Source organism: Argiope bruennichi, chromosome 3 (genome assembly GCF_947563725.1).
Source record: "Argiope bruennichi chromosome 3, qqArgBrue1.1, whole genome shotgun sequence".
Classification (NCBI taxonomy): Eukaryota; Metazoa; Arthropoda; class Arachnida; order Araneae; family Araneidae; genus Argiope; species Argiope bruennichi.
The window spans coordinates 86,973,671-87,045,759 of NC_079153.1; the positions used below are offsets into that span (position 1 = coordinate 86,973,671).

The 72,089-nt window shown below is 31.1% G+C and overlaps 2 protein-coding genes across 3 annotated transcripts in view; both read left to right on the plus strand.

Moving 5' to 3' along the window:
• The first annotated feature begins 4,225 nt into the window (after positions 1 to 4,225).
• LOC129963800 (alanine aminotransferase 2-like) lies at positions 4,226 to 42,149 on the plus strand. 2 transcript variants are annotated; one of them, XM_056078365.1, is made up of 14 exons: positions 4,226 to 4,461; positions 18,372 to 18,461; positions 18,547 to 18,655; positions 19,548 to 19,678; positions 19,762 to 19,875; positions 21,146 to 21,275; positions 22,607 to 22,686; positions 23,796 to 23,929; positions 25,802 to 25,910; positions 31,081 to 31,146; positions 34,295 to 34,450; positions 37,385 to 37,497; positions 40,267 to 40,357; positions 41,831 to 42,149. In XM_056078365.1, the coding sequence occupies exons 1-13, from the start codon at positions 4,345 to 4,347 to the stop codon at positions 40,355 to 40,357; spliced, it is 1,440 nt and encodes a 479-aa protein (XP_055934340.1). In that variant the 5' UTR covers positions 4,226 to 4,344; the 3' UTR covers positions 41,831 to 42,149. The 2 variants fall into 2 exon arrangements, with proteins under 2 accessions (XP_055934340.1, XP_055934341.1); XM_056078366.1 differs by lacking the exon at positions 4,226 to 4,461 and adding an exon at positions 7,546 to 7,624.
• A 6,887-nt stretch (positions 42,150 to 49,036) lies between these two features.
• LOC129963801 (alanine aminotransferase 2-like) overlaps positions 49,037 to 72,089 on the plus strand; it is a 25,477-nt gene continuing 2,424 nt past the window's right edge. Inside the window, exons 1-12 of the mRNA XM_056078368.1 lie at positions 49,037 to 49,285; positions 51,439 to 51,528; positions 51,620 to 51,725; positions 55,001 to 55,131; positions 55,219 to 55,332; positions 57,591 to 57,720; positions 59,139 to 59,218; positions 63,289 to 63,419; positions 65,521 to 65,629; positions 67,273 to 67,338; positions 70,121 to 70,276; positions 71,925 to 72,037. Of these exons, the coding sequence (XP_055934343.1) occupies positions 49,169 to 49,285; positions 51,439 to 51,528; positions 51,620 to 51,725; positions 55,001 to 55,131; positions 55,219 to 55,332; positions 57,591 to 57,720; positions 59,139 to 59,218; positions 63,289 to 63,419; positions 65,521 to 65,629; positions 67,273 to 67,338; positions 70,121 to 70,276; positions 71,925 to 72,037 (1,343 nt within the window). The 5' untranslated portion in view covers positions 49,037 to 49,168. The remainder of the gene's footprint in view (positions 49,286 to 51,438; positions 51,529 to 51,619; positions 51,726 to 55,000; positions 55,132 to 55,218; positions 55,333 to 57,590; positions 57,721 to 59,138; positions 59,219 to 63,288; positions 63,420 to 65,520; positions 65,630 to 67,272; positions 67,339 to 70,120; positions 70,277 to 71,924; positions 72,038 to 72,089) is intronic.

Genomic DNA, 72,089 nt, shown 5'->3' on the forward strand with positions numbered 1-72,089 from the left:
GATTTGATTTTGAATTGAAATCTTATTTTAAAGGTTGGATTAAACAACATGATATCTCGAATTTCGAGAAACTAAGTAGAAGACTTAGACTCGTTGCAGATCACCTAAGAAAAGAATACCTTCCGATGCAACCTTTCATATATTTGTATATATACATATTTTTTCAATTTAAATTTTGTCTTTTATTGTATTTTCAGTTAGCCGTTTACGCATCGATACAGTATTTATTTCTTTGCATTTCATGTTGAATAGTGCAAATAAAACTTTATATGATGCACTTAAATGAAAAAAAAAAGTATTATATCATAGAAAAAAATGTCATATTTTACTAATATTTTCTGCTAAAATTTTTTATTGCAGGAAAATTATATCAGATATAAATATTAATGTATTAATGTAGTGAATAATTAATTAAACACATTTATAAATACCCATCAGTATTTATTTCTTTGCATTTCATGTTTAATAGTGCAAATAAATCTTTATATGGTGCACTTAAATAAAAAAAAAAGTATTATATCATAGAAAAAAAAAATGTCATATTTTACTAATATTTTCTGTTAAAATATATTATTACAGGAACACTATACCAGATATAAATTTTAATATAATGTAATAATGTACAGAATAATTAATTCCCCACATTTGCAAATACTCATGGTTGCGCCTTGTTTTAAAAGCGAAACACAATCATTTTACATTTTACTTTAAATTCAATCATGATTTGATTGTTTCGTATTTGCAGGATGGAGTGTGGAGCCCCCCCCCCCCCACGTCAGAGGTGGGAACTTTACGGTTCACAGGTCCTGAAGAACAAACGAACATTAGAAACTATCTACATAAAAAAAAAAAAATCTTTACAATTTTTTGCTTATTTGCCCTTGTTTGATCTAATTGTAAAGGATAACCACCAGCAGAGATGAACCCCATAGTGTTAACACTCCAAATGAAAATAGAAGTTTTGTTTGCTTGGATTCAATTCACAGAAAGAAAATAAATCATTTTTTGTTCTCCCATGCTCTGTAAGAAACGGAAAATACTAGAACATGTTCATTTGGCACTGACTGAAGAATACCAGTACATGTTCATTCGGCACGTGGCTGAATACTAATACATGTTCATTCTATTACGAAATGGCCGTACCCCATTGAAACCGGTGCTCTTCAAATCGTAAATACAGCATTGTATATCAGACTTAAGGGTTAGCGTAACCCTAAACTGTCTGATTAGGATTCGAATTAAAGTTATATATATATATATATGTATCAATCATAGTAAAATTTTCATTCTTCAGAAAATGCATTTAAACAATATGCTTGTACAGAATTCATCTAAGTATTTTACGGAGATAAATGCTGTTTTCAATTATTTTTAACTGAAATTGCCTAAAATAAATAAAAACTGCGACTTGAATGGCAGAGAGTTAATTTAAAAATTCCAAATATTATTTTTAGAGAGTTATACGTTAAAAACAAATTGAATCAATCTCTTCTATTTTAAAATGTCACAATTTCCGGATTCATTTCCATTTGCTGTTTGTTACTGAAACTGCTGTGTCAATAGTTCTGCCTTCCGCATACTAAAAATAAAGGCTTTATTTTTAAATCATAAAATAGATTTCGAATTTATTATTCGATAAACAAACTTTATAACCCATTCGCATTACTTAAAGCTATTTTGGAACGTATTAAAAATATGTTACAAATATATTGTATATAGGAAGATAGAGGTGTATTATTAAATATTAGGATATATCACATTATAATACACAAGAGAAGATGTTATATTAGTCTTAAGGTTGGATCATAAATTTAAACCTGTTTTGGACCACATTAAATATACATCGGCCAAACTTTTCTGCAAATTGTATCAAATTCGTAAAGATTTTCTCGATGATTTTGGTGTTTATAATCCTACTATCTCAAGATTACAAAAATGGCTTGAGGCCATAAAGGGACATCCAATAAATTCTTTTATATCGGTTAAGAGAGAATGTGTTGTTTCTTAACTGAGTTACAAACCTGGATGAACTTTTAAAATTTTTCTAATTTAGTTCCAACGTATGCTGAATATGTCATGATTATTTATATAATATTCTAATTATTATATAACCGTCAATTTTTTCTCAAATTAAAAAAAAAAAAAAACCCTTTCCTTTCGTTATCATAGTACAGAACTTTTCTTTCCTGATTAACAACTTTTTCTTTTATAAGCAAAAATTAAATTTCTTTCATTTGTTTCTTTACAACAAAGAAGTACAATTAACACACTATACTTTAATTCATCTTTCTGGTGAAGAGATGAAAGATTTTCATTGAAGGTACACGTTAACAAATTTTTTTTAAACCAATAGGAGTGGTCTCTACAAAACTTTTTCGATGCTATTTCATAAATATGTTATCTCTCTTGCCCCGCATAAAATTCTAGATCTTGGCTGCGAAAGTCTTGTATGGCATTGTTGAATAATAGTTACCAAATATTGATCTTTGGTGTGAATTTAGCATTTTTACTGAATCTGTAGTGTGATCATCAACCATTTTTTGGTGATTAATCTCTGGCATACAGTTAACAGTGTAGTGAAGGCTTATAAGCCAGTTAACAACTACGCTGCATGGGCAATTGCTTTTTTATCATGGTCATGTTACTGAGCTGCAACCCACAAGGTCCCAGGTTCTATCCTCACGCTCATCGCAAATCCACTACATTGGTGACCTAAACGTCATCCGTCAACCTTCGTACAGCTGTTGTGGCGCCATCTACCCACAGCAACCCAAAGTCATCAAATTCACTTGACGCAGCAAAACCAAAGTCGTCAGCCTCACTTGACGCAGCAACAGCATCAGCAACCACACACGCTCGCCATAACGCTTGGCGCTACTCAAATGGGTTCAGCCGCATTAGAATCAACAGCTAATACATCACCACTCAACAGTCATATCGTTCGTCTCACCTCCGACTCACTGGAGGGAGAGTCTGTAGTGAAAGCTTATAAGCCATTTAACAAATACGCTACCCGAGAAATTGCTTTTGTAACATGGTCATGTTACTGGGCTGCGAATCACAAATTCCCAGGTTCTATCCTCACGCTCATCGCAAATCCACTACAACAGTATCCGAAAATCAAATTTATGTTTTAGGCTTGTATCTTTTAACCAACTGACACAAAAATTTGATACAAAACTGCACTTGTAGTCACAAAATTCCATATCAGATTTGATGTACAGACCGACAGAAGTCAATCACTCGTTGGATTTGGCTCAAAATTTGAGAGGTGTCGACAGAACAGATGTTAAATCTGTGAGCCGAATTCAATATATCTCTTTGTTTTATGGTTATCGTGTTAACTAATATACAAAGATCCGGACAGACAGACTTTCTCTGAATATATCTTGCTGAAAACTTGCTAGAAATCTAGAAATTTTTTGTAGACCGTATGCCAAATTTGATCCGTCATCAAAGCGTTTTTTATTTATCTTTGTAACAGAAAGACGAGCAGATTTAATGCCAAAAATTGTATTTTTCGAACACGAGGAAGTTTAAAACATAAAGATTCATCAAAATCTCGAGTTCGAATTTTTTAACGATTGCAGTTTTTTTTTTCTATATACTTCGAATACTAGAAAGTAAAAGTGATTAAAATTTCAATTTCTATCAGATTAAAATTCAAATTATTATCTGTTTCTAAGATCTTGCATTGACCTACATACGTTTGACAAAAATTATTCCTGATTTCCAGATCTCTGATAAAAGTCTTCTTTTAAAAACATTTCAATTTCTATCTCTTTTGCCCGATTGCAAACCATATGAATTTTAGAATTACGTGATTGTTAAATGTTAGCTTTTAAGTTTAACATGATTTGTTACGAAGGATGTTTTTTAACAGTAATAGTTATTTGAAAAACCTTAGCTAGAGTTACATGGAGAGCTTAGTTAATTACTTGGGGAAAAAAATAGCACTTATCTGGAATGACATAGTAACAATGACCTAGAAATAATCTAAAAAACGTTTTATTATATTCAACTATTAAAAAAATTTCATATTCATGCCAATTTAATTTGCATTTTTCGTTACTTATCTTTCGAAATTTTTATGTTTAGAATGATAAAATCTGTATAAAATTTAATTGGTTGCTAGTATATTGAGTGTCATTATACAACTGTCGTAAATATTTTTATTGAGCGCATTTAAAAATGTTAGTAATTGTGAAATAACACCTGTTGTCTGTGACTTCGGCGGAAATTCTGAACACGTTTGGATCGTTTCTTTCAAAATTCGGGGATAATTTTATTACCACTTGTTTCGAGGATTTCAAATGACAGACTAGTGTAATAAGAGCGGTCAAAATGGAAAAGAAAATTGTTAATTTGAAAAGTATAAACCCTAATTTCAAGAATATCGAATATGCAGTCTGCGGACCACTTTCCATACGTGCGTCGGAAATTGAAAAAGAATTAAAACAGGTATGATTGGAAAATTATTTGATAATTCATAAAACTCAATGTTTATTATTTTGAAAGTTTCCAAAAGTGTTTTAAGTTAGTTTTCTGAAGATACATTCAGAATTAGTATTATTTTTCATCGTTTTCTTTTTTTGTAAGAGAGACAAATTTTGCAATTTCATTTTCGTCCAAATTACACCACTACGATTCACAAAATTTAGAAAAAAAACTAAGCAAATGCAATTTAATTACTGTTAAATAAAAAGACAACAGAAAAGTCAGGCAGTTTGGCATTTAAAAAAATATTATTACATGTATGAATTTTTTTATTATTGCATTCAGTTGCATACAAATATGCGTAATAACGAATTTTATCAAAGAACATTCCTAGTTTGATGATTTGATTTTCGCTTTATATCGAATGTTTACTCTAGATATCGTATAAGTTTCTAGCGAAGAATAAGTTATGCCAATATTAACTCAAATTTCCCATCTAATGCATTGTTATTATTTCTATCATTTTAGAAATCTGAAAAGCATTTCAGACTTTCTTCTGTCCGAAACACCACATTTAGGATTATGTCAGTTCATCGATGTGCAAAAAACTTACTTTTCTGCCATGAAATTAATATTAGCTGACAGGGAATTAAATATTGTTACAGTTAACTAAGATTAACATCGGTACAGTCAGATAAACTTGAATAACGGCTTTCTAATTCACTTAACAAAAAAAATGACATTGATTTAAATCTAGCGATACTTTCAAATTGATAATTTTTTATAGATTTATTAGGCCTTTATGTTTGCTGGGTTTTAAAAATATTCACTTTGGATCACAATTTTCATTCCCTAGGCTTTGAATTTTTTTATTATTGCATTCAGTTGCATACAAATATGCGTAATAACGGACTGGCTTAGGGCTCATCAACCGAGGTTAATTCTTTGATGGATTATCTTAAGATTTGATATAATGCTACAATTCTATTAATAAAATAATATGCTAAATTTTATCATTCTGCTATAGGCATTTTCTAATATCTTAGTCACGTGGAAATAAACGGCCGAATAGACTAATTTACTGCTAACGGATCTCGAGCAAATATCGTAGAAATCTATTGCTTTTGGTACCATGACCGCATACCGAATTCTTATTCAGTTTTTGAGTTCAGAGTCAGACAAACATAATCTCAAAAATGACAATTTCGAATTCATGGGAGTTTGAAACTTGAAGATTCATTAGAATCTCGATGTCGAATTTTTTTATGATTAAAATACTTTCTATTAGTTCACGAGGAAGGGAAAAGAAGAATGACTGTATAAAATCAAAGAACCAGGAGGAGAAATGTTACCACACCCAGTTTATTTGGTTATTACCCTATCATCCTATTACCATTTTTTCAAATGGTTGCAAAAAAATTTTTCCTGGAAAAACAATTGTGAAGTTTGAAAGAAATCGAAAATGGAATTTCTATTTTTTTTTTTTAATTCAAAAACTTTGACACTGAATTTGATAAAAATATACATTTTAGATGCTAAACCTATGCACCAAATTTTATCCATTTAGATTTTAAATTTTGTAGTTGTAGAATTCTCTTGTATTCTATAACTACAAAACGTAGTTATAGAGTACAATTGAAATCAGCAGCTAGGCATACAGATTTTCTCTGCGAGAATTTTGTTCAAAAAATTAATATACATCTGTAAATTGGGTCTAAAATTCACATATCAAATTTCAACAGTCTAGCTTTAGGCCTTTTTTTATCGTATTCACAGACAGAAGAACAGAACGACAATAAATGTGTTTTTTCGATCGTTGGAGGGCTGCAATGTGCAAATTTGTCAAAATCCCGAATTTGAATTTTTTTTAACATGTACAATATCTTCGTATAGAGTAAAATTATTATAGCTGCACTAAAGAATTATGTTTAATGATGTTAATTAAACAATGTTTAAAAAATTCTGAATTTTAAATTTTTATATTTCATACGATTCTATCAAACGTATTATGTGTATCTTCCATACGTATTTTGTAAAATATCCTTAAAACACTAATATTTTTGCAGAAAACACTTTTTTTTTGCTGTTATGTGACAAAACTGACCGAGCTACTAAGTTTTGAATTTTATTATTTTAGGACCAATTAAAAAAAGCCAGAAGGAATATATTGTGTTTAAATCAGCAAGATGTTCTTGGAATTGATGTAAAATCGTCTATAATAGTGATTTTCCAAGTTTCAGAACGCGGTTTATTTTGGTCCTAAATTTTAAATGTTAATTTCCTCTAAAAGTATATTAGTTTGTAAAGAATATTTTACTAAATTATGACTAATGGAACGGGAAGTGTATAAGAATTAGATGGGTAAATATCAAATTTTTATTCTTTTCATATTTTCATATAAGAATAATTTTCTCAAATGTACGTTGTTTTAACTCATATAATATAAAATTACCTATTTGGTTTATTCCTAGTGTAGTGTGCCCTTCCATTGAGTTTGTCGCTAATATGGTAATCCTAAAAAGAAGTGGAATAAATTTCCTTGTAACCCTAATACTCATTTGTTTACATTTTTATTCGCTTGTTGAGTTGTACATCTACTACAGCGATTTTGTAAGAAATGAAAATAAAAAATAATTGTCAAATAAACATTCATTAAAGAATTTAATTAAATTACATTTTATAATCGAAAGTATTATTATTACTAATAAAACATTCAGTGTTATTTTTAAAGTGAACAATGAACATAATATTTAATCTTTATTTTTTATAATGAACTAAAATATAATATTTAACCTTTTGCTGTTTTGACCAAATTATTTTATTCTTATTAAAATCGTCTGTTTTTACGAATTTTGTCAGAACAAAAACTGAAAACAAGCTCGAGCTTTTTGAATCGTTTGTCTTTATTTCAATGTTTTCCGTCTTAACATTCTAAAGGAATTCTTTGCGATTTGTTCTTTTCGTGGATTTCCCATGATTATTCGATAAGTTTGTGTGTGTTCAATAATCCAATGTCTGATGATTGGAATAATCAGAAATATTATGAGCGACATTGTGTTTATGAATTCGATGACTAGATCTGGAAATATCTATGGCATCGACAGAACGATGTTTGCCTCACTGAAAAGTTCTGCTTTTTTTCCAATGGAAATTATTTTCTGTTCAAATAAAGAATTAGTTGAACCGAGTAAGTGCATTTATTCCTTTAAAATTCTTCTTAAGAAAAGCATCAGTCTCTAGTGTCTTTAGAGAAGGTATTTGGAACAAATGCCTTCATTTTTTCATTGTGCTGTTCTTGTTATTGTACTTAAGTTATTCTACAAAGTTACTAGCTTCCCTCTCCCACTTCTATCGAAGTCATAGAGTGTTTAGGTGAAAAATTGTGGCCAATGCGTTCTTCGGGTCGCATGTTCGAACTTTATTGTCAAGGTACAAACCGCACAGCCAGTTTGTAAAAGTTCGTTATTTCAGAATTCAAAGGAGCAGCAATTGCGTACCATAAAAGTTCAAAAAGAAGTATTTTTAGTTAAAACAATCGTGATCAATAAATCTCATGATTTTAATATAAACTGTAAGTGTTTCACAGTATTGTTTATATGGCTAGCCATCTTGATTGGCGACTTTTTATTGTTGGCATTCTTGGCGAAATAAGAGGCATAAACTAGGATTTTATCAAATATTTCCTTATGTCATTTAGAGCATTTTATGAAATAGAAGATTGTATTTATATTTAATGCACTTGAAATTGGCTATTGGAATAAATATATAGATGAAGCAGATACGCGGTACTGTCTATACATCTTATATATATATTATATTTAAAAGATCGATGTTGATGAAGCATATTTCAAAATAATATTCTGATTTAATTTGAATGCCAAAATAGTATTTTATACAACAGTAATTAAAACATTTTTTATTACGCGAAATGTAATGATTATCGTTTCGTATTTTTATTAATTATTTATTCAAATTAGTTTTAAAAAAAGAAAATATCATACTCCGAATTATACTTTTTGAATTCTATGATCGAAAAAGTTATAGAAGGTTCTTAAATATATAAAGCTAGAAAAAATCAATTTTTTTTTACATATATTCTTAGACTTTGACTAGAAATACTTTAGATTGCAAAAATTGTACACGAGTCAAACATTTCTTGAAAATTAAAATATATATAGGATTAATTTTTACAATTTCTCGTACATACCTTTTGTCCAATAATCAAAAACCTAATTTTTCGAAATAATTCTGATAATAAAATTAATGAGAAATGTTTTTTAAGTATGAAGATAGATAATTATAAATGACTTTATTTCTATATCTCATTGGATACAAATTATTTTACTTATATAATGCTGATTAGTCGCCTAGATTATTGACTTTTCAGGTTGTTAAATGATTAATATGGGATGCATCTTTAAAAAAAACTTCTTTTTTGATACGATTAAAAGACATTAATTCAAATGAGTCAATTTCTACTAAGTTAAAAAGTGTGTATATTGCAAAGCGAAAATGATATTACGGAGGTAATGATTGGTCAAAGCATGCAATTGAATGTTTTGATGGCTGAGTTTAAATTCTATCTTCTAACATTTAAAAACAAATTGTGTTTCTAACTGAATTAAAATATTATTTGTGTAATTTGATTCTTAAGATAAAACAATACAAAACCCATTTTTGTTTGATAATTAGAGGATATAAATATCAATTTCCATAAGCAAGTTATAGCGATTACTCATTTGGAGATAATGAAGCCTATTTTTGAGCTCGATTAAACTTGCTGTTTGGTGCTTATTTTTTTTTATTTCTTTTATGCCTTCTTTACTTTGATTGAATGGATTTTTTGGCGACACAAACGACCTTCTTCATAACATATTGTTACGAATTTCCTGCGATGTGCTTAGAGTAAATTCAATAAGCAGAATCCTTTTAAAAAAATAAATAAAGCTATTTATTTAACGAAGACTACAAGAATAACACTGCGCATTCAATAGCTCAGTCACCAGCCTACAGCTTGCTTGCTGTCTAAGGCTCCAATACAATACCTAATCTTTCGTGCTTCTTTTTATATGCTCTCTGCCGGAAGTAACGTCACTAACAGGAAGTTATGTCATATTAGAAAAATCCAGAACCTTGGAGAGAATTCAAGAAATCAGGATCCCTCTAGAAAATTCTCTCTGTCGCCAAGGTTTCCAACTTCCGTCGCCAAACTTGGCGAAATGTCACCAAATTTGGCGACAAAAATTAGTTGCCTAAAACATCGCCAATGAGCCAAAATCTCGCCAATTTGGCGACTTGCTATTGAAATACAATGGGATACATATAACATTCATTATCATAAGACAAATTACACCAATTTACAGAATTCGTAACATTGCCCCCCTCTCAAGGACTGCACGTCCCGGGCAGTACAATCTTGAATAGGTAAAAATTATTTACAAGTATATACAATGGTCGACAGTACACAGTTACATACAAGCATATAAGTGGCTCTTTCGATCAGCTAGTTTCGTCCCTAGAGTTACAAAAATAAGGGGCCAGCCGATCACAATGCACTACCCTAGGCCTTGAGTTCTTAGATTTTTGGATACGAATCACAACGTCATTTAGTCTTTTTAGGACTGTATATGGACCGTCCCAATTTGTCTGTAACTTTGGAGAAAGTCCTTTTCGTCGAATCGGGTTCCAAAACCAAACCTTGTCACCTTCGTGAAATTCATGTCCTGTAGCTCTCGTGTCGTACCTGGTCTTCATCTTTTCCGTTGCGATGTCGATCCGATTACGGGCGAACTCGTGCACACTTTCTAAACGTTCCTGTAGTTCATGGACATATTCTTCAGGAGAAGAAGGCACATCAGGAGGGCGCCCAAACAGGAGATCACAGGGCAGACGGAGTTCACGACCGAAGAGCATCTGGGAGGGAGTGAATCCAGTGGTTTCATGGACGGCACTTCGATAGGCAAGCAGGAACATAGGAAGCTTCCGATCCCAGTCTTGTTGATTCATGGAAACGTGGATAGAGAGATGGTTTAAGATTGTTCTATTAAATCTCTCAACCATGCCGTCTGACTGGGGATGTAAGGGGGTAGTTTGTGTCTTATCAATCTTAAGAAGGACACAAAGTGCCTTGAATACAGCAGAAGTGAAATTTCTGCCTTGATCAGAGTGCATCTGAAGGGGCGTCCCATAGCGAGAAATCCAGTTCTGCAGTAATACTTCGGCAACTGTTGTAGCTTCTTGATCAGCGATCGGGTAAGCCTCGGGCCACTTGGTAAAATAATCCTTGACAACTAAGATGTATTTGTAGCCATCATTTGAACGTGGGAGAGGCCCTAAGATGTCCAACGCGATTCTTTCAAATGGTGCCCCTACATTATAGAGCCGTAATTTTCCACGGCATCGTGTTTTGGGTCCTTTTCGGGCCCCACATGCATCGCAGGACTTGCACCATCTTTTTACGTCATCTCTTACTTTGCTCCAGAAAAACCGCTCCCGAACCTTTTGGATGGTCTTCAATATTCCAAAATGACCTCCGGTTGGACTACTGTGTAATTGTTCCAACACTTCCTGTATTCTTGATCGTGGGAGGCCATTTTGATGTTTTGCCATCCTCAGACTCCCATTTTCTGTATAATACACCATTACGAATATGGAGTGAATCCCAGAGAGCCCAATAGCGTTTGCTATCCGGACGATAGCTGGAGATATCTTGCCAACTGGGTCTAGTGCTAGAGGATTCAAGAAGTTCCAAGATAGGTTTTATGTCGGGATCCGTAAGTTGAGCTTCTCTGACTTCTTTATCGCTCCAACGGTCTATTTGTGTCGATACAGAATCCTTTATTTGACGAATGACAGGTGTTATCATGTCATATTTCTTCTCGACTGTAGTGCAGTAAGAACAAGCATTCGAGCATGGTCTTCTTGATAAGGCTTCAGCATTACCATGAAGGGACCCCTTGCGATGTTTGATCTCGAAATCGTACTCTTCAAGTTTCTGAATCCATCTAGCTATCTGGCCTTCGGTGTTCTTAAAATTTAAAAGCCATGTCAGGGACGCATGATCCGTTCGGAGCAGAAACTTCCGACCGTAAAGATAACTATGAAAGTTCTCAACAGCTTTTACAATGGCCAGTAATTCTTTTCTGGTGACGCAGTAATTTCTTTCAGGCTCCGAAAGACACTTGCTCCAGTATGCGATGACATGTTCTTGGCCGTTAATTTCTTGGGATAAAACTGCTCCGACACTTTCATGGCTTGCGTCCGTGTCAAGAATGAATTGCTTTTCGGGATCCGGATAAACTAGAATGGGAGACGATGTTAGAGCCGCCTTCAAGCTATTAAATGCTTCCTCGCATTCGTCTGTCCACAAGAACTTCTGTTTGTTTTCAGTCAGCCTGTGGAGAGGTCTCGCGATTGAAGAAAATCCTTTAACAAATCTTCTGTAATATGTGCACAGACCGAGAAAACTTCTAAGCTCATGCACATTTTTAGGGCGCCTCCAGTCTTTTACAGCTGACACTTTCTGTGGATCAATTCTAACACCATCAGCAGAAATTATGTGACCCAGATAATTCACCTCGTGACGGAATAAGTTGCATTTGGAGGGGTTTAGCTTCAATTTGGCCTCTTTCAATTTTTCAAATACTCTCCTTAGGTTGCTGAGGTGTTCCTCGAAACTTTTCCCTACAATGATGATGTCGTCTAAATAAACAAGGCAAGCTTCAGGAGTGAGTCCGTTCAACACTGTCTCCATGAGGCGTTCGAAGGTAGCTGGTGCATTACAGAGACCAAACGGCATGACCTTAAACTGCCAAAGTCCTTGTCCTCCTGTCGTGAATGCTGTCTTTTCACGGTCTTCAGGATGTATCTCTATTTGCCAATAACCGCTTTTCAAATCCAAGGTAGAGAACCACTTGTTTCCGCTAAGAATGTCTAACGTGTCATCGATTCGTGGAAGTGGATAACTGTCCTTTTTTGTGACATCATTGAGCCGTCGATAGTCTACACAAAATCTCGTAGATCCATCTTTCTTTCGGGCTAACACGATGGGAGAAGCCCAGGGACTCGACGAAGGCTCGATGACATCTCGTTCCTGCTTGTCCCTTAGTAGATCTTTAACTTCTGTTGTCTTAGCAATTGGTAGTCTTCGGGGATTCTGTTTAATAGGAGAGTGATTCCCAGTTTCAATTCGATGTTGAGCCAATTTCGTTCTCCCGAGGTCACCAGATGTATAGGAAAACAGTTCCTCGTATTCGTCAATAAGCATCCATGCTACACTTTTCTGTTCCTCATTCAATTCAGTGGGCTTCAACAGATTCAGTTCGAGTTCTTTAGAAGGCTTTTTCGACATGATTTCGGGATGCTTCTGTATACAGGTGACTGGAGCACATGTTGCTAATACGTCGCCTTTCCTGATTGTTTTAGGATTACCAGTTAGATTAACAACTCTGACTGGTACAGTTTCCTTCGAAAGATCTACCAGTGCGGAAGCAACCAATACACCTTTTGGAAAATTTTCAGAGTCCGGAAATTTAGTTAGACCATGTCGAAAGTTTTGACTTTTCTCAGCGGCCCCTCTTACAAGCATCTCAATTCGAGCTGGAATAGTAATATCACTTTTACAAGTTATTCGATGACACGGTTCTCTTTCAACAGCTCCTAACTGGAATAACGCTACATCTTCCGAATTTGAGCGTAGCACATTATTCTCAAAGTCAATTACAAAATTATGTTTTGTTAAGAAGTCCAAACCGAGTATAAAAATGTCGGTGATTTCGGCTACAAACACGGTATGGCCATATAACACATTTCCAAACTTAATTGTTATATGCATCTTGCCAATAATGGGGATTTTATCCCCTTTCACGGTCTAAAGGGTAACGCAGGGCGGTGTCCGAAGAATTTTTACGCCAAGTTGTTGTGCTAAATCTTGGCGCAAAATGGTGACATTGGTCCCTGTGTCAACGACCATTCGACACGGAAATCCATTTACATTCGCTTCAATAAACAGTCCATTCTCGCTGCTTGATGAAATTTGTAACACTTCAAAATGGGGCTTTTCATTCTCTGGCAACCTCCGCCCCGCGAGACCGCCACTACCTAGTTTTCCTGAGTATTATTCCTCGACAGGCTCCTAGGCCGTTGATCTTGGCGAGCCTGGCATTGCCTTTGGAGATGGCCTTCTGCTCCACATTTCCAGCAACGGGCTTTGTTTCTTTTAAATTTGCCTGTCTCCTCTCCAGACCTTTGCTTCATCCCCCGGAACTCCTCTAACAGTTGTGTCATAACTTTAAGTAAAGGATCCTCATCTCTTTTCACCTCCGCACCTGTGATAAAGTGACGATCCCTTCTCGATGCTTGTTGTGCCGCTTCAAACTTGATCGCGTAGACTAAAGCGGACTTCAGATCCTTAGTTTCCGCCATTCGTAGTGCCTTTTGTATTTCTACGTCTCTGACGCCATCGACGAAATACTGCACAGCTAAAGTCTCTCTTACTTCAGTAGGACAATCGGAGAAGGCGAGGTGGGACAGCTTTTCAATGTCCGTTGCGAGCTCTTGAAGGGTTTCGTTGGGTTTTTGTTGGCGAGTCTTTAACTGAAGTCGGCTATAATCCTTCAGGCATTTCTCGCCAAAACGCAACTCTAGGGCACTTGAAAGAGCATCAAAATTTAACTGTTCATTATCGGGAATGGTCCTCAGTATATCTGCAGCTTCGGCTCGGAGAGAAGAAGCCAATTGGCGAGCTTTGGTAATTGGATCCCAGCCATTAGCTTCTGCGACAATGGCGAACTGCGTCTTATACACCTGCCAAGATGTTTGTCCGTCATACGGCAGTAATTTCATACAGGGTCTGTTGACAACAGGCATATATCGAGCATTTTGAGATTGATTTGCAGCAGCCAATCCAAATTCTTAAGGAGTTTCATAGGACTCTCTTGATTCTTCAGTAACTTGAACTTCCATTTCTTGCTTCAATTTCTCAAATTTCTTTTCCATTTCTTCTAATCTTCCTTCAAATTCCTCTACTTTAGCATTGGCTACCTTCACGGCGTTATTAATTTCCTTCATCTCAGATTTCATTTCTGCTTGTCCTGCTTTCATTTCGACTTGTCCTGCTTTCATTTCTGTTTTCATTTCAACTTGTCCAGCTTTCATTTCTGTCATGAATGACAAAAGTTGCGTTAATTTGTCTTCCAATGCGGATTCTTCCTTCTGCTTTTCTTCCGCAGCTTTCTTACTCTGCTCCTTCGTTTCACCAACGTTGTCGGATATACCACCACAACTTTGCTCTCTTTCAAGAGCTTCTCGAAGACGTTCGATCAAGTCATCTTTCAGTCCTGATGTGGGCAAATTCCTCGCCGACAGTTCGTCTTTCAATGCGGCCACAGTGAGTTTCGACAGAGATTCTCGATGAAGATCAGCCATTTCCCTTTATCTTCACTATTCGATCCCACTTCTGACGCCAATTTGTTACGAATTTCCTGCGATGTGCTTAGAGTAAATTCAATAAGCAGAATCCTTTTAAAAAAATAAATAAAGCTATTTATTTAACGAAGACTACAAGAATAACACTGCGCATTCAATAGCTCAGTCACCAGCCTACAGCTTGCTTGCTGTCTAAGGCTCCAATACAATACCTAATCTTTCGTGCTTGTTTTTATATGCTCTCTGCCGGAAGTGACGTCACTAACAGGAAGTTATGTCATATTAGAAAAATCCAGAACCTTGGAGAGAATTCAAGAAATCAGGATCCCTCTAGAAAATTCTCTCTGTCGCCAAGGTTTCCAACTTCCGTCGCCAAACTTGGCGAAATGTCACCAAATTTGGCGACAAAAATTAGTTGCCTAAAACATCGCCAATGAGCCAAAATCTCGCCAATTTGGCGACTTGCTATTGAAATACAATGGGATACACATAACATTCATTATCATAAGACAAATTACACCAATTTACAGAATTCGTAACAATATCTAACAATATTTTGCAGCTCTAAAACAGCTAAATGAAGAGATGAATTCAATGCTGCTAGAAAATTGTTCAATAAAGCAGTTTGCTGAAATTCGTCCGATGGTTTGATTAGATTTCATTGTTGCCATTCGACAATAAATAAGAAAGGGATTTATTTCTATGCCATGTACATTGGCGATTGGTTTGTTCGCCCAGATTATTGATTTTTTTTTAGACTATTAAAAATTAATGTTGAAAGTATATTTTTCAAAAAAAATTAAGCTTATTTTTGATCAGATAAAAAAAACTTGAATTTAATTGAATAAGTAAAACTAATTAAAGTGCACATATTATGAAATATTGGGTTGGCAACTAAGTAATTGCGGATTTCACTCATAGATGGCTTCAGTTGAATTTTTAGGTTTGCAGACGTAGTACAAATGTAAAACACATTTTGTTATTTGATAGTTGGCAATTCAGCTGTCAATCAGTAAAAAAAGTTTTTTGATCGGTTGCGTAGTTTTCGTTTGGCGTTCGTTGAAAAATGGAAAATCAAAAGGAACATTTTCGTCATATTTTGCTTTTTTTATTTCCGCAAAGGGAAAAACGCATCGAAAGCTCATAAAAAGTTATGTGCTGTTTATGGTGACGAAGCCTTAAAAGAACGGCAGTGTCGAAATTGGTTTGCCAAATTTCGTTCTGGTGATTTTTCACTCAAAGATGAAAAACGCTCTGGTCGTCCAGTTGAAGTTGATGACGACCTAATCAAAGCAATAATCGATTCGGATCGTCACAGTACAACACTTGAGATTGCAGAGAAGCTTCATGTATCACATACATGCATTGAAAATCACTTAAAACAACTTGGCTATGTTCAAAAACTCGATACATGGGTTCCTCACGAACTGAAAGAAACGCATTTAACGCAACGCATTAACAGCTGCGATTTGCTAAAGAAACGTAATGAAAATGATCCATTTTTAAAACGACTGATAACTGGCGATGAAAAATGGGTTGTTTACAACAATATCAAGCGGTAAAGATCGTGGAGCAGGTCAGGTGAACCAACTCAAACACCATCAAAAGCTGATATTCATCAAAAGAAGGTTTTGTTATCAGTTTGGTGGGATTACAAAGGAATTGTCTACTTTGAACTCTTACCACCCAGCCGAACGATCAATTCTGATGTCTACATTGAACAACTAACGAAATTAAACAATACAGTTGAAGAAAAGCGGCCCGAATTGACAAATCGAAAAGATGTTGTATTCCATCATGACAATGCAAGGCCACACACATCTTTGGTCACTCGGCAAAAATTATTGGAGCTTGGTTGGGATGTTTTGCCACATCCACCATATAGTTCTGACCTTGCACCATCTGATTACTTTTTGTTTCGATCTTTACAAAACTCCTTGAATGGTAAAAATTTCAATAATGATGATGATGTCAAATCGTACCAGATTTAGTTTTTTGCTAATAAAAACCAGAAGTTTTATGAGCGTGGGATTATGATGCTGCCTGAAAGATGGCAAAAGGTCATTGATCAAAATGGGCAATACATCACAGAATAAAGTTATTTAGTTCCATGAAAAAATTGTCTTTGATTTTCTAAAAAAAATCTGCAATTACTTAGTTGCCAACCCAATAAAAGCGGAAGTGAAAATCTTACTTCAGAATTCATGTTCCAAATAAAGTTTTTTTTTTTTTTAATATTAATTTGAACATTGGAAAAAATATGAGACTGAATGTTTTGATGCATGAGTTTGAATTTCATAATATTAAAAATTAATTTTTTTTAACAAATTGTGTATTAAAAATAAGTAAAACATTGAGAAATTCAATTAGTATTATTAAATAAAGTACTAGCCTACTACTACTATAATTTTAAAATGATGCAATGCCATTTTTCTTATATATAAAACATTTTCTATATATAGTTGTGAAAGAAATGGTCATCAATTTCCATAAGTAAGTCATAGAGATGGTTAATCCTATTTTCGAGCCTGATTAAAGTTTGACACCTGCTGTTTCTTGATTTCCTTTACATTTTTTTTAATCTCCTGAGCGAATAGAGCTTTCGGTAAATCCTATCCAAGGTATTTCTAATAATATTTTGCAGATTCATTAATTGGCAGAACTTTGAATTATGTAATAAAAACATTCATTAAACAATCTGAAACGTTAGTGGTTTACATTTGACTGTTGTTATTCGACAGTATATAAAAGCAATTTATGTTCCACGTATGTTAGCGTTTTATATATAAAGATATTTATGTAAAAGTATTTGTTTAAATTTACATTCTACCTCATAATAGAACATTCTTTGTCTTTTTAAATAGCTCTTCTGATCTGAGTCAAATCACGTAATTATCACAATCGCATAACAAATATAACTGGTTGCTTGTCTAACAGCACCTTGTTTTACTTCTCCTTAAAATGCACGATAAAAGTAAGCTGATGTGGAGTATGCAATGAGAACATGAATTGATCCCATTAGCCATCCAAAATAGCCGATTTTATTGAAAGTTTAGGATGATTAGTACGATTTTGCCATCCATGTAGTGGAACTGGATGCTAATCTTTTATGTAAGTGGATCTACGAAGATCATAAAATATAAAGCATACATAAGAAATATGTTTTTGAAAACTGTCAATAGCTTGCATTTATTTTTTTCAGATATTTATCCATTTCGCATACAACAAGGTGTTTGATACGCGCATCAAATTACTTATTTTTTAAAAATCTGCGCTTAAGTGAAAGAATTTAATTAATTTAAAATGCAAAAGCCGCTTAAAAGCATTTCAATACTTCAAATGGCTTCTAAATTTTTATAGGAAATAATATAATAATAAATGTCCCAAATAAGATGTACCATCTAATTAGGAAATTGAGTAAATTATTAGCTCAAGGGTTTAAAAAGCAATCGTTCCTGATAATAAAGACACTTCCTGCAAGAATGCAAGTATTTTAATTATTATTTTAGGGCATTCAAAAGCCTTTCAGCGAAGTCATCCGTGCCAACATTGGAGATTCCCAGGCAATAGGTCAAAAACCTGTAACCTTCATTCGGCAGGTAATGATAAATTTTCCTTACTTTTACTTTATTATTTTAATTATTTAATATTTTGTTTAAGTATAGAATGTCTTTTCGCATTTAGGTTTTAACTTTGTGCATGTATCCAGCGTTGATGATAGATGACAGATTTCCGGATGATGTTAAGGAAAGAGCTGAAAATATCATAAAAGCCTGTGGCGGAAACAGCATTGGTTCGTTTTTTCTTGTTTTGTTTATTCTGCAGTAAATAGCAATTTTTCAACACTATTTGAAAAAAATTTGGGGGAGGGAGGACTTTTTTCTCAAGTAGGTCTGAAAAACAGGCTTTAAATATTTATCCAATATTGAATTTTAAAGTTCGGAAGCAAGCTGTAATAATACCATCTTGATTTAGATATTTCATTAATATTTATAAACTAAAGGGTATCTGCCAGAAATTCTTTTTGATTTTTAGTAGTTTGTTTCTTTTTGTTTTGCAATTTCTGTTGTTGTTTCTTATGGCACTTGCCATGGACAAGCCCGCTGTTACGAAGACAGCGATTTTAAGCCGGTGGGGGAGCGTCTATTGTTTTTTTTTTAGTAACGCCAACTAGGGCCAAGAGTAGACTTAGCTACTCACGTATCACATTCGCTTGCACAATCCCTTTTTACAGGAGGGCACATTCACACATCTCACAGATAGAAGAACAACCATGCCCAAACCGGAACTCGAACCCAGGACACCAAGATCATGGGAAAGACGCGCTACCCTATGCCAGGATGTCGGTTCAATCTCTATTTTTTATGTATAATGGTGGCGCAAAATATTTTTCAAATATACGCAGCTTTAAGGTATTTTTTGGGGAAAAAAACGATCTTTAGAGGTAAAAAATCTCATAAAAATGTACACTAAGCTAATAAACTATTTTCTGGAAGTTTATCTCAAAATGTTAATATCTTTTGATGGACGCTGCATGTTATCTATATTATAATTTCCTTTGCAAAATTTAAAACATCAGCAAATAATCCTTTACTACTAATTTTATGCCTTTTGCATCATTTATTCTTTCAAAGCTAATGGCAGTGTTTATTATTCCTGTGTGTGAAGTTCTTCTTAATATTCAGGTGTGTACACGGAAAGTACTGGATTAGAAATAGTCAAGCGCCATGTTGCGCAATACATAAAGAAAAGAGATGGCTTTCCTGCAGATTACTCAAACATTATGCTGACAACGGGCGCAACGGAAGGTATCAAAGTAAGAAGTTCAGATTTTATGCTTATTTCTTACGTCAAAAATATTTTGATTAGTTAGATATGAACTGTTTGTTTTATGTTTAGAATGTCTTCCGTTTGATGAGTTATTCTGCAAATGGAAAAAGACCTGGCGTAATGATTCCTATTCCACAATACCCTCTTTATTCTGCTACAATTGCTGAAAACGGAATGCAACAGGTAGTACCGTTATTTATAATTAAATTATATTTTCAAAGGCAGCGAAAGTTTTGTGAATTCACTGATTTCTATTCACACTACTTTTGTTTTAATTGAAGCTCCAACTGAAAGCAGTTTGATTCTCCGAAAAAATAATGGTCTTACTTCTATAAAGTACTGGTGTTTTTTCTTAGAAAAGAGGGTGTATCGTATCACTAGATTCAAATTATTTTGACTTGTCTCTAACCTCGGAAGAGAAATTTCACCTAGTCAATCAAATAGATTCTATAATTTACAGTACTTATTAATTAATGGTGAAAGAGCCAAAACTCGTGAAATTTAGCACCGAAACACGCCAACTTATAAGGAATGAAATTCTAATTTAAGTGAAGAAAACGGGCATATGTTTACGCTGTTTATATAAAGTTCACAGGAAAAAAATCGTCTTTTCATAAAAAAAAAAATCGTCAATCTTTTACAGTTACTTAATAAGTACCTAATTTATTACTAACAAGTAGCTGTTGGTTGCTTGCTCTCTTGTAACTGAAGAGCAGATTAAGGATTTTAAATTCAAAATTCTTACTAAAATTTTCTTTTGTTAAATTCTGAATTCATGCTAAAATTTTTCAAATACTTTAATTATTGCGATATTTCTAATTTTACATCATTAATGTATTGTTGTGTTAAAGTGGGAAAATGTCTAGTTTTTCTTGAGTCATTTATTTCTAAGCAATAAATAAAAAATTGTTAAATATTTAATTTCATACTTGTCGGCTTAACAGTAACCAAAAAGCGCCAAGAAAAATTTGGCGATTTCAATCGTCAAACAATATAGAATGTGATTCGCACATTCAAAAGTTTTCATAATAATACTGATGCACTTGAGAATATTTTTATTATTTGGTGAAATTTTTCTTTGGCGCTTTTTGGTCGTTAAAACCGAATTATATCGTTAATTTTAATAATATGTACTTAAAATCCATAAAAGCCTTTATATAAAAGATAATTTCATTAATAATTGGAAACTCATTTTTAAAATTCAAAAACCATTTAGTTATTATTTATTTAAAAAGTTTTTTCCTAACATGTCTTGAATTATAATTTAACTCGCGGCTTATTTCGTTGTACTTATTTTCGTTGTACATAATATCATTTTTTTAAAAAAAATGTTTCCATCAATAAATATTGCACTAGTAGCTAAAAATTGCCAAACAAAAAATATATACATTATTGATTTTTATTGCAATTTTTTTTTAGTAAGTTACATTCATTATATCGACATTTATTGTAGATCAACTACTATCTGGATGAAGACAATGCTTGGGCTTTAAGTATTGCTGAATTGAAACGATCCCTTAAAGAATCAAAAAATATTTGCCAACCAAAAGCTTTGGTTATTATTAATCCTGGAAACCCCACAGGTATAGAAGTAACATATATATATATATATATATATATATATATATATATATATATATATTTTACTTGCCTTGTTTTGTGTTTGCAATAATAATAATTTTCAAAAAATACTTTGAAAAAAAAAAACAATTGGCTTAAATGTTTCTGGCAAAAATAGGGCAATATATTTTATTTTATGTGAGAATATAAAAAAATGTAAGGTATACAATGCGCTATCTGAAGTAAAAATAATTAAATTTTTCTTATAATTGTCCTTTTTAAACCAACTTGCATTCCAATAGTTCACTTTTTCTAATTCAAAATGCAAAAGATTGTATATAAAAAAATTCATTTGATTGAAATATTCTAGTTTGTACTCCTTCATATGACCTTGGCAGTTTAGTAGAGGCTAAATTGCAAGAAACAAGGTGATTGTTAAAGTATATAACTTTTACAAATAGAGCAAGAACATTTTATGAATGTTCGAAAATAAAAGAACAGTATGAATTTCCTTGGAAAAATGAAAGTTCTTTTAAATATTAGCATTTAATCTTTAATTAGAATCACTTCAGTTCATTTTTTTACCTTAGTACCTATCTGGCTTTTCGGCATTGGTTTCTTGGCTTCCATTAGTGATATTAAGGGTATTAATGGATTTTACCAAATGAATTAAATAAGTATCCATCATTGCCATTGCCATTGAAGTAATTTAATGATTCAATGGTTGAGAATTGAGATAATTCTTTTGGAATTAATGGATCATCTTTTCATGGTCCCTCTTTGCTAATTTTGTAAGATATTCTCCAAAGGTGCTAATCTGAAAATTTCCTTGCAATGTCAACACTTTTTCATCACCATTAACAGAAATCCATACGGAAATCCCAATAAAATTCTCTCCAAGATAGTTTATAAACAAATCTTTAATATCTGTACTGTGGGGTCAGTATCTGAAGTTATATGTCATATACAAGTAGAACCAGCTACGGACAAAATAATATATGCCTTTCCACAGCTGCGGCTTTCAGGGAAAAAAAAATGACCTTTCTCTCTCTGGAAAAACATTTCTCTTTTTTTTCTAAAGGAAAAAAAAAAAGATATGTGTTTTATTCTGTTAAATTTAATTCTAAGACCGTATTATTTGTATAACTGCACGCTCAACATGGAATAATATTCATTTATAAATATTTTTGTCAATTGTTTTAGATGGAGTATCTTGGGAAATAATCCCCCATCCATTCACAAATATTTCCTATTAACTAATTAATTTAAATTTATTTATTTAGTAGCAGTGCTTTTACAGCAATTGCTTCTTTTTCATGTAATTGCTTCCAATATATTGCGTTTTTTCTATCAGGTTCTGTTCTCACTTACGAAAATATTCAGGCGATAATTAAGTTCGCATTTGAAGAAAAACTGCTCCTCATTGCTGATGAGGTAAGTGGAGATTGCCACTCCAATATTATATTATTTATAATATCTTTAAAAATGTGTGCTTTTAACTGTGTTATTAATTCATTTTTATGTAATAAGTGATATTTTAATCAATTCATGTTTACGTTACAATGAATCAAAACATACACCAAACCCGATTTAAGGCATGAGGTTGAAACGGTAGGTAGCCTCGAAGAAATTCCTTTTAAATCAAAATGTAAGCAATATTTGGCGTACATCGGAAGTTGGCTTATTTATTCAAAGTTTTTAAGTGTTCTTTTTAAAGATGTAGATTTAACACAGTGATAATAAAAGAGCATTAATAAAACAAAGATAAAAAGAGGCAGAAAAATACGAACAAAAAAAGACAAATATTGAGTGCTTAGTTTAAGGGAAATAATACTATACTATTAAAGCCTTATAAACTTATAGTATTTAAGTCACACGGTGCAAGTTAAATGTGCTGATAGAAAAAAAAAGAAAGTGGTATCACAGTGCAGTATATGACAACGTGTGACTACATGACGTTCAATTACATTCATTATGTTACCGTAAAATTATATGACTAGAGAATGTCTCTGTAAAAGAAGTCAATGCAATTGACTCTCTAATTTTATTCTTATTGTAAATCCAGAAATTCGGACATAATGTGAAATCCCTATTAAGTTAGGAATAATCAACAATTAATGCTTCCAACAGAGTAAAATGTAATGTTGATTTTGCAGCCAATTTAATAAAAATTTGAGATAAAAGAAATTTTCTAAAACCTAAATAAAATCATGAAAGGTTTTGAGAGATTTTATTGTGTTGAATATTATAAAAAAAAAATCTTAGACATTTCCTCATTTCCAAGAGCTTATCTCAGTTTCCTATTAAAAATTAATTCATTAGTTAATTATTATAACAAGGTATAAGTCAAATTTTATGAAATTCCTGTGAATCAATTGCCAGGACAAAAAAGTTGCAGTGAGTTTCTCTCAAATTAACATCTCGGTGCATTTCTTTTTTTATGCGGATATTGAATCATAATATCCAGTTTCTTTATTTCCAACAACTTATGTGTTGAGCATCCTTCAACCAATTATTATTTTTTTTAACTTATTTATTTGTAGGTGTATCAGGATAATGTATACGTTTCTGGCACCCAGTTTCATTCTTTCAAAAAAGTATTGATGGAAATGGGCGAGCCTTACAAGAAGATGGAGCTGGTCTCCCTCATGTCTGCTTCAAAAGGCTATATGGGCGAGTAAGAGATACTGTTTCTGTTTTTAAGCTCCATGATTAGCATGATTATTAAATACCTTTCATGAAATCTATTTTTATGTTATTTCTTATAAAAGTTTTCTGCCTTTTCTGAAGAATAGCAGCTACAGTTTTTAATGAATTGGGCCTAATCAATCTTTTCGTTTTTATATTGTGTATGCAAGGCGTCTTAAAATTATATATAGTCATTTGTTTAGAAGAAATAACCACAAACTATCTACTTCCGACCCACCGGTAAGCATACGGAAAAACTTGAACGACCGAACCACTGCAGCAGCAACACCAGCGGGAACTATGGTTGAGTCCTAAGGGCCATCACCGGCCACGGTACAACCCTTCCCTAAGGAAGTATGTCTCGTCATCGATAGGAGGAGACAGACGTCCACTTTTTCGTGTACCTACAAGGGTGGCAAGAACCAATCACCAAACCGGAAGCTCCTCATACTTAATTATGAGATGCCACCTTGAGGAGAAGAGATAAAGTTCCGTTTAGAAGAGATAAATACCAACAAAAGAAAGCATAATTATATAGGAATATAAGACGAAAGGTCCCCACATGCTGCAGCCTATATTGCTCATCAGCGCATAAGATATACAGTATCTTTATTGTGAAGGCATATCCAACACTTTTACAAATTAAATAATCAAAAATGAACTGATAAGAGACACTAATTTATTTTATAACGGAAATTTCGACAAATATTTAAGGTGTAACATTCAGTCCTTGAATGTTTAAATAAAATTATCAGACATCGATGGATTGATTCACTTATCCATGATTCACACCTTTCATGACCTCCGTATTTACTGAATTTTTTAATTCTTATTTCCTTTTATGGGTGGTAAAAGAAATAAGGTGTACAATTCACCTGTTATCTCAGAATCAAATATTGGGACAATATTCCCTAACATTACTACCATGGTTACTGCAAACTTTGAGTGGTATGTTTGATTGGCATTCAACAAAGCAACATTTCAGGAATGCATCATTTGCAATAGTGGAACCTCCTAGCACATCGATTTGACAAACAAAATGTGGATGTTAAAACTTCCGCTTATTTTATGAAATTGTCTAGTAATCTTCCAACCAAGTTTAAACTTCTTATTGCCAAATTATTTGTAATTATGTGTACCAATATTTCACTTGAGGCCATCTATCTAGTTGAAAAGATACTGGTTCAGTAATCGACTCTCGTTTCTTAGGTGGACTCATTAAAAGTATGGGATCGAATTATCTTTACTTCCATGACGAGACTTACCTTCCATTAGAAAGGATGTGCCCCGAGTTGCTGATCCTTAGGATTCATGAATTAATCCTTCCTCCGTGCTATAGCAATGATGGTCATTCAATAATCCTAGATATCTCTTGCAGGGCAGAGGTTTCAAAATAATTGTAAAAACTATTTAAATCTTTAAAACGTTGGGATGTAATTCAACAAAATATTTGAAATTAAGGCCATTTGATAACTTGTATTTCCATATTATTTTCATTTATTCAAAAAATTATTGCCTTGTGTTCAAGGCCATCATTTTCGAGAACTATTAGATAAATGTTGGAAAGATTGTTCTACTCAAAATAAATTGGAAGAAAGCTCTGTATCTGTTCAGAAAGCTGATTACCATCTTACATTTCTATTATTTTAAAATTCTTTTCAAAGTGAAGACATTAAGAACTTTTATAGCAGCAAATGGAATCTTTACTTCTATTCAACTAATGTAATTTTATAAACTAAAATAAAAATTCATCTTAATTATGTTGAGTAAGAGCAAGGTTCCAAGAAAAAATGAAAATTCATTCCGTTTCCAATAAAAATTCATCTATGGTGGTTATTGCTTACTTAAATGTGTTTTGCAGGTCCGGAGTTAGAGGTGGATATGTCGAACTGGTCAATTTTGGTCTAGATGTTAAGAAAATGCTATTCAAATATGCATCTGCCGATGGATGTCCTAATGTATTAGGACAAGTAAGTTTTCTTTAATTATTTCTTCTATCTTGTCGGATTCCGTATATTAAAAACCGAACTCTTATTACTGCTTATTTATCAAGATAATATTTTTTGCGATGTTCAGTATTTTTTTTAATGTAGATTGGGATTTGTTGGAGGGAAAGAATCTAAACTCTGGCCAGTTTTTTTTTTTTTTTTAATTTAAAAAAATATGATCAAATCAAGCTTGAAGCAAAAATCTTATCTGGAAAGCAGCAGATTAGATTTTAAATTTTTCTCATTGTTCTTACTGCCCATGACAGAGTATTTAGGAATAGATAAATTAAGAATATATAGCTCGAAAAATTTAAGAATACGTAACTTTTATTTTTAACCAAGATATAACTCAAGACTGTACCTTAACCATCGTAATTATATATCTAAGCAAGGATTATAATATAAGATTGACTTTTTGACTTTATTGCCTAATATTAAGTTACATATGATGTCAAACAATATTGATATTGTAAAGGAAGTTGCTTTTTTAAATAAATGTTTAGGTAAATAGTTAGATAATTTTGCAAAGTCAAAAGCAAAATTATTTCAAACATAAAAACTATTTGAACTAGGAAAAATTGATGGCAATTTTTTAAAAGAAAAGCTCTATTGCAACTACTAGAAGACAAAAAAGCAGTTATATATAAAGAAAAAAATTTTAAAAACAAAAACAATTCATTGAAATAAGAAAAAAAAAATTATACTGATAAATATTTGAGTTAAAAAATGAAAATGAAAATTTGTATTATCCTTCGTGAAAAATTAGCAGTGCGAGGAAAGCTTTGACAATAATAACTTTTTTTATTTAAAATGTCTTCAATATCTAGTCATAAAAATTTTCTCAGAAACTTCACAAGGATTTTATTAATTTGAACGTGTTTAACAACTCCCATATATGGCTTTATGTGTTTATTTATGACAAATTTAACTACATTCCACTTTTCGATATTGGTACAACATTGCATTACACTTTTGATGGGTGGTCAAGGCACAGCATTACGCATTTGGTTGCGCACCCACTTTCATTCTATTAATATCATCTCAGATGATTGTTTATAGCTTTGTTGATAGAAATAGCTTTTAATGTGTATGCCAAGTATGGAACAATACAGGAAATAAACGCCTATGAAACCTATTCAATTAAGCTCATGTTTTTCGTCTTTATCAAAATACAAGTTGAAATTTAAACAATATATATTTCAGAACAACATTTATCAGGTTGAGCAAGTTGGTCGCCAAAGGAGGCTAGTTTTATTAAAATTGCTAAGTTAGAAATGTTTGGGAAAAATTAATTCAATTATCTCTACGGATATTTTGACAATGCAAAATCCCCGGATAATTTTATTTATTGCGAACATTTTGAATAAATGCAATAAATAAAGCAGCGGAAGTATTCTTTCCTCTATTTTATTTAAATAATCTGGAACTTCCTTTTCTATTCTTTTTAACATCCTCTGCTTCTTCTAAATATACAACGGAGATGGGTAATTTAGGGAAGCAGATAACAAACCTTCAAAGTTCACAGAGGTTGTCCGCCAGAGTGAATGTCTCTTACTCACTCGACTTTACCTTGTAGTGACGCACTATGATGCGTTTTGTATTTCGTAATATATTGAAGAAAATCGAATAATCATTATAGCTGCCTTCCCTCCAATTGGTTCCAAAATTTTTGTGTTATCACGTTCCCGCAGGAGCAAATATACAGATTAACAAATAGTTTCCTTTTTGAGAGATTTGGCCAAAATTTAATACTCATCCAAAATTCAGATGATAAATTTTTATTTATTTCAAAATTTTGTACATATCAGCAAGTTTAATGTATCAAATTTCAATGTTCTAATTTAATACGTTTTGAGTTATTATATTCACAGACAAACAGACAAATATAGTTATAAAACTGTGTTCTTCGCTTTCAGAGATGTTCGAAAATAGAAATTCATTCCAAATCTGTGTAGACTTTTTTTGATATTGAAAATACTTTCACTGCACATAAATCGTATACGAGAAAGAAATTTTGTTTCTTGTGTTGAAGCGATATTTCGTCTGGGTTGAATTATGTCTTCCATAATAAAGGAGTTATCTAAAAATTAAAGTTCTAATCGCACCATTTCCAACTCTTTAACTTGGGTGGTTTATCCATTTCAACATATTTACTATGCCATCTAGACTGCCGGGACTTATCACTATCCACTATGCCAATTGGTCGGTCAGAATTAAATTAATATTTTTTCCAGATCGGAAAGGCTACTTTTACTTGTACTTTTTTAAGATTTTCTCATTTTTTTATGTAAAATGAAATCGTTGTGTTGTTCTTATTAATGCCGTAGATACTTGAAATTTTTTGACATTTATTAATTAGAGATATTGTTGAACGCTGGGATGACAGCCTTTGTAGATAAAAATCCCTAAATCCCCCTCATTCAAACAAACAAACAAATAAATGCCGCAGCAAACTCTTATGGATTTAAATAGGAAATCGCTCTGTTTCCCACACATCTACAAACTCGTCAGTGAGTTTTATCTTCCTTCATCGCATACCTCGCCTATTCAAATTCTGTCAATATTCCTCTAGTTAATTATTCAAGATAAGGTTTTCAGATCAAAGAAAATGAAGAATCACCAACTGTCTGGTATGATTTTCAAAACCACTTTCTGAGACAAGAGATGAGAGTTTGCCAAACTTTATTGAGTTCTCGTGTCTTATCAACAGAGATGGATAATTTTTTTTAGATATTTTTGAACGGTGCTGCTAATTTTCTAACTTACTAATATTTTCTAAATTTTGGATATAAAGTTCATCTTTAGAATCCAAGACTGAGTTCACTGCACTTTCGAAATTGAGCCACTGGATTTGGTGACGGAAAAAAGGTCTTTGCGTTTTGTTAATAAAACGGGATAATTCAACCAGGCAGTGGTCACTTTTAAATGTATAATTTAGAAATGATATACTAATATTTTGTAAACTTAAGGGAAAAAGGATAGGTTATATTTAGGTTTGAAAAAAAAAGTTGTCTTCGAGATATAGAAAATACACACTCAAGTTGCAATCTATTCTAAAATTGAATTTTCTCCTTTCCTAGATCTGGATCTTCCCAAAACTGGATGATGGATATTGAAATCTTCCGTTAAAAAATAATAGGGATGAAGATTTATATTATTTATTCAAAATTGAAGTTTCAGCGTAATCAGTAAATACTAACGATTAAAATGCAGCCCGATTGATAGCGATACGAACTTTCTATACTTCAACTTCGGAAACAGAAAGAGATATACTATATGAGATGGGAACTTTTTGTTCACCCCATTGAGTAGAGCCCCGAATGGAGAGTTGGCCTACATGCTCTATCGATAATTTTTGAGGCAGAGAGTAAGAACTGAAAACGACAAGAAAGTTTTTTGAAGTGCAACAATATAGACTTTCAAAATGTAATTTTTTTTCTCTCAAGACAGTTTTTGCGAAGATTTTGGAAGTTCTAATGAATGAGAAAACCATGATGAAATTGAAGAGAGCTTAATCTTTATCAATGTCTAATTCTGCCAAAAAATGTACCAAGGCCAGGTAAGAGGCAATTTTGATCACTAGAAAACCACATCACCAGAAAGTATTTGATCGCTACAATTCCCAAAAAGGTATCTGAAAAAAAAAATGCTTTTTTGTTACGAAGAAGACCATGATTTAAGCATGCATCCAAGCTCTCAATGATTTCAGATACGTCTGTGTTTAATTAAAAAAATTTTTTTGAAAGGCACTATTAAATGCTTTTAGATTGCTGTAATCTCTTGGTGAGTATCTTCTCGCGACTGAATTGGATTAAAAATGTATCTAGGAGATACATTTCAGAAATAAAAATTGAGATCACTTCTTTTTATTGATTAAATTCCTTCTTCAATTCTGCGATGTCTGATTTAATCTGTGTTCTACTTGGTTAGATTCACACTATATTATATCACTTCAGGTGCAAGCAGGATTTTGAAAAATATGCCGTTGGTTCTTGGCTTGCCAACTCGGAATTTTAATATTAATTATTTCTCTCTTTTTTTATATAGAGCATGATTTGATGTCTTTTACCAACTGATCCGAACTATTTTTATTATTTCGTACTCATGACTTTCCACATTTGAACTGCACTTGAAACATCGTTGTCCTTTCTAACATTTACGTAGAAAATGTCCGAAACCAAAGCATTTTTGACATATATTTGAGATTTCAAAGTATTTCCGAGTTTTTAAGATACGTCTAAATAAATTGATTTTCCCCTCATTGTTGAATCCACGATAATTGGAGTGGGAGTTCTTGTTGGTGAATCTATTTATCTCTGATATCGGAATTTGATCATTTTCTAATTTATTCGCAATTACCAAATCTGATAAATCAGTATTAATATTCTTAAAAATAAACTGGACCAACAATGAATTTTCTGTTAGAGACTTCATATTGGAGTGTTGTTGATTTGCGACAAGTTAAAAATATTCTTGATTGTTAAAGATACTTAGTAACAATAATATTTTCACTTTTTTTGCTTTTTGTTATATGGTAGTTTTTGTCTTTTTTTAAAGAAGAGCATCCACGTCACTTATTATTTAAAAACACCGACTTTTAAAATATTAAAACACCAAAATTTAAAACACCAAACAAAAGTAAATTTAAAACACCAAACTTCCTTTTATTCTTAAAATGTGATCCTCAGTAATTTACTGATCCTTTTCCTCAAAACAGTTGAAATTGTTCCACTTGAGGAGTTCCGCGAATGGAATGTTCTATAAACTGATTCCAATTTAAAGCAATAAAAAAATGTTACTCGAGAGAAAATAACATGATATGCTGTAAAAGACGAAAAAGGAAACTCACAATTTAGATTTCTTCAACAATATCTTCTCTTTGTTTATTTCGTATACGTGAAAATAAGCAGGGTCAATAAATCATAATTTTATATCTAATTATAAATTTTTTTTAATTTTTTAATTTAATTATCTATAATTACTGACTGTTTTTAATAATTTTTGATATCATCTATTATGATTTGTTTATCTTACATTTGATACAAGTAAATTAAATACCGATGCTTTATTACAATGGTCAACTGAAAGTTGCAATCTGATATTCTTGTTATCCTTCAATGCACATTTTTATTATTTCCTTTCTCATTTTCAGGCCACGATATATTGTATAATGAATCCTCCACAAAAAGGAGAACCATCTTATGATCTCTTCGTCAAGGTAGAAAGATTTTTTACTGTTTGATAATCCTCAAACATACGGTTATTTATTTATTTTATATAGTATACACGAGAATATAACCAGATATTTTTGCAACTGAGCAAATTTATATGCGCCACTACAAAAATAATATAATTTATACTGTCTTCTAATTATAAAAATGAGTGTGTATGTCTGTTGGTGCTTTACAAGACAGATCATTGGATTTAAAGCTACCAAATTTATCACTTGTATGTGTTAAAGAGTGGAAATATACATCTCGTAACAATTTTTTAAATTAAATATCTTTTTAATGTATTAATTTAATTACGGTGCTATTTTTTCTTGATTACAAAAAAAAATTCTTAACATTTATTAGCATAATTTTCAAAAATTGCTGAAAAGAAATTCACACCATTTTCCTAATGTAGAAAAAAAATGTTGGGGTGGACTTTATTTAATTTTAAAGACTTCATTAGAAGACATTCATTTATAATTAAACTAATCAATTTAAATTATGAAGTATATGAATATAAAAATATCAAAGTTAATATTCAAGCTGTATTAGAAAAATTCATAATTACTTCCATAGACAGAGCAGCTAGCAATTACGCAATCAGTTTCAAGAAATTCTATTTTTAAATTTCATATTAAGTGTTAAAAGCATCTAAAACCTACAAATTGAACAATTTTAAAATCGTTAATATTAAGAAAAAAATCTGCTTTAAAAATTAAATGTTACAATGCTAATAATGACATATGTATTGTTGTCTGACTTAAATTTAAAATAACCAATAAAATTTAGATTTACAACTTGCTGTATCAATATTTATATGAATAAATCCGGAAATGTTTTCTCAAAATAGCTAGTCAAAGAATTCTCCAAAGTCAAAGTCAATGAATTCTCCAAACAATAAAAAATAAAATTAATTCAATAGTAGCTTATGACTTTCATAATCTTTTTATGAGTGTCTCTTTAGACAAACTACATGAGGTTTTAAAGAACTATTTTTACGACTTAAAATCCTATTCAGTTATCAATAGCTAACCGGAAAAATCTGACCACCAACTGCATTTAGAACAATTTTATTTACAACAGAGAAGATATTTTTCTGTATATAAGATATATAATAGGGAACTTGTTTCTTCCTCTTTATTGGCTAGCCTATTTCTTCACTTCTTTGAAAACTCATGTTTTAAAAATTAATTCAGATTTTAGATACATTGATGACCTAACCTAAATTATATTTATTTTCTTGCTCAGATATTTATACAAACGAGCTAAATTTTATTAAAACAAATAATCGCCAACACCCTACAATATTTTTAGACAAGACAGCATAAAATATGATATTTTCGAGAAAAGAAATGATTTCTAATTTAGCGTCAATAGATTTATTTTTTGGAATGCTAATATATCCTACAAAATTTACAAAAACATCATTTTAAATCTGTCTATATGAGTTAATGAAATATGCAACGAAACAAACTCAATTAAGAACCAAATCAAATACTTAATAGATTACTTCATCATCAATAGCATCCACATTTCTATCTTTAAACCTTTAACCAATGTCTTTTAAGATGTGAGTAAATGATTGCATTTCCGAGCAACATTGGAGTAGTTATTTAAAATTAATGTAAGGTCATCTAGGTAAGTAAGGTTTGAATCCAACTTCGAGCCAGAAATCAAAGATCTCAATTAAAATACAATCCAATTAAATTATTAAGATCCAACTTAAATTATTATTTTCCTTTATTTATTATTTTCCTTTATTTATTATTTTCCCTTCATAATCGCACCAATCACTATTAATTTGAAAATTTCCCACATTTTATTTATAATTTATATTTATTATTAGTTATATTTTAAACTTCAGGTTTATTGGCCTTCCTCCCACACGGGCGATTTCGTTCCCCCTTCCCTTGGTTATTAACTTTCTTTACTTCTAATTTTGTTTATTCTTGATATTGCGCATTTGCCTTTGTATTTTTATTCATTTTGAATCGCCTTTCTATTATATTTATATTGCTTTTCCATCTCTATAACCAGATCTACAACAGCAATTTCGGTGAAGGCAGCATGATTTCACTTAATTGCTCGGTACCATCAACAGAAAATGCTGTGATTCCCTTTTACAATCCGCATTAATTACGGAGATTACATTAATTTGGTTATTCCCTGATAACCAAATTAGTGTGGAGTTCGCCGGATTTGATATTCTGTTTCCACTTTTAATATTGCTATATTTTGATAATTATATATATATATATATATATATATATATATATATATATATATATATATATATATATATATATATATATATATATATATATATATATATATATATATATATATATATATATATATATAATATACGATTGCTGTTATAAAGCTTTTTAGTGTTAAGTATTTCTAAATTTCTAATGTTGCTATTTTGCAATGTCAGTTTGATCACTTGGAACAGAAATTTACAGATACTCTTCATATATATCAGACCAATGAACCTTTTGACCAAAAACTTCTTGGGTGACACTGAAAAAATATGAATACTCTAGAAAATATATAAATTATGACTATATCCATATTTGGATCCGAGATTTGAAACTTTTAAGAGAATTCGATAATCGATCTTGGAGACTATATTAGCGGGAAGTACTTACACGAGTAGGAATTCGCTCTTCGTTTATCTCAAAGCGAATTCTCAATGAACTCTTATCATTATTCTGCTGGTACTGCTATTTAATAATGATTTGCTGTTTGCGTGTGTGTTCTTCATTTCTATAAGTGCTGTCTTTTTGTATGTTTCGGTTGTGTTTAGCTACTTTTTACTTTTTGGGAAATAAAAATTTTATTATTGACCTCGTTGGATTACTCATCATACACTTACTGGACGATTACCTGAGCAATATATTAGAAGAAATTTCTTGGTTATACCTTGAATTCCCGTCTATAGATTATCAAAAATTCACACATTCATAAAAGAAACTGTAAGTATTAAAAATTAGAAAATAAATAAATAAAAATAAAAGAACATTTTCAGAGTTGAGAATCTTAAAAGAATATTATTTGGTCTTACCATGTAAAGAAAGGATTCAATGTTATGAACCATCAATTTTTTTAAAAAAATCAGATCCAGAAAGTTAAGTTTTTAATTCCTTTCAGGAAAAAACAGCGATTTTGAAGTCTCTGAAAGAACGTGCCCTGATGGTCGAGAATGCGTTCAACCGAATGAAAGGAATAAAATGTAATGCCGTCGCTGGGGCAATGTACGCATTTCCGCGATTGACATTACCAGAAAAAGCTATTGAGAAAGCTAAGGTACTTTTTTCACCTTAAATTATACATGTCATGTATTTAAGAAATTATTTTCAAATTTTTAGAATTTGTTTAAAAGTTTATAATGGTTTTTGATTGGCATAGTATCGATAAATTGCAATATGCAGAATTAAAAATCGCGTAAAGCACTGTATGTTAGAAATAAAGCTACTACATCTGGCATAGCTACTTTTTGGTAATATATATTCACTAAAAAAGAATTTATGAGAAAAAAAATTTATTATTTTTAATATAAAAAAAATCTAATTCTTTTGATTCACATCGTCACACAAAAACACATTTTTACAGTATTTTAAAGTTAAAACATTAGCTTTTCAATGATACCAATTTTAATTACGTAAATATTTTTCTCTAACTTCAACACAATATTAATCATATTTAAGTGTATTTTCTAGTTATAATTTTCATTGTTTTAGTTTCAGATTTATACCTACGAGCACTGCACCGCACTTAAATAAATGCCATCTGTTCATATTCAGTCATTTTCGCTATATAATTAAGAGAACACTTAAAAAAATAAAATAAAATTAGACGTTACAAATCTGAAACGTTATCATGCTTTAATTTTTTTCATTTATTTAACTTAATTCATTTATAATATAAAATTCACCAATTCAGTTTCCCTTGAATATCTTAACTATAAGACTAATGCTAGTTAGATGTTTAATATTCATTGTTGTCTTTTCTGTTATAAATATATCCATCAATATTACAATGAAGTTTGAATATACGTCCTTAACTTCAAATTTCAATCCTGCATTCCCTGGGACTTTAATTCTACTGCACTTTCAATCGAGCTTATTTTAGTATTTAGAACATTAAATTGTTCATAATATACACTGACGGAAAAAAAATCTCAACACCAACAAAAAACTATTGTAGAGTAATGAAATTTGGACCATGTATTTATCTAGTTAACATTTTAATTGATTAAATTTTCCAAGATCATAGGTTAATTTAAGCTCAAGAAAATGCATTTCAAATGTAAAATGTTGTTACATTAATAACCGGTGTATCCTGCAGAATTTTGAGTGCAAGCCTGCAAAAGTTCATGCATTGTGTCATACAAGTGTCGAATGTTACTTTGTGGTAAGGAATTCTAGGCTTGTTGTACTTGTTATGTCAATACTGGGACGGTTAGGGCTGGTTGCGGATGAAGCAGGAGTTGTCGTCCAATAATATCCCATACGGGCTCAATTGGAGACAGATCTGGTGATCTTGCAGGCCAAGGTAACATGTAGACACTCTGTAAAGCATTTTGCATTACAAGAGCGGTATGAGGGCAAGCGTTATCCTGTTGGAAAACTCCGCCTTGAATGGCAGCTCAACAGGTTGAATTAACAGACTGGCGTACAAATTTGCAGTCAGTGTGTTTGGGATAACCACTAGAGTGCTCCTGCTCTCATAGGAAATTGCTCCCCAGACCATGGCCCCTGGTGTAGGTTCAGTGTGTCTATACAGTTTGATTGCAGGTGTTCCTGCTCCTGACCAACACACGGCCATCACTGGCACCAAGGCAGAACATGCTTTCATGAGAAAACACAACAGATCTCCACTCTGTCCTCCAATGAGCTCTGGCTTGACACTACTGACGTCGCAAACGGCAATGGCTTGGACTCTGTGGAATGCACGCTACAGGGCGCCTGACTCGGAGCTGTCCTCCAAGGAACCGATTTCTAACTTCTAACAGTTCGTTCTGTCATTGTGGTACCAACTGCAGCTCGAACTTCTGTCGCAAACGCAGTACGCTGCGCCACAGCCGTACGCCGAATATGGCGGTCTTCCCTCTCAGTAATGCCACGTGGCCGCCTGGAACTCGGTCTTCCTGAGGCAGTACCATTCCTTGACCACTGCTCCCAACCATCATTCAGAATGGATATACATTCCGGCCAAGTCTTTCTGCAATATCGCAGAAAGAAAATCCACCTTCTCGTAGCCCTATTACACGACTTCGTTCAAACTCGGAGAGCTGATAATAGCTTCTTCGTCTTTTTAAAGGCATTCTTGGCTAACATCAACTCATTACGTCAGATTTCGCATTTACAGCACGCATTTAAAGCAAACCTGATATGTAAATTCTGAGTGGCGCTACTAGCGCCACATTTATGCGAGAAGCACGAAATTTGAATCGATGTCATCTTTCAGATGTATAAACATGCCTACTAAATTTTGTTTATCTAGCACAAGCCCGTCTTGGTGTTGTGATTTTTTTTCCGCCAGTGTATATTAACTCTTTCTTATTCGTATGTTCGACTCAAATTCTGCAATTAAATTTAAACTAATTCCCTTTTGAACTAGTGATTGACATAGAATGGCCAAATTTGGTCCTTGTGCCATAAAATCAAACCAAAGGAAATCTCTATGAGTTAAAGACTTGAAACATTTAAATTGTGGCACAGAAAGGCCAAATCTGGAATTTGTGTCACAAAAACCAACCAAACACTTATGCGCTAGAGACTTTAAACTTTAAACATAGGTCAGAATTGGATAATAAAAGCAATATTTACTCGCTTTTTTGCCTGTTGGGTAAAAATTTTATTATCAGGAAGTTTCAAACCGATTGTAAAATTTCACACACACAAGCCGAAAAATCATAAAGCAATTATTTAAGTAAAAAATATTTGTAATATATTACTTTTTTTAAAACGAACTAAAAAGTATAGAACAATTTCTCCTAGCTTCATAATATAATTAGAACCTTATACAGATTGTCCTTTGATTTTGGGAATTGATTTTTGTGAATTTTAAAGATTTGCAATAATTATTATATTTTGATGTATTATTTTTTAATTATGTTTTCCGTTACTCTGACATTCCACTTTAATTTATTAGTCGGTTTTAAATCATTAACAGACTAAGTGCGCATTATTTGTATTTAATGCGAATTGCGACTACAAATATAAGTGTTTATTTCAGTCTTTGGGGCAAACTCCCGATTTCTTCTACGTCATGCAACTGCTGGAAAACACAGGAATCTGTTTCGTCCCTGGAAGTGGATTCGGTCAGTTGCCTGGAACGTTCCATTTCAGGTAATTCAGAAATTATTGTGAAAATAATACTATTAAAAAATTTTTTAGAAAAAGCGTTTTATTATTTCATTCAGTCTTTAAAAATCGGATTCAATAAAATCAATTCCTGGTAAAATGTTAGAAATCAAAGTGTTAGATGCCAATTTAATAATGGAAAATATTGCGTATCTCATTTGAGAAAAAAAAAATAAAGAAACCTCAACAAACGTAATATTAAAGAAAAAATGTGAGCAATAAGTAGTGAGATTGTCAAATGAAAATACTTGTCGTAAACTGAATACAATAGAAATCAATATCAGATTTATTGCTTCGCCAGTGGAAAAATTCAACGACATGGTGAACTCTTCCAGATAATAAAGATGCATTTATATTCCGTTTATTACGGATAAAAAAGTTCTGCAAAAGCGCCAAAGCAAATGCTTATAGTTTGGCATTAATCCAAAATACATTAAATTCTTAATCTCTATTTTTTTTTATAAAACTCGTGATCCATTTTACTTGCTTTTATATTTTTTGGCGATTTGACAATTTAATTTAGGAATTAAATAATTTAAATTGAATGATATTGAGCTTATAGGATTATAAACGACACAAGATATTTGTGTTTAATTTCAAATATATGTTTGAAGAAAAATATTGTATCAAAAGAACGTATTACTGTCATATGATACACGTCAAACGGAACGAAATTATTACCCCCCCCCACAACCAAGACATATGACGAAGATGAATAATCGCAATCGCAATAGCATTCGAAAACCGATAAAGCTCTAAAGGACATCGGCAATAGCCTACTCCTCCTGCGAAATGTACATTTCGTCATTAGAATGGAAGTAATTCAAACCTACACCTCTGTATATTCATCAGGATAGCGACGCCTGTTACTAATACTACATTATATAATAAGACAACAATCCGATGATTGAGACTCCAGATAACATTAGTTATATGACGACTATGACATCATGGGAATGAAGTCACTATATATGAATTTTATTGGCTATAAACAAAGAGAAATTGAGCATGTCACAGAAATGTAAATATTATTCTCGAATATATAGATGAATTTGAGGCTTTTCATTTCATTTTTACTATAACTTATATGCTATAAACAATTGCTGCAGAAATCGTTAAGATAGCGCTTGGTGCAAAAGTCCATCGAACTCGATAAGGAAGCTTTATTCCACGAAAAATACGAAGCATAGCTAGTAAAAGAACAGTCAAAGCTTACACAAATAAAGGCGCTTGTAGAAACTAATAATACAAGCAGAAGCCGATAGCTAAATAGCTCAGAGAGCTGGCTTTGCGATCAACTCTCCAACATCGACCAATATTCAAAGGAGAGAAATGAATCCAGGAATCTTCTTCTTTTATAGTTCCACAACTGGGTATAAAGTTTTCAAAAATTATCTCGACTCCCTAATACTTTTTACATTTCATAAAATCTCTATACTTTTTACATTTCATAAAATCTCTATACTTTTTACATTTCATAAAATCTCTATACTTTTTACATTTCATAAAATCTCTATACTTTTTACATTTCATAAAACTTTTATTTCTAACATCGAAATCGTCGTCAAGTCACCAAATGGTCGTCAAGTTTGTCGCCAAGGCCAGGGGTCATTCACCGGGCAGCTACTCAGTATCCATTAGAAATATCTGTGAAACTTTCTTCCTTATTATGAGATTATTTGTGCAGTAAAGCGATACTACAGACTCCCAACACTATGCTAAGTGTAATAAATCGCTGTTGCTTTTACTCAATACTAGTCGCCTTAGGCGACCAGTTGATTCGGTGGGGATATTGGTTACATTTTATTTCAGATAAATCATTTAAATATTTTATGTCCAAGATTCCGCAAAATTGTCTGACATTAAGACCATATTATTTTAACTGTCTTAATTAAGTTATGTTTATTATGTTATAAATGTGTATGAACCGTTCTAATGGAAACAGTCCAGTAACATCATAGCACTGTTAAAAACGTAAATTTCAGATTTATCTATTTTAAAAATTTTGTGATATTTTAGCTTCACTTTTTTATTTCCCTTGTAATCTTTTTACTTGTCTGTAAAAGTCTAAAAATAAATTATAAAACAGAATTCTTTTTCTTTAATTCTCAATAACGGAAGAAAGTATACGTTTAAATATTTTATGAAAGAATGAAAACGGTTTGAATTTTAAGGCAACAATATAATCTATTGTTGGAAATAAGGCGAAAAGAAAAATACTAAAAATAAAAAAATACGAAAATTCGCACGCTTATTAGATTGGTATCATTTATAAGACAAATTTTTAAATTTTGAAGAAGTGTAAAAATTTTTTTCGCAATAATATTTCCAGAAATTATTACGGAAAAATGGAAAAAAGTCAACTGATTTTTAATTGAAATTTCGAATAATTTCGAATAATTTCGAGGTGCACATTCACAACCCTAAAAGATGTGCCAAATTCGATAGCTATTAGTCTAGTTTGAAGAACACCAACAATGGATTCATTTTTATTGTTAGTAGTCTTTCGATTATGCGTATTAAATGTTAGATAATCTACCAATTATTCTTCGCGAATTATTGGATTCATTCTGCTCCATATGATTCTTCAGCTAAGGCTTTAAGCAGATAGTTCTAGTATCTTATATATGCAATTTCGATGTTTTTCTTGAAAAAGGTAATTTATTTAGCTCATGTAAGTAAATTACCCTTTTCTAATTATCAGTAAATTCATTATTTTAACACGACATCAGAAGAATTATTTCTTTTTTTTAGGACAACCATTCTACCTCAACCGGAAAAGCTAAAGATTATGTTGAAAAAATTTGAGGAATTTCATAATAAATTTTTGGAAGAATATAAATAGGTAAATATTTTTTCTTTTTCAATTACAGTAAATTTATGATTCCAAGATAGGGGTAGAGAATTTCCAATAATTTAATTTGTATGCTATTCATTTATTTCCCTACTGCATAAATCCATTTTTGCGTACGAGTTACCAAATTCCTCTGGCTTCAGAATATTTTAATTATGGTCTAGTCAATTCTATCGTCCATGCTTTACATTATTACTTTGATTTTAATTATCATATTAAGTGAATCTATTTAAAAACTTTTAACTATTAGGAAGGTAGAAAACAGCATGTTAAGCTAATTAAATTTCCAAACGTTTTGTTTGTTTTTCTAATAATATAATTTTAAGACTTTACTTTTCTTCACAATTTGTTTTATTTGTAACATATTTTCTCCCGGGGAAGTATTTCTTTTACTTCCACTTTGCACAACTCTCTACTAGAATTTTTATTTTATTTTTGTATTATATATTTGTTTTTTATTTTGTATTTTTGTAGTTTTTTATTTTGTAAAAAAGCCGTACCATAATTACCAATCTATCATTCATTGAACAATTATCATTAATGTGCATTTTATTAGAAATTTGCATTTAATATGCTTTTCATGTACAAGTCTGTACACAACTTTACTGATTATTTATGCATAGTTTTATTTGCAGCTGTACACACGGATGAAAGATTACGTATAATTACAGAGACCTGTAAATGATTATTATTTGTAAATATAGTAACCTAAGAATAGAATGTCATTTGCATATTTATTAGCTTATGCATAAAATGCTATTTGCAAGGGGGAAAAAAGGCCTTTAACAGATACAGTAGTATACAGATAAGCAATTTTTTTTAGAGATTCAGCACATACCAGTAACCTTGTTTCGGTTCTCATCAAGCCAAATAGTATCTGTATTTAAATGCAATAAATTGGACATTTTGCATTTGATAAGATTATGCAATAATCCTGCCCTCGTAAAAAATGTTATTTACAGATTAAAAATAAATAATAAATTAATCTTAAATTTCTTTCCTAATTTTAAGGATTAAAAATCATTGGGAGTGGTCTTCTCCAAACTTTCTCGTATACTCTCTAATAAAATAGGCATGCCAGAGAACGGCTTACATGGCACTGGTTTACAATAGTTACGAAATCTTAACTTTTGGCACAAATTCCAGCATTTTTACTGCGCCTATTGTGTCATCCTTGGTCACGAGAAAATACGTTCATAACAATAACCCGGGCTCAGCACATTAAATAAAGAATTTTGAACATTCAATTTAAAATTCGACTTTTAAAATGAATTGAAATGCAGGTATGATCACCTGTATGCCAATAAATGTTATGGTATTTATGTCTATAGATCTGTCTAGACATTACAGATACGTTTGCATTTGCACAAATAGCACTTGCTTTTGTAAGTATAGGTACTAATTTTACCGGAATAATTTATTAATTGAAATTTAAATATATTACAAGTACGAATTTTTTTACAGGCAGTTTCAAGAGTAACAGATCTTCACTTTCTTATTTGAAGTTCTTTCAGAAAAGAAGCTTTATTTCATCAGAAAACATTTTATTCGAAACATTTGTTCGATTTATTCCGACCTGCGCATAAAGAGAGCTTGTTACATTTCTGAGACACGCATCAATGTTTCAGACATATAAAAAGTATTTGGAATGATTAACTAGTTATTTGAAATAGAAATTTGTAAGCTATTTTTCGGAGCAATTTTATAAAAAAACTGCACAATTTTATGAGCATTTTTAATACATAGTTGCATTTACTTACTTTTATGTTTAAAGTTGATTGTATCGTTGGCTCTTTTGTGTTATGTGGAAATAAAAATAAACTGCATTACACATGCGATTTATTTTTATTTGAATGTATTATTGACATTTCAATATGTTATGTTGAAATAAAAAAGGCATCAAGTATAATGTCAGTCTATTCCATTTCTTATACTTCACCAATATAAAGTAAACATATTGAATTATTTCTATACCGTTATTTATCTTCACATTTTACCAAGACAAGTGTTTAAATTATTCTAAAAAAATAGTAACAGACATTGGCCATCGTAAACTACTAATTTTCTTTCGATATTTGTTCCCATAATTCTAAGAATGAAAGGACAGAATTTTGGAAGAAATATCTTTACAAATCAGTTATCATTGAGATGCCATTTGCACAATAGTTTTTTTTATCTTGAAAAACATTGTTTAATTATTTTTTATCAAATCAAATTTTTTTTTATCTTGAAACTAAAATTAATCGATAGAATGTTTTAACTCAATTAATTAATTCTGGACCTAGCTGATTTTTTCAATTTCTAAACCACTGCCTTTTGATTTACACTAATCTACACTAACTCCGCTTGCATATAATTGTTTAATGCTTACATAAAATTAAGCAACGCATATGTACATTTAAGTTTTAAAGCATTTATGTTCAAATCACAAGAGGTTTTAACTTCGAATCTAATTACTATTCTAAAAATTCCGAATAGATAACATTTTTTGCGTTATCGTTTGACATATATATGTAAAAAATTCTCTGAGTTACATTCTTTCTTGTCTTTGGCTATATATGATTAGCAATGGAAAATACATGGAGTCTTCAGATTCATAGCAGCTTTTTTAAGATATCGAATATATTTAAAAAAAACTAGCAATGTCAAGAAAAAACAAATTAAATATTCTTTGGTTCAGATATTTAAAAGATTCTTTTTTTAAAAAAAATATTGATTGGAATCTTTTATTGCCGAAAAATTAAAATTAATACGGAAAGTCCAAACTCTTCAATAATCGAAGTCTTTGTAGCTGATGCTTATTTAAAACTGCTTTTTTTTTTTTTTTGAGAAAATTTTCGACAGACGATATTAATTTGTGATTAAGATTATTCTTGTATCATGGTTTTGTTCTGTAAGGTAAATATTTCAAACAGAATATGGTAAATGTCCTATTTAGATTGCAGGAATGCCACTAAATCTTGCCATCTAGTCCAAATTTATTTAGTAGGGCAGCAGTCATGACAAATTTATAAACCTCTGGATAATTACAATTTTTTTATTATGTTCTCTTTTCCATTTCTAAACCATAGAATAAGGGACAAAATGGAATAAATATCCTATAGAGTTTCTTGAAACTTATTTTTTAAATACATTTTGTACATATTTGAATGTGATATTAGTTTCAAATTTAATCCTTTCAAAGTACGATTCTGATTACGTGACTATTTTTTGAGAAAATCGGTATTTTCATTTTAAGAATTACTGAATATCCTAGATTTCAAATCAATGCAATTTTTTATTCGGTTTTTCTCCAATTAATATATTTTTAGCTATTTTATTTTAATTATTCTCTGTGATTTGAAAAAAACTTTGCAAGGCTTCAAAGACAAAAAAAAAACAACCAATTAATGCCTATTAGCAATAGTTTTTTTTTCTCTAAAAGGCTTCCCAATGGCTTCACGCATAGTTAAAGATTCGGCGGTAAAGATAAAATTGAATTAAGGGGATGAATTCGATAAAAGAAGGATTGTCAAATAAATGTTTCATTGTAACAATTATGCATTTTGATATCAACAAATACTAAAAAAAAATCACAGCAATCACAAAATTTAGAATTACTTGGAAATAAATAATTTTCGCGGAATAAGAAGCAATGTGAGTATTGAAAATACTGTCGAACATATAAATAAACGTATATTTTAAATATTTTTATTTATTTATTTTTAAACAGAATTCGCTTCGATAAAATGAAGTTAAAAATATAAAAAGAAAGACTAATGTTCTGCTAATTGGGCGCATTAAAATTTAAAAATTATTAAGATGTGAAACAAATCTAGATCGCACGATTAAAAAATTAAAACAACTTTAAAAGATAGCTTTTCTAAAGCACTATCGGAAATTATTTCGCAAGCAAATTCAATTCAACTAAAACTGCTGCGTAACAAAAATAAAAGTATGAACAAGCAAAGAAAATAATTTCAGCACTGGCAAAAGCCCGTCAGTGATAAATGCAATTAAACGGACAATAGGTCTAATATTTGCACGAAAAAAAAAAGAATCGCTATAAGGAGTTTTTAAATAAGAATGTTTGAAATTATAGAAATAGTCATTTGGAAGCAAAATTTGTTACAAAAAGCCTAATTTTTACTTAATTTTGACCGAATCTAATTTTTACTAAAAATCTAATTTAAATTTTAAAATAGTACAAATATAATTTTGGTGCAAAGATTTTGTTAGAAGTCATGGCAGAAAAATCTTCTGCCCCCACCCCTTCTTCTCCTTTTTACGCTCTTTAGAAAGTCGTAGTAACTTTTTAAAAAGGTCCTTCTAAGTGTTAAGGAAGGAATTGTATAGGATTCAAACAAACAGATATTCAGTTATATATATATATATATATGAAAATTTATGAAATTGAAAATTTAACATCAACAATATTTAATATTTAAATAAATTTTGAAAAGTCAATTTCTTGTACAGACAGAATATAAAAATGTGGATTAAATTAAAATTAGCTGTTAGCACGTCGATAACAGTTTTCATAATTACTCAGAATTTTATAATTGATTATAAACTGAAAATAAGTTTGATAATTATATAGATACACCTGCTGTAGCCGTTTCCTCAGAGCAGCTTCTCGAAACATTTAGAACGTGTTTATGGATATTACAGAAATACGTTTTCAACCACCTGTTCTGTGTGTTTCGAAAAATAGATCTTTTGATCAGAGCAGACGTGAAAACATTTTGAACATATCGAGGGGAATTAAAAAATATCCTTTCAACCACCTGCCCTAGGTGTTTGTAAAAATAAATCGGTTGTTAGATAAACAGAAAATAAAGAGAGGAAAAGAAATGCGTCATTTTGGAAATTATTAACCCAAATTTGAAAAATATGGAAGAGAGCCACTTTCGATATGAAAAACCAAAAAGTTAAAACCGACATGAACTTAAATAAATATGTGTGGAATAATTAATGATAAAATTATATTATTTCGAAGTTTCTAAGAAGTTTGTTATTCGGAAAATTACAAAAGCAGTTTTAGATCAGGAAACCTAGTCAAAACTTTTGTTTATTCAGTTTGATCTTCCCCTCAAATAAATACACATAAAAAATATTTTATCTTTTGTCAAGTTGTTGAAGGTAAATACTTGTAGAGGACAGTTTATAGAAGCGAACGTATTTACTATTTAGAATCTCTTTGGGCACAAAATTTCTGTGACAGAGTACAATCATTTTTAATTTGTCATTTTTGGTTTTCTATATATTTAAAATAGTTAAACAAAACAAAACAACCCCCCGTCCCTCTCAGTCCATCAAATATTCTCCAACTAATTATTGAACAATAAACTGCAAATGCCTGTCCTGTATTAATATGCTTATTTATAAGTATATGAAATATTTTTTCATAGTAGCGGTCGTCTTCATAATTAGATTTTTAAAAACTCAATTTTTCCAAATAACAACATCCGAATGGGAATACATAACCAAATTAAAACATATAATTTTTTTTAATAAATCTAAATGCTAAGGGGAAAAAATCGATAACATATAATACATTCTACTCCACTTACATTTCAAGTTACGTTTTCTTTGGGACAATTGGGAACTAATTATAGTTGCTGAAATGATTTGTCAAGTCATTAATTAATTTTAAAAAGCGTAAAAGAGGTTTAATAACAAACGGCATGAATAGCAAAGCATACACAAGAACTACTCTTACAATAAACAGTAGCAAATTTGTATAAAATAACAGTAACAGCACAAAGCGCTCAGAGAGAATTCCACAGGAAAAGAGACTTTAAACGATTATTTAAGCCCCTCAAGAGTCTAACGCAGTGTTCCACTTAACATTGAATTGGCTGCTCAGCGCACGACTTAAGGTTGCCTCAATATTTCACAACAAGACTCAGCACACGACTGAGTTCCACTCAATACTTCACTATAAGACTCAGCACACGATTGAGTTCTACTCAATGCTCCACCACAAGACTCAGCACATGAATGAATTCTACTCAATATTCTACTACAAGACTGAGTGCTACTCAATACTCGAACATTCCCTCATCAAATAACTATATTCTAACTAGCTGTTCAGCGCACTGCTCGACATTGTCTCAATACTTTCGTAAAGGATAAAGAAGGGTTGTATAAAAATTTTCATAACTCTCATCCTTCAAAAATAACGCCAAAATTCAAGCTGTTTCTAGAAACTTCAATTTTTTCGCCAAATGTGTCAAGAAGACGATTTCGGCATCTGTTCGACATCCATCAGAGCTAACTGCAAAGCTGTCTTTCTGCATTGGGAAGCAACATTAGAAATTATCAACAATAACAGCGTCGCTCCCCCCACCCCTCTAGTTCTGTAACAATCTGTTACTGATTTTCTCGTTTGCTGGAACTATTACTGCTTTGCCCGTATTTAAATCCCTTCGATAATGATTTAATTCCAAAAAAGGAACCATTTTGTGACACTCGCTAATGAATGTTCCAAAGATTTTAAAATAGATAATTCGCCTTGTCTAATCCAGCAGTAGATCATCTAGCACTATTTCAGGTGTTCTGCAGTGTTCACGTAATTGATAACAAACTGTTAACAACACTGGCGATTTCATCTAAGGGCTATAAACTTTTCAAGCTGACACTTGTGTCAATCTGACTTTAGTAGTCATCTGATTGCAATCGTAATCGTTGTTTGACTTCATTCGTAACTAGACAGTTATCACTATTAAAATTCAAACACTTTTAATATATAAAATTAATTCCTCAGATGATAAATAAGACAATGAAATATATTCAGATATGATTTTTTTCACATAAATAAAATTTCCATGATAAAATAATACTTCAGTATTTACCAAGTTTTTTTTAAAAAAATAACATTACTTACTATCGAATACAAAGATAAACAAGTATTCGGCATATTTTGATGAAATTATTTAAGTCACTGTTTTGCCAATAAATACCAATAAATTTGAAAATAATCGTGACAATAACACATCACTTTGTTTTATTCTTATTAAACTCAATAAGACAAAGAAAATCTTTCTAGTTCTTCTCAAGTTCTATTGAAAGAGTTTATTTAGAGTAAATATTCCAAAATCTTAAGCGTTAGTATGTGATTCTGACATATTTTTTACACTTTCAGTCTTTTCTAACACTTTGAATTTTTAATCACCTTGTTACAATACTTGTTTGCAATTACTTTCCTTAACAGTATAAATACACCAAAAAAAATTTTCCACTAAAAAAATTCTACCTTTTCTTACTCTATTCTTATAAGTTCTCTTATGTCATAACTTCGTATATCAGGTATTTACGCACACTGAAGGGTCGCGAGGCTTGGTAGTAAGATTTCGGCATCGGAACCGGAGGGTTTCAGATTCGAGACCCGATTCCGCCCAAGAACCGTCGTGTAAGTGGGTCTTGTTCACGCTAATTCCGTCGGGGCCAAACGACCTCCCTCTGGTGTGGTGAGGAAGTTTGGAAGGGAGGTGTTAGCTCAGATGTCGTCCTCGTCATCTGACCGTGGTTCAAAATTACGAGATCCACCTTAAAATAGCCCTAGTGTTACTTTAAAACGGATGAAATAGCATTTCCTCTTTAATTTTACAGATTTTGGAATTAGAAGAATGGAAAGGGGTGTCAAAGCGTTAGTTAAACCTCAGAAATTTCTCATATGCTTTCTAAAGTATTACTCCCATTTATAAAAACTTCTCATTCTGAAATTGTGGAACTTAGATATGGTCTTGAATAACTCGAGTGAAAAGATTTTTATTTTCTGAGTCCAACACATGAGTATTTTGTGCTTCATTGTATAATAAAGAAAACAGAGTATACGTTTTTGGCACCTTTTTTCTGACCAACTAAAACCAAAATTTAAGCAAAATTATATACCAAATTTAATTTTAAAAATCATTACATTTTTGTGTTATGGTGTTTTTTTTTTTTTTTTTTTTTTTTTTTACTTACATACAAAATTATAGAGACGACAAACATTTAATTCTTGGTTGGATTTGATAGCAAATTTTATTCAAATATACATTTAGATTTTCAATATGTGTATCAGATTTTATCCATCTAGCTTTTTAACTTTTGTAGTTATCATGTTCATTTCTGTATGGACATTCAGACAGACAGATGTCCTGTGAATATATTTTATTCCAAATTTGATAAAAATCTTCAATTTCTATACTAAGACTGTGTACCAAATTTCACACGTCTAGCTTTAAATATTTTAAGACGTTGTGTTCACAGACAATTAGACGGCATATATAGTATAAATACATGTGTATTAGTAGACAAACATATATATTAATTTCGAAAAAAATATGTTTTTGAATTTAAGGAGGTTCAGATTCGTCAAAGTCTCGAGTTCCAATTTACGAGAACATTAAAAACAATCTGGGTTAGAAGTTGAAGGTTCCATAATTGCCAATAAAATTCAGTTATTGAAAAATTTTTACTCAAAAGTTGTTTGTTTTGATGGAGCAATAATAACAGAATATTTTTTTCTGCCTTCAATCTAAAGGAAGTTATGGACAAACGAAAATATCAACCCTGCTACTTCAATTTCCCCTCTCTTTAAATTGGATGGCTCATCAACGGTTTTAAGAGAAAAGTGTGCAGTTATTTCTGTGAAATCAATTGGCAGGAATGTTATCATGATCATACGGTAAAAACAAATTTTATAAATTTGATGATACACCTGCAGGAATTCTCTTAAAAAGAAGGGTATATAATAACCACATGTCAGATGTTAAACTATCAACCTCGGAGATTCGAATAGTAGATCTCTTGGCAGTTTAGCAGGAAGGATCGAGAATGGGAAAGAAAATCGTCACTTTGGAAAATGTCAACCCTAATTTCAAAAATATGGAGTATGCGGTCCTTGGACCTCTCGCGATTCGATCGGCTGAAATTGAGGGAGAATTAAAAAAGGTATGAAATTAAAAAAATAATTTTATCATTTAGAAATTATATTGTTTAATGTGAAAAAAATTATGAAAAAATATTTTTAAATTAATTTCTCAGAATATACATAAATGGTGTCTTTTAAATTTTTTTTCACTCAAATTACCTTTTTTTTTTTTTTGATGTCGACAAATTGTACAACATTATCGTCCAAGAATATTCCTGAAATCGTTTAAAAAATAAATAGGAAATTCGACGTTAAATAATTTTAAGTATAAACAAATTGAAATATTTTAAGTCCAGACATTTCAGTTTACAACATTTATTGAAATATTTTAAGTCCAGACATCATTTTTGCTTATAAGTATTGCAAAAATAAATGTCGAACTGCATGAATAAATTATTCATGCAGTTTTTCTAATAGGTACTACTTATAAACTATATTTTATACTTATGTATATATATTCTTAGGTGCAAATAATATTTTTGTAAATTTAAAAGAATTCAGATATGTTTTTTTTTTTTTCAATCCCCAATTAACTACAAAAGAAAATGCGAAAATAGAGAACAAAACAAATGTATTAATATTATATACAAATTAATATTACGTACAAACATGATTACTTTTTGGCATAAATGCCATAAAAATTTAGATATTAGTCATATCGGGGAATCAGGTTTCCGACATCTTCAAAGAATGTTGACATCAGCGAGAAGAAACATGACGTTATTTGTGATTCTTCATTAGTCCAGAAATTTCTAGAGTTTTCTTTTAAGAAAAGAATGGGGGATACCTAAACTTCTTCCTCTTCCCAAACAGCAAGTTTATCATGTTGATCTCGATGCATAGGATTTCAGCATTCTTCGTTTCCTTCGAACTATCTGATCAACTTCTTGAAAAACGTCTTCTGTTGAGACAGACTTGCGTCCTTCTTTAATTTTCATCGAGAACGTGACTTAGAGCCGAGTGATTTTCCTTTCTTTCCTGATTTGAAGAATTGGCTACGGACCAAAGCTACCAGATTAATAAGGATCTTTAAATGAGCTTGAAGGCATATCTGAGGATACTGGTGGCAACGTTTTTAAAAGAGAAAATTATAAACTTGCTCCACAGGTATGACAAATGCCTGAATTTTCCCTTCTATTATATCGAAAAATAACCACGTTTATACAAAACTTTTGATAATGAATTCATCTTGCTCTCTATTTATTCGAGACTGAAAAAAGTTTGTTAGATCCTAGTTTGTAATTCTGTAAAATGGCCTATTTGTTTTGTTCAAATATGTTCGAATAGTACTTATGTCTTTTGTCGTAACCCCAATTGAAATTATACAGTAAAAATAAAATTTTATTCGCAGCATTAAAAAAAAATATTATGCAGTTATAATTTATAATATTTGTAAAAATTTTAAATAATTCATGGTTCTTACCTTTTTGTGAACTATTCGGAACTCGATATTTCGCAATTTTCTGGCAATTACTGCTGACCATCCAATAAAATCAGCGATTTGCAATTATTTTTAAAAAAATTGTGATTAACATTTTCAGAGTTAAGTAAGATTGAGCTACTTAATATTAGATATTTCAGGGCTTAATTTTAATAAATTCCTGAACTATTAAATTTTGAAATAAAATAATTAAAAAATTAATTTTTTAGAATGATTATATCTCTATAACCCAAATATTTTATTTATATTACATAAATATACTGCATATATATAGAAATATAAAACTTAATATTAAATTAATAATATTTAATTAATTATTAATATTTATTAATTCATCAGTTTATTAGATGAAAGGTAGTATTATTCACTGGACTTATTAATTTAAAATGAACTTATTATTAAATAGCGTTATATCACATGACAAATGTAACTGTATATATCACATTACATCTAACTACTTGTTATCTTACGCTTTTCTTCCATAAGATGCGCAATAGATTCCAAAATTAAATTGGCGCCGTGCGTATGATTCCTTTCACGTGTGTTTAAATTAATTTCATCAAGGTAGTTCATATGGATCCACGAATATTTTAAAAATGAAACAAACTTCTTGCTTTTCTATAAATTCTCAGAAATCCGTGTTTATTTATTCAGTTTTATTACAAATTTTTGCTTATTATTATGGAGAACGTTCATCAAAATGATTTTTGTCACTTTTAATTATTATTACAGGGTGTTCCAAAACCTTTCAACGAAGTGATTCGCGCTAACTTTGGAGACTGCCAAGCAATGGGTCAAAAACCTTTAACATTCATTCGTCAGGTAATAGAGTATTTTCATAACTTTTTCTTAACAATTTTGATTATTCGATCTTTTAATTACATATAAGATGCTTTTTTCTCCCGCATTTTAGGTGCTGTCTTTATGCGCCAATCCTGCACTGATGACAGATGACAGATTTCCGGATGACGTGAAAGAACGAGCTAAAAATATTCTAAATGCTTGCGGCGGCAGCGTTGGTGAGTTTTTCTATTTATTTTTCTAGCAATAAATTGCGGTGTAAGAACATTGTTTGAAGAAAAAAAAATATTTTTATTTTCCCGCTTTATTGGCATTGATCCAAATTTATAGCTTTATTTTCTCTCGTAAGAGGTTTAACAAGAAAACAAATTATAGTTGTTAGAAAATTTAATGTCTAGACTTTAATGAATCTCCACATCTTACGGCTTCAAGAGTTAGGAGAAAAGAACATTTTAGAATTTTGTGTCTTATTTTAATAGCCTTTTGCTTATTTGTATGGTCAAATGTGTACGCATTTGAGAATTGCAATTGAGATATATAAAAACACAACAAAATAATATTTATGATTTGCAGTCTTTTTATCTAAATTAAAAATGACTAACATAATTAATTCATAAAAAATCTGTCCAAGGGTAGAGTTTTTCTATATCTGCGCATTTGTATGTGACAAATGCGTACAATTGTATGTAACAATTCTTTACGAATAATAAAGAGAATGAGTATGTGCTTTTACCACTTTACAGGACAGACCGCTTTACCTAAAGCTACTAAATTTGGTGTGTATGTGTGTGTGCTAAGACACATACAATTAAATATGCAGGGCATATGAGAAATAATGCGGCTTTAATATCTGCCAATTTAGCAGTGTCATGGACATGAAAATATGTTTAAACTTTTTAACTGGAATTATATTAACCCTTTAAAGGGCCATTTTTTTCTAGTCATATTATGCTAAAATATTTTTAGGCTTGAAATTAGAATAAGAAAAGAGATTCATTTAGCTTATTATATAAATTTAATTTGATTAATGAATTAATTTGGTTAATTAATAATTAAGTGACAAATCAAGACACATCATTTTGTCTGAGATAAAGAACTGAAGCATCTAAGTTTCTGACTCACTAAAAAATTTGTCAAAACTTATACCAACCTACTTAATTTCATACAAAGATTGATAAATTTGGTAGGAAGCATACTTCCATAGTTTCTTTGTTGTCCCCTCATCTGATCTGTATTTCGCAGTTAGCAGCGAATGTATTAATTCTTTAAAGGGCCATTTTTTACTAGTCATATTATGTTAAAATATTTTTAGGCTTGTAATTAGAATAAGAAAAGGGATTCATTTAGCTTATTAGATAAATTTAATTTGATTAATTAATTAATTTGGTTAATTAATAATTAAGTAACAAATCAAGACACATCATTTTGTGTAAAATAAAGAACTGAAGCATCTAAGTTTCTGTCTTTCTAAAAAAATATGTAAGAAATTGTTAGAACTTACATAATTTCATACAAAGATTGATAAATTTGGTGGGAAGCCTACTTCCCACGGCCCTAGAAAGTGTTAAAACGGTGTTTATGTTTTATATAAAAATATTTTCTGGAATCACGAAAAAATGTTAAAATATTTATTAGTTTGTAATTAATTGAAATTCCGATTAAAGGCTTAAAAAACAGAATAAATTCTATAACAGAAGAAATGTCTGATTTTCTGCACATTGCTGAAGGATTGTAATTATGCATATACGCAGCATAATTTATAGCAGAGTGTTAAGAAAAGTGATGAAGACTATAAAATGTGAAGGTGATAATGAGCAACGCAGGAAGTGATAATGCAGAATGAAGAAGGTGAATAACGAATAGTAAACTTCATTAGCAATGCTAATAGTACTGACATAAAGTATATTAATTATGCATATATATTATATGTATTATTTAGTAATATAATATTTATCTACAACTACTTAATTCGTCACATATACAGTCTCGAAAGTCTTGTAATGCGCGCCTCAAGACGATTTTCTAAAAATTTTCACTAGAATTTTAATTAATTAAAATTAAATTTTGATTTTGACGGTATCTGGCGGTAACCTCCGAAAATATTATTGCATAAAATAAATTTTACGCCGTTTCAATATTTTAAAAATTGTCTTTGTATTGATATCAATTTAATAATGGTGTATATTTTCTCTGTAATTTGGCAATTCTTTTTAGAAATATTTTCCTCTAATCTCCAGTCATAGATTATATAGTAGGAGTGGAAGTCAAGCCAATTTCATTATTTCATGAAATATTTTGTCGCATGATTTTCTTCTATTGATGGAAATGAAAGAAGATGGATTCTGCTTAATATCTATGTGGCTCACAAGACAATGAAGTGAACTAATATACCAGAATTTTTATAACTAGAATCATTTTATAAACTTAAATTTTAATTCTTGTTCCAAGAATTGTTTCCTCACCTTCATATTTTTGTTGTAATTTCGCAGTGCCCTGTACAAAAGATCCTATATTTATGTGTTCCGTCTTAAATGGATTTTTTTTTTTTGCATAATATTCATAATATTTCGTATATTTTATAAATGGAGAAGAATAAAAAGAAGATTATTTTATATTTAAATATTTCATTAAGTTTTCTGAAACAGATATTTTAAATTTGGAAGGTCACAAATGAATAAAAAGAAGATAATTTTATATTTAAACATTTCATTGAGATTTCCAGAACAGATGCTTTAAGTTTGGAAGATTTCATAAACGCAGAAGAATGAAAAGAAGATAATTTTATATTCAAACATTTCATTAAGATTTCTAGAAAAAAATATTTTTAATTTTAAAAAATTCTATATTTCAATAGTAAATGCTTTGTTCGTTCTGCTTTTTTTATTGTTGTTGTTATATGTGTGTTGTATGAGTAAGAAAAAAAATTGCTCTATTCACATATGAAGTTTGATTTTTCTATGAAAAAAAAACTTAATTAAAAAATAAGAAGTTTTTACTAATCCAGTATATTAGCTGTCAGTAATTTTATCTAAAAATGTAGGCTCAGTATTAAAAATTAAATTTTGAAAGAAGCACAAGTATTTTTTATAAGTTATTACCTTTCTAATAATTAAAAGGTAACAACCCATTACCTTTCTTAAAATTTCTTGGGATTTTATAAAATATCTTTTATAAAGGAATTGAATAATTTTTGTATCAAAGCAATGCTTCAAACTTCTGGCTCTCAAGGACATGAATATAAATTGGCCTCCAGAGTTTCACCAACTTATTTCCTCTAGAAGTGCTTTTGAAAATTTCTGTAAATTTATTGTTGACATCTGTAATCCTTCATAACTGTTAAATTTTCTTCTTTTTCTTTTTCTAATGGGTTACATACTTAATTCTGTAAGCCCCGTGTGTTACTTTGTCGTGCACGAGGGATTTATAAATGTTCAATTAAAAAAATACTTCAAAGCTTACGAGAATCTACATATTATTTCTTCTTAATTTGCAGGTGTTTACACGGAATGTACTGGATTAGAGCTAGTCAAACGCCATATTGCACAGTTCATCGAAAGAAGAGATGGCTTCCCTGCATCCTATTCAGATATCGTGCTGCGAACAGGCGCGACTGAAGCAATCCAGGTAAGAGCTCCTGGTGATTTTGCTGCTTATTTCTTCTATTCAGATATATTTAAATTATTCATGCAGAACCATTTGTTTTATGTTTAGAATGTCCTCTACTTGATAAATCATCCGATTAATGGGACACGAGCCGGCGTTATGATTCCTATCCCTCAATACCCACTCTATTCCTCCACAATTGCTGAATACGGAATGCATCAGGTAGTAACTTATTTTCATTAAATCTTTTAATAAGTCCGATGAAATTTCTGTGCAGATTTATGTGCATTTGGAGAATTCTGCTCTTATCCGTATTATTTGTTTTAGGGTTTCACATACATATTACCTTACACCAATTAATTCCGACTTGGTTCTCAATAAGGTGGGTGGGATGTGAAAATTATTGTTCTTAATCTGTAAAATCCAAGTATTTTCTTTAGAGATGCTGTATGTGTATGCCGAATATTAATACTAGACTCGAGTTACTTTCACATGTTTTTCCTTTCAAATTAGAGACCTCTCCAATCAAAGACATGTTCCAATAAACTCTCTCATTTCTTAAGTCGTGCTTTCTCGATCATTTGACGCCACATCAAAGGAGTGGCCGTTTTCAACATCACTCCGGTTTTTGAGTCTATCTAAAGTCATTATGGAATTTAAAGTTTAGTCTAAAGTCCTTATGTTTTTTAAGTCTATCTAGTGGGTCATTATGGCTCTCCAATCAAAGACATGTTCAAACAAACTCTCTCATTTCTTAAGTCGTGCTTTCATGATCATTTGACGCCACATCAAAGGAGTGGCCGTTTTCAACATCACTCCGGTTTTTGAGTCTATCTAAAGTCATTATGGAACTTAAAGTTTAGTCTAAAGTCCTTATGTTTTTTAAGTCTATCTAGTGGGTCATTATGGCTCTCCAATCAAAGACATGTTCAAACAAACTCTCTCATTTCTTAAGTCGTGCTTTCATGATCATTTGACGCCACATCAAAGGAGTGGCCGTTTTCAACATCACTCCGGTTTTTGAGTCTATCTAAAGTCATTATGGAACTTAAAGTTTAGTCTAAAGTCCTTATGTTTTTTAAGTCTATCTAGTGGGAATTGGCGATTCGCCAATTTCATTTCAACTCCCTCTGTAATTGCGCTGCTTAAATAAACACATCAAAATAGCTCCCCCCTCACTTTACCTCCCGTGTGGCTGGATTATAAATCTAAATCCATATTAATTAATCTTGTTCTCCATTCCTTAAACTAGAGATATATTCTCACCAATTTATTATGGAAAGCAGCGACGAATTTCTTGCTCCCACTATTTTCTCAAGTGTGAGTATTCTGATGTCTTGCAAACTCATCAAATTTGCAATAAAAGTACTGTTTAAATATTTATCAGAAAATTGTAATAGGAAGCAGTGAGACCATTAAGATATGAGAGACTAATGCACTTCTTAGCTTGAAAACGAAGAATATTGAAAGAATTTTAAGCTTCGGAAATTTTACGGATTCACTTTTAAAATAATAATGCGTATAGACAGGCCTCCAATCTATATATTCCAATATGCATCGTGAGATATACATGAAAAAACCAGCAGAAACTGTCTTCCTGGACCTTACTCGAATACTCTCTTAAAAAAGACGTTACGCCTCTTTCCACGAGTGCTCAGACTCTCAGACTTTTATTTTAACCCTGTATATACGGGGAGATCAGTAAAATATTTTTAAGCTCTCTGAATTCAAAATGGTGTCTCGTATAGCCAGGGAAGTAACGTTTATCTACAGTAAAGTGACTATTCTGAAATTATTGAGATTGGTTACAGTGCTCCTAACTGCAAAATAAGGAAGTTACAAAGAATAACTAAAAAATTAATACAGAAGATTGTCCAAAAATTCCACTTAGAAAAAAGTACACTGTAAAAGCGCAGGGAAACTTTCGTGGAGTTATCTATTAAACTGATGGAGATATTTGAAATTAAAATTGAGATTTCTGCGATTTAAAAAAGAGTTCGTTCTAAAGCTGAAAAAAAATTTAGTTTCCGGTATTATGGTACAGTTTCTTTTAGTTACGCAACAGCGTAACGAAATTTGATCGATGAAGAAAGTAAACAAAAATAATAATTTTAAAAAACTTTAAGACGGGGGGGGGATTTTAGGATATATTTTTCAGTTTTATCTCTTCATTAAATCACAGAACGTTCATAGTTTTAATCACAAATTTTTCTACTAATTTTACAGATAGCTCCATGAAACTTTTTCCTTCGTTTGTAGCGTACGTTCTGACTGGACTTTTTGGCCAACATATTTTTGAAGTTTTATAAGAATATTATTTCATTTACTGTCCTTAAAACTTAGCGCAAAAAAAAAAAAATAATGATAATAATTAGATAATTAATCCCATTTGAATTATTTTTAAAGCTTATTTCAGTTTCATTTCTAACAAAATTCTTTCTTCCAACAAGTCAATTTAATTATATCTTAATTTCTTGTAGATCAACTATTATCTGGACGAAGACAATGGCTGGGGTTTAAATATTGCTGAATTAAGGCGATCCCTTAACGAAGCGAAAAAGACATGTGTACCAAGAGCTTTGATTGTTAACAATCCTGGAAATCCCTCAGGTAGGTTTCTAAAATTATTATAAAGGCTTTGAACAATTAAATAATCCCGTTTGCGGTGCAATTTCCTGCTATTATTACATGTGGCAGGAAAATACTGAGTTAGAAATGGTAGATTACTTTAGCAATATTAATATGGTAAGAAATACTTTTAAGCACTTACCGTGCTAGTTAAACAAATAATATAGAGAGAATAATTTATGGCTACAGAGGAATACATGTGCTTTGTTTTAAAGACGTTACACGCCTAGGAATAATGAACGCCCCCCCCCCCCAAGTATATGAGGAGAATTATTACCACACCTCAGTGTTTTCAAATGCTGCACAGAGACTTTATGGCTACAAAATAATTTATGGCTACAGAGGAATACATGTGCTTTGTTTTAAAAATGTTACATGCCTAGGAATGACGAGCCCCCCCCCCCAAGTATATGAGGAGAATTATTACCACACCTCAGTGTTTTCAAATGCTACTCAGAGACTTTAATATCACATTTGTATAAATAAATATATAAAAAAATTTCTATATTAAAAGGAATGCCAAATTTCTTTAATTTTCAAGAGCATGGAAGATTAAATTGTGGAAGTGACAATCCATTTCGAATCTTCTGCTCAATAATATATAACCGGTAGTCTCAAATAAAGCTTCTCCACTTAATCACATCCGCCCACGCAGATCTATAGATAACCTTTACTAGCATTACAATGCGGCACTATTAAGATAAATGAAACCATTAATTAGTAATATTTTGCATTTTATAAGTTATAAAAATGATTTTCATGGTATAAAATTGTTACGAATTCGTAATGTTGTCTCGCTGCATAATAAGTCTCCTAGTAAAGAAAACAATTTTACAGGAATAATAAAGGCTGTTGAATGTCGGATCAATAACTCTGGGCTTCGCGACAAATTTTTCTATTATTTGGCTACAAAATAGAAGATTCCAAAAAACTGCAAGAATCTTGGTGAAACTCAAACCATTAGAATTTGAGCTTCGATTATCTTTCTATTAACGCTGACAGACAGACTGTATTCATTTGGTGTTGAGTCGAGCAGTGAGTCGGTAGTTGACTTCAGCAAGTGAGTAATCAGTAAAGAATAGCAGACGATTTCAGAGGCGTGAGTAGTCGTGGGAAGTCTCTCTCCTGTAGGTACTCTCTGCGCACTATGAGTCGAATGCCGTCTTGGTGTCTTCAGTTAGATCAGTCAAGTGCTGTTGAATTCTCTAAGGTTCAAGCAATCAAACAGACATTTAATTAAATGTATAGAGAAATTAGGCCATGATTGCATCATTAAAAACGAATTGAAATACATTTTGAATTTTAAAACAAACCAGTATTTTAAGTCTAATAATCGATAAAATAAAATTGATTTCTAAAACCAATTAAACCATTCAATAAATTGCGTTTTTCTCTTTAAGGTGCTGTTCTCACTTACGAAAATATCCAGGAGATTATTAAATTCGCATTCGAAGAGAAACTTCTTCTTATGGCTGATGAGGTAGGTGAATATTTCTTCATTGATTTTTCATTAGGGGTACACTATCTCATATATTTTTAAAATTATGCTATTAATTTATTTGTGGTAGTTATAGATTTTTTTTTCTATTAGGGAGTACAATAGTTCGTATGCTTTTTAATTATGTTATTAATTTGTTTGAAAGTAATTGTAGATTTTTTAATTATTTTTATGGAATTAACTCATAACTGTATGATTCAAGTTAAATAAGATATACCAGTTTAATTTTTGAATTCGATGCGTAAAATACAGGAAGTAAAAGAACGAGGCTTCACCACACAGCATGAGGCAACTTATGATTACAAATTGCGATGGCGTTCTTAATTATTTTTGTTTTGTGGCTGCAAAGTTACATTAATTTTAACTCTAATTCCCTCTGTATTGTAAACCTCAAAATTCGAATTAGTCGTTAAATTTCAATCTAGGAAAAAACCAAGAACTAATGCTTTAAAAAGTGTTGGCTGTTCCTGAATTGTTGGTTATTCCACTGATTTAAATGTTGCTATAGATTTCGGAACGAGCTTATAGATTTCCTAAAATTTTACGAAGAAAGAAAGATAGATCCCAAAAATCTTAAATAGCATTTAAAAACTTCCTGCAATTGTGATTATATAATAATGTATGTTATGCTCGCGAAAACAATTATTTAATGTTTTCGAGCTGTAGTTACTACAATGTTGCTGGTTACTACATTGCTCTTTTCTTTTTCAAGGCTAAATTTCACTATTTTTTTTAATTGACCAACGTAATTCTATGAAAGAAATAATTTTTCTTGATGTTCGGAAATTTGGACAGATAAAAAAGTACTTATAGTACTTTTTCCATCTGTCCGCAAAAAAGTACTTGAAAGAAATTAAGCCTTTAGAAGTATAGGCAACAATTGGTTTTTCCTGGAACCTTATTCCAAATTTCATTGTTTATGAGAAAATGAATTGTATTCACTTGTGTTACGAACTGATTCTCCTTTGAAAGGTTGGGCTGAAATCCAACAAAGAACAATCTGAGAGTAAGTCCAGAGAAAAGTGAAGTGAATTGTCATTACCATTGAACTGATGACATTTATAAAAATTGGGTGATTAACACGTAAGTTACACGTACCATGGAATTGTAAGTTTTCAGTGGTACAATTCTTGTTTTAACTGCAATTGATAGCATTAATAGCCTTAATAGCCCTGTCCCAGACAAAGGCCGTTCATATAAAAAATGAGGACATTACAAAGAGAATTCTACCTTCAAAATAGGCACACCAAACAGAAGAATGAATTCGTTCCAACATTCAATTCTTTTTTTTTCAAACTCCGCAAGATAACACGTCGTTCAGGATCGCAATCAACAGAAGGTGATGAAGAAATCAATTTAAGTAATTAAATTCTGAAAGAACCCTGAAAGGATGTCCCTTCAACTCTACCACATGTAATATTTTAGAGAATATTACAATAAATACTTACAAACAGTAGTAAATACTAAAACAATGTGAAATATCACCTTTAAATATATACATATTTAAAGGTGAAAAAAATTCTCTGCATGTAAATTTAACAGTAATAACATCTAGCATAAGATTAAAGGAAATCTCTAACCTTATACAGAACCAACTTATACAATACTAACCAATATACAGAATATCATTTACATTTAGTACATAAAATTTTGAAATAATCAACATTCTAAATTAACATTGCAGTTTAAACTGAAGATAATAAAACAATTGCATATTCATATATCTTCAGAATAACTTCCTTAATTGAGTTTATCACCAAAAAAGGCTTTAAGTGGCAAATTGTTCAGCCCTTATACCTCCTTCTACAATGATACATTGAAGGTCTATTGAAGAATAAACTTTGAAAGTACTGAAAGATCCCGTGACCGTTTTGTTCCTGATTGAAGGAAAAAAAGTCGTCTTTTACTTTCTTAGAATCAACTGTCTTGAAAAATTATTCAGTTTTCAACTCTTAGTTGAGCGTGAAGATTTCTTCTACCAAAGTTGGTTAATTTTGGTTTGTTTGGTTGGTTGGTTGAGGAAGAGAAGAAACTCTTTCTTTTCATTTGGGTTTTTATTACAATATAATTATATTGATTATTAGCATTATTTAGGGACGTTTTCACCAAGAAATCTGTTCTTTCATTTCCATATTGTCCATGTTGTGCAATTATCCAAAATAATTTATATTCGTTTTTTTTTCTTTCACTTTATTAATTTTCTCTTTTATCAGCAACAGCTCCTTTCTTTTTTCTTTTAATGATTCCAGAGCCATCAAAGAGGATGTTAAATTTATAATAAATTTCGGCGATTTGGTCCCATTTTGTTGGATAAAGACTGTTTGTCTAATTGCCTTTAGTTCTGCTATGAAAATGGAACAATAATCACTAAACCTATATGTCCCAATTTATTGCTCGATTCCATTTCAACAATACTAGGCACAGTCCATCTTTCTATCCATTTTAGAATCAATTAAATATGTACAATTTTCTATTTCTTTTTCTTCTGAGAAATAGCTCCATGTTACGGAGAAATTTATCATAATATTTATGTTTTTTAATTTTTCTATTTTTAATTTAATGTCAAGTGGAGAATAACCACTCAACACTTGAAAAGCCATTGTCGAATCTGTTTTGTATATCTTAGTTACTGCTAAGAGAGGCAAACGCTGAATTTGTAAATTTTTTATATTCTGCTTACAGAAATCAGTACGCCAAGTTTTCGAGCCATGTGATATAATTTTTCTCTATAACTATAGTATAAATGTCTTTCACCATGACTGGGGACAAACCCCAAGTTTCCCTGGCAATTCTTCTTACCTTTTCATTTATTTTAGTGGCTTTCTCTTGAATTATGTTCAAATGTGTAATATATGGCAAATTTAGAGAATACTTAGAATTCTTAAAATATTTTAGTCTCACATCGCTTCATTTGATTTAATAATTTACTGAATGAACCAATGAAATATCTTACACATTTGGGTCAATTATTGCACGAAAGCCTATGATAGTAGCATAAGCCTTTGAAGAGGCATCTCTGATTACAGTCAACTTTATTACTACAAATTCTGATTCTGAACAGACATTCTTGAGATATCTTGGTAGTCTAATATACTTTAGAAAGGAAATCTGATTTAAAGTGGTTTTCAGATTTCAAGAATCAAAAAGAAATGTCAGCATCAATGTTAACATTTTAAAAAATTGAAACTTTCCTATTAACTTTGCATTAAAAATTTATAATAAAAGATAAAAAATGAGTCGATAGCTCAAGCAATTACAGAAAGCAATAGATTTGTTTCGCAAAGGTAAGGTGAAAAGCCAAGACAACAGTTAATGCTTGTCATACTAAGCAGATTTCACTCTCATTAAATTTTTTTAGTGACAACGAAAACATAATCTTTAACGCTGAAACCTTGTTATAATCATCGAGCTGAAACCAGTCATTCGAAATGAAACAGGTACACCAAATGATTCGCTTAAAAATTGCACACGATTAAACTTTTCTAAAATAATAATTTCAAATGATTAAAGACATGAGATGATTGAAAGGCTTATACATTTGAATTAATCCATAGTGGGTTATGAAACTTAGATTCATGTTATTTAATACTTTAATAGTTGTTATTTTGAACTAATGCATTTTGTTTTCAGAAACAACCTGTAGAACGAGGTTTCGTCAAAGTTTTTCAAAAGGGGATTAATTCTAAGAATAATATGTTTAACATAAAATATTTAAAGTAATGCATTTTAATTACAATGATAATTTACTGTAACATAAGCAAAACTGTTTAGCTATACAATGTTATTTCTCTGATATCATATGATCTAATGCTAACTGAAGAATGGAATTATAGATTGGAAAAATTTTATTACATGTAAAATTCGCCTTTTTTTTTTAGATGGAAGCAGTCTCCTTTTATACCAATTCGCTTTTCGATGAACGTTATATACAGAAAACCCAAACTTAATCGGAAGAACATGCCCTTTCTCACCTCCCTCTAACCATGCAACCTGTGTTAGCCACCTTATCAATACGCAGGATAATATTAGTTTCCTTATTTATTTATTTGTAGGTATATCAAGGCAACGTGTACGGCGGCAAGAAGTTTCACTCTTTCAAAAAAGTGTTGATGGAAATGGGTGACCCTTACAGTAGGATGGAGATGGTATCCTTCATGTCTGCTTCAAAGGGCTACATGGGAGAGTAAGTGACATTGTTACTTTTTTTGAGATACATAATTAATATGATTCCTGTATTACTTCAGTGAAATGTGATTTTATGTTGTTTGTTTAGCAAGAAACTAAGTTTTAAATGCAATGCGCTGAAGTTTCTTATGAACTGAGCCAAATCATTCTTCTTTTGCACTGATCTTATATAGTGAAGCTTTTAAAATTAGATACACATTAGGTTACGAGTGAAATATAACAAAAGAAAGCGTAACTTCATATGTACTGATGACTAGAAATGTTAATCAAAGGGAATGGTCAACATCGCTTATTGGCCTAAAAGAGGCATAATTTCTTTAATGCTGAAGGCATATTCCGCATATGTTTGCTTGTTGAATAGTCCAAATAGCAACTGATATAGGACTCCAGATCTTTTTGAAATACCTATTTTTCAATATTTAAACAAAATTTTCGGATATAAACAGGAGTCTGATTAAATAGTGGTATAACTCCATCATATCCAATACAGCCTTTGCCATGTATTATTTATGTCTTTGAGTTCTATAATTAAAATGGTTCCTGCGTTATTTAGTTCCATAAAATGTTATCCTTGATTTAAAAATATTTGAATTTGTCATAAAATTCATCTATAGTTTAAAATCCTGCAGCTGAAAATTTCTTTCTCTTACAATAGTCTTTTATATGCAAAGTATATGTTTATGTTTGGTATAAATGTTTAGCAGAAGCATTTAATATCAAAAGGAATCTGAGCTGGCTTTGGAAGGTATGAACGAAAAGATTTCCAAGAGGCGATTGGTAGTTCTATTTCTTAGTTTCCGAGAGTTACACTGTTTTTACAAAACAAGATATACTGAATAGGCAGTATGCTAATAGAATACGAAGTCCAAATGAATTTATTAGATATTTTCAGCTGCCTTTGAGTTTATTCACTAATATTGAACTTTCGGGAGTTGATGGATTAGGTTTTGATCGACAAAAACAATATATAGCCCAAAAACTATTTTTACGCTATTTCAAAATCAAGAATCTACTTTTCAATTATAATAATTTCATTTTCGTTCAATTTTTTCTCATATCTAAATATTTTTAATTAATTTTAAACACTGTTTGAACTTACGCTTTTTATTATTGTAATGAAATTTAAACCTGTTTAATTGTTTCATCCGATCTTTCATTCGCTTCCTTTTTTAAAAAAAAAATATCTTCTACTGAAATTAATTACAAAGTATGATATTCACATTTGTTTTCGTTAGCATGCAAAGACTTATAGAATGACACTTTTTCTGTAAATTGCATGATGTAAAAAAGATTCTTACCTGAAGAATACAATAGCATATGCAGTAAGGTCAACCGAAGACAGTAATGAATTGAGCCTTAATTCTTTGACTGCTATGGGCGCATATATGCGTCCAGAAAAATTATTGGCATGGCCTATGGCTTATATACATATATGCTTATGCCGCAAGTCATCAGTTCAGTCCTCAGCAATCATTACTGCCAGCTGCATACAGTTCACGCGAAGTGCTTCTATTTAGAATAGTTAACAGTGAAACGGTTATTCATATTACACTTCAGAAAAGAGATTAGAATATCTTCTTTTTAAATAACATATCAATTTATCGAAATGTATGAAATTAATATCAGTTAAAGGAATTAAGAAGCAGGCTGCGTTGTATTTTCGGATGCTGATAAATTAGCAAAATTTTTTATAACGTACCACATTTAATACATCTCAAATAAGTTTTGCTAATGTGGAGAAATTTTTCTTCTCAAAATTAAATTACGCCATTTTTTCCCTTTCTCTTCGAAGGTCTATTTTTCCACCTATGTAGAAAATTAAGTCGTGTTGTCTCTCCCGTGTTTCCTGGGTCTCTTAAAATTTTATCGAAATTTTTTATTGGCAATAACTTAAATAAACTTTTCAAACTTAATTATACAACCTTATAAGTCGCCATCTAAATTCAACTTAAATATGATGAATAAGTGTAAGATTTCTGGAAAAAGTGGTATTCCCTAATTTCAGAATCCGTTAATAGGAAGATTGTAAGGTCAACCTTCCGATTTTTCACTTATGAAAAACGGCCTTATACTTTTATGCTCTTAATTCTATTTGGCAGATGTGGACTTCGAAGTGGATATGCAGAACTGATCAATTTCAGCCCAGATATCAAAACGATGCTTCTTAAACTGGCAGCGGTCTCTTTATGCCCAAATGTATTAGGGCAGGTAGGTTATTTTAAATGATTCCGTCCTGTTTCCTCACTTGCCATATGATATAATTTGACTATTGATGATTACATTAGAAATCTCATTAGACAGCACCTCCTAATTTTGTGTTTTCGTTGCATGTGATAGTTAAAGATAATTGAATGCAAATAATTGATGTCAGAAATAAAACGTTAAAATTACAATTAATCACAGTAAATTTATACATTCATAGAAATAAGAAGTCGATTTTATATCCTTAAAAGAAATGCATGTATCAGATTGAATTCGGGAACATTAATATACGAAATTCTTGAAAACGTTTTATGAACTTTCCACGCGAGATCAAGAAAGAAAATCGGAATATAGAGAGAAGAGAAAGAGACAAAAGAAAGAGGGGGGAGAGAGAGAGAAAGAAGGGAGATTCTATGTTTCGTTCACTAACTGAAAAATTTTTTTTAAATGAATACAGCTATTTCAGTGGCGAATGGGGACTATTTTGGGGCGAACTATTTTTGGTCGGTGGGCGGCGGATAGGAAGCTAGCTTAGATGATAAAAACTTTATATCGTCTTGCCGTTTTCAAATTTTACTGGAGTCAACGAAGGTGTTTTCTTAATCTATTGTCTTAAGTCCTGATATATCATAAATTCATACATCAGGTGCTTACTCAAACTGAAAATAAATCTTAGTGATATTTTAAAAACCTGACAGTGATGATAAAAATATAAAAAATAATATCAAATTTTGTTTTTCCCATTTTGGAGATTTAACCAAATTAAATTCTAATTAAAACAGAAGTTGGATCATCCTCTTCAAGCTTTCATACTCTATGAAATTGACTATTTACCTCTTAAAATAATTCATATCCCAGTTGGACAATCGGATAAGAAATTATCTTTAATCATCCGTAGGACGGCGGTCGATTCAAATAAAATTATTTCAAAATAAACTTTTATTTATAATGTTCCACATATTAGTGTATTGATTGTTTGCTGTATCATATTTGTAAAATAAAATAATTCAATATTTATAACAATGTTTTGTGATTACCCTGTAGATAGGTATACATGAAAAATGAAAAAGCTCCATACAACATATAATAGTAAAATATAATGGAAATTAGTTTTGAAAAAATATGCAATAGATAGCTATAATGTATTTTGATAGCCTTTCCCAGCTATAGTTTGAAGCTATAATTGAAGCTTGAGGTCGATTTTTACCATAAGAATAATCCAAAATGGATATTGGTATGCAATGAAGGTCGTTAGACTTTTGAGAGATTTGCTTTTATAATTAGTGAATCCCTCATCGTTGTTACTTTTCCCAATTTAATGTACATGATATTAAAAATGTATCTCAAATTATTAATCATACCTGTGCAAAATTGTTAAATTAAATCTTGGCTTTATTATTACATTACTTTTCAGTCAAGGGTGCTGGAAAACATAAAAATCCATATATTGGCGACTTTTAAAAGCAGTTCCATAATTAGTTTTCATCTTTAAGTAGAGATCTTTGTTATTTTTATTTTCTTCCGTTGAATGCATATCATATAGAAATCTCGGATGATATCTTTAGTTATAGTGCCGGATCGAAAATTACTGTTTAATATTCCAGTTCTCTTTTAACGTCCATGTTTTTCACTGCTTCCTGTACTTTCAGGTTGCAATGTATTGCGCAATGAATCCTCCCCAGAAAGGAGAACCGTCTTACGACCTCTTCATGAAGGTAAAGTGCTATTTTATTTTTTAACTTTCGAATTTCTGGTTATCTCTAGCCTTTAAGTTAACATTTTCTTGGCGCAACTTGGCAAAATCTAAATCTTGCACGAAGTCCGAAATAGTCAAATCTCAAACGTCTTGATATTTTTAAATGTTATCGACATTAAATGCTTACAAATAAGTTTGACACCTTTTCAATGAAGCAAAATGCTCTTTACAATCCACGTTACATTAGTTTAATGATTTTTTTTGTGATACATAGAATATTGAAATATTATCATCAAAATGCAAGTTATGTTGCTTCATAAGCTCATAATCATATTTTATAAGCTTTCATAAGTTTATTTGATCGAGGTTGCCAGTGATTCCCATGGAATTCAATGTGTTAAGAAAAGGAGGGATAATCTAATTTAATAGGTGATCCGAATTCAAAGTGGCAGCAAGCATGTCAATATAGTTCAAAACTAGATCATAGTATAATTCATATGTCTCAGTGTAAAACAATATAATCCGTAAAACCATGCGAAATGATTAAGATACAATTACCTCGTATGCCAAGAAAGTTAGAGAAATAAAAGAAAAATTTGATTTAATATATGCAAGCATCAAAAATAGTATTTAATGAAATTTACAATCTCGAATTGTGGTCAAATGAAAAGTCAATACTTTTGCATATCATTACGCTAACACGACGACTTTTCTTAGATTCGATGTATATCAGTCATCTTCGACAGAATTAGATCTTAAGCTGTACTCTGACCTGTATTACAACAGAACCTTGTAGAAATCTTATTGTTTCTATGAATCTTTAAGAAAACTGATGTGATCGTATTCTTAGCATGGAGCGATACAGTTAAGCATGATGTTAATCATTTGGGACTATTAAACTCAATGACGCAAAACTTAATTATACAAAGATCAAAAACTTAATTGCAAGCTCTACAGCTGTAGGTTTTGCTGGGCTTTCCTAAGTACAGGAATAGTTCTTGGTTGTGAAGAAAGTCAGAAATGATAATTCATTATAATAATAAAAATAGTGAATGGAAATAGTAAAACAAATACAGAAAGAGGTATCATGAATATTTTTAAAATAATAAACTTTCATTTGTTGCCTCTTTTTTTCAACCTAATGTATGATGCATTAAAAACAAATACAGCTTTTTATTTATTTGGTGTCAATAAAGTTAATGATGCAAAAACCAAACTTTTGCGTCTAATCCTATGGCAGAAAATCGTCCAAAATGCATATTACCACGACAGATTCAGTAAAAATGCTAAATTTATGCCAAATATCTATATTTCGTAACTATCATTCGTCAATGCCATGTAAGGAATTCGTGGCCTTACTCCAGGTTCATGAAGTTCCATTTCATGAGAATGAAACTGCTCTAATTAACCCTTTAAAGGGCCATTTTTTTCTAGTCATATTATGTTAAAATATTTTTAGGCTTGAAATTAGAATAAGAAAAGAGATTCATTTAGCTTATTAGATAAATTTAATTAGATTAATTAATTAATCTTTTTAATTAGTAATTAAGTAACAAATTAAGACACATCATTTTGTGTGAGATAAAGAACTGAAGCACCTAAGTTTCAGTCTTTCTAAAAAAATTTGTCAGAACTTATGCGAACCTACATAATTTCATACAAATATTGATAAATTTGGTGGGAAGCATACTTCTCACGGCCCTAGAAAGGGTTAATTAAATTCTTATTATAACTATTTTTGACAATTTTAAGCCAGTTAGACGGTTGCCTCGAGGAAAATCCAGCAATCAGTGGACTACTTTCCCCGAGGAATCCATAACTGGCATGAATTCAAATTATCTTGATCGACAAAATCCCTTGATCTATAAAATTTTGAAGTTCTTAATTAGACACCGAATTTTATTTTGGGCATTTATTATATTGCCTTCCATAAAAGAGAGCAACGAAAACATGGATTAATTTGGCATGTTAAGTGCTATGTGTCTTTTAAAATATTTGCTATATTAACGTAAATACAAATTTTAATATCGAAATTTCAAACATTTTATACACGAGTGTACCTCATATGTTATTTCACATTACATTAAGTACACATTATAAAGAATTAGATCGGCCATTTTTAGTTGCAGAAGCGTGGAACTTCCTTAAAAAAATTCAGTATGCCAGGAATATTTTTACTAAATATGATTGTAAAAAAAAAATTAAAGTTTGTAATCTTTTCAATTATCCGTTTCTTGATTCAAACAATATAAAATATAATTTTTCCTTCGTTACATATTTTTCAAATTGAAAGTAAATTAATATCTTTGAAAGTTTTGGAGGTAACTATTGATCTATGGTTTTTGACTACTGTAGAATCTATTAAAAACATCTAGAAAAATGTCCAATCATCCTCTGTATAAGCTTTTTTTTTTAGTTTGGTTTAGTTATATTAACGTACCGTTTTAAAGCAACACTAGAGCTATTTTGGGACGGAGCTCGTAATATTGAACCGCGGTCAGCTGACGAGAACGACACCTAAGCTGGCACCCCTTCTCCAAACTTCTACACCACATCAGTGGGAGGACGTTTGACCCTGACGGATTTAGCGTGCACCAGACCCGCTTACACGACGGTTCTTCGGTAGATTAAGTTCTCGAACCTGAAACTCACCGACTCCAAAGCCGAGATCTAACCAACAGGTCACCGCGGCTCCTCCTGCGTATAATCTAATCTGTTAATATAAACAAGAGAAAAAAAAAGCATGATTCAAAAACATGTAATTGTATTCCATAAACAAAATGTTTGATTTTTTTTTTCAGGAAAAAACAGCGGTTATGCAGAATTTGACAGATTCAGCCTTACTGATCGAGAAAACATTCAGTCGAATGAAGGGAATAAAAAGCGACTCCTTTTCTGGGTCGCTACACTTGTTTCCGAGGTTGATATTACCAGAAAAAGCTATTCAGAAAGCTAAGGTATTTTTCTTATGAAATTATTTAAAATTATTTTTATATAAATTCATGATTATATGTTCAGTTCAGATTTCTTTAAAAACCTTATTATGATAAATGTTACTGCTAGTTCAGTTTTAAGATTCTATGTGGCAAGAATATTACACTGCCTATACAAATTGGTTACAAAAATTCTTTTTTCTTAGCTTCTATTATTTCTACATTCAAAGATATAAATCTGTAATATTATAGACTTATATAGTGAGAACTATAAATCTATAATATTGTTTTTCTGCGCAATTAATCTCATAGCAAAAAAGATACATATTCTTAATGGGGGCTGAAAAATACCATATTAAAGACACTCGATTGGCGACTTAACTTGATGCTCATTTGGCAATAAAAATGAAGATTCTTGAGAAGAACAAGAATTTTGGAGATATCTTTCTTAATAGCTGAAATCCGCTTTCCTTCTAAAAAATTCAATAGTTTGCCACGGATGGTATGCAAGTGGAGGCATCCATTACCAAGAATTTTCTGCTTGGAATATTGATCGGAAAGCTAGCTCTCTAGCTGTTTTACGCTGAGCTTTGTAGTGATGCTATTTAATTTACAACTTGGTGTCTATTAGTGTGTTGTTGATTTTTGCAAATGCTTCTGCTGTGTTTCTCTATCAGGATTTGAATTTTCTGGGTAAATATAACGCCATTATCCGTTATCGAACTTTTTAGCTTCTTGCTTTGTACACTTACCGGCCGGATTTCTATTATAGTATCAGAGATCCTCAAATAATTTTACTATCTAAATAATTGGAAATGTCAGGAAGGTTATTATCTTAGCGCATAAAAATATTTGGAGATAAAGTTCATGAACTGAGCCCCCGAATCGGAGACTTCATTTAGTAGACCGCAAAGAATTTCAAACTTATTTGCTAAGGGAGAAAAGCACCAATGATTGGGGAAAAATATTCCTTACTTATTCTAAAAAATAGTTTTTTTTCCCATAATTCTCGGATTTATCTGTCATTTTTAATTCCTTTCTCAAAATTTATTACTACTTCTATTGCTAATAAACCAACAAGAATATTTTCAATAGATTAACTGCAGTGACTAAGCTAAGTGTTGACAAGTGTTAACTGACATTGAACAATGGCTGTCATGAGGAACGGTTATCTTTGCATTATCTCCTTTCTTGGAGTGAACATTAATGTGTTTCTCATGGACGATTTTTACTCTTAATGATCTAATATTTTTGTTAGAAATGTGAACTGTAAATGGATAAACGGATGATTGACGTTTTCGCTTTAACTGCATAAAAAGATTAAAAGCCAGAAAGTGTCAGACTTCAATAGAACTTAAGTCGAAAATGGGTTTATAACTAACTACTAATTATTAATTAGGGTATATTAATTTTAGATTAAGATTAAGTTTTCTGTTTCTGTATCTCTATCAGGTTTCATTAAAAGTTAATCTTGTAGGATACCGCTTAACTTTGTATATTATGTTATATAATTATTCATGTCGTAGACTTAAGATATGTATAAAATCAAAAATAAATCAATTTAATTTATTCATTATCGAAATTTCTTTGCAAAGAATACCATATATAAGATGTATGACATTTTTGTCTATTATGTGCTGGAAGTACAAATAAAGTTAATTCTATATTTCAGTCTGTGGGGCAAACTCCCGACTTCTTCTACGTCATGCAACTACTGGAAAACACAGGAGTCTGCGTAGTTCCCGGAAGTGCGTTCGGCCAGAGGCCCGGAACTTTCCACTTCAGGTAATTCGGAATTTAATACAAAAACAGTTTTCCTGTTTTAAAGCATAGCTTT

What these genes read in the sequence shown, in the direction of transcription:
- LOC129963800 (XM_056078365.1), top strand. Translation starts at nt 4,345, where the DNA reads ATGGAAAAGAAAATTGTTAATTTGAAAAGTATAAACCCTAATTTCAAG. An exon ending in CTGAAAACGGAATGCAACAG is followed by an intron (nt 19,876 to 21,145) that starts GTAGTACCGTTA and finishes CATTTATTGTAG; the next exon opens with ATCAACTACTATCTGGATGA. An exon ending in AAGCTATTGAGAAAGCTAAG is followed by an intron (nt 34,451 to 37,384) that starts GTACTTTTTTCA and finishes TGTTTATTTCAG; the next exon opens with TCTTTGGGGCAAACTCCCGA.